At 57.5% G+C, this 68,735-nt stretch overlaps 2 protein-coding genes across 10 annotated transcripts; one reads left to right on the plus strand and one right to left on the minus strand.

Annotated features, from left to right (window-relative positions):
- Positions 1–284: 284 nt before the first annotated feature.
- On the minus strand, positions 285–29,170 carry LOC125620746 (fibulin-7). Of its 8 annotated transcripts, none has more exons than XM_075118271.1 (10): positions 29,080–29,169; positions 25,924–25,995; positions 19,776–19,930; positions 11,630–11,786; positions 9,829–9,999; positions 6,223–6,348; positions 4,569–4,691; positions 4,050–4,187; positions 3,327–3,465; positions 285–1,224 (listed from the first exon to the last, which is right to left on the minus strand). In XM_075118271.1, exons 3-10 carry the CDS (start codon positions 19,842–19,844, stop codon positions 864–866), a joined length of 1,284 nt encoding a protein of 427 aa, XP_074974372.1. In that variant the 5' UTR covers positions 19,845–19,930; positions 25,924–25,995; positions 29,080–29,169; the 3' UTR covers positions 285–863. The 8 variants fall into 8 exon arrangements, with proteins under 8 accessions (XP_074974372.1, XP_074974371.1, XP_074974370.1 ...); XM_075118270.1 differs by having other exon boundaries at positions 4,050–4,214; XM_075118269.1 differs by having other exon boundaries at positions 11,630–11,825.
- Positions 29,171–29,267: 97 nt separating this feature from the next.
- Positions 29,268–59,716, plus strand: CLEC18C (C-type lectin domain family 18 member C). Of its 2 annotated transcripts, XM_048816852.2 has the most exons (12): positions 29,268–29,403; positions 30,740–30,831; positions 38,130–38,363; positions 39,625–39,722; positions 44,190–44,311; positions 44,464–44,571; positions 47,899–47,991; positions 49,813–49,919; positions 51,762–51,891; positions 53,310–53,406; positions 56,008–56,099; positions 58,247–59,716. In XM_048816852.2, exons 1-12 carry the CDS (start codon positions 29,274–29,276, stop codon positions 58,282–58,284), a joined length of 1,341 nt encoding a protein of 446 aa, XP_048672809.2. In that variant the 5' UTR covers positions 29,268–29,273; the 3' UTR covers positions 58,285–59,716. The 2 variants fall into 2 exon arrangements, with proteins under 2 accessions (XP_048672809.2, XP_048672810.2); XM_048816853.2 differs by lacking the exon at positions 56,008–56,099.
- Positions 59,717–68,735: the final 9,019 nt, after the last annotated feature.

Here is a 68,735-nt window from a genome sequence, read left to right on the forward strand (position 1 = left end):
AGCCCCAGTTTGCAGGTGGGCAGTCAAGGCCCGGTCGGCCTGGGCTGGAAGCACACGGCCAGCTCACGCTGAGGGGCGGGGGAGCGTGATCAGAGCAGGTGGGTGCCGAGGTGGGTCTTGGGCACTACCCTGTCGATGGGCAGCAGTGCGGGGGCCTTGGGGCTGGAGTCAGCCAGCCCACAGGGGAGGAGGGCAGAGCGTGGCACACCAATCTGCTGCTGGCTCACTAGGAGTTCTGGGTCCTGTGCCGGCGATGGGGAGCAATGAGCGGAGAGGGCTCCTGCTGGAGACGTTACCGGTTTATTTGCTGTTACTACGTATGAGAAGTCAAATCCCCAGTTGGCAGGTCCTGCTCTTCTGCCCTGGGTGGGCTCACTGTGCTGCTGCTGCCCTAGGCAGATGCGGCGTCTAAGCCTGGGGCGCGTACGAGAGCAGGGGAATGCAAGCTGGAGGGGCGGCCGGGACGTGCAGCTGGCGGCTGACACGGGACACCCTGGGGGCTCGTGCCCACACTGGCTGTGTCCATGTCAGCTGGCCAGTGCCACCACAGGCTGGGGAGCAGCTAAGCTACTCAGGGAGCCACCCTCGACCCTGCGGTCCTAGGCACTGGCCATTGCGATTTCTCTGCCATCCACAGCCAGCCCCAGTGAGGCCGTGACATGCTATACAGGCAGGACACAAGGGGTGAGGTCTTTGCCAGGCGAAGAATGGGGGTCTCCAAAGAGGCAGCTCCCCCAGACGTTTGCTAGAAGCCAGCAGGGGTGCCCCAGACGGCTAGCTTGGCTGGATGCCCTGGAAGCCCCATCTCAGCTCTGAGGCGGGCATCTCTGCTGGAATGCGTGATGCCGGCAGCTCGGGGGGGCTCAGAACTCGTACTGAGAGATGAAGGCCGTGACCCTGAAGATGTGCTTCCCAAGAAGAACCTTCCGGGCGAGTTTGCTCATTTCCAGCTCCACCTCCAAGGTGGCCGGCCCCACCACCGGGCTGGTGAGGATCAGCTCGCCACTGTGCCGGTCGGAGCGCTGCACGGCAAAGACGCCCTGGCCCCTGCCATCCACAATGGCGAAGCGCAGGCTGTCACCCACCAGGTGGGTGGTGGACATCTTGAAGAGCACCCTGGGCACGGTGCGGTTGGATTGGAGTGGCAGGTAGTGGAAGGAGATGGAGTTGGCGGCCAACCGGCAGGCTCTGCTGTTCATGGGGCATGGGTTGCGCTCACACTGACTGGGGGGAGACAGAATCATAGAAGTGTAGGACTGGAAGGGACCTCGAGAGGTCATCTAGTCCAGTCCCCTGCCCTCCTAGCAGGATTGAGTATTATCTAGACAATCTCTGACAGGTGTTTGTCTAACCTGGTCTTAAAAATCTCCGCAACCTCCCTAGGCAATTTATTCCAGTGCTTAACCACCCTGACAGTTTTTCCTAATGTCCAACCTAAACCTCTCTTGCTACAATTTAAGCCAATTGCTTCTTGTCCTGTCCTCAGAGGTTAAGAACAATTTTTCTCCCTCCTTGTAACAACCTTTTATGTACTTGACAACTAAACAACCCCAGTTTTTTCAATCTTCCCTCGTAGTCATGTTTCCTAGACCTTTAATCATTTTTATTGCTCTTCTCTGGACTTTCTCCAATTTCTCCACATCTTTCCTGAAATGTGGCACCCAGAACCAGACACAATACTCCAGTTGAGGCCTAATCAGTGCATAGTAGAGCGGAAGAATTACTTCTCGTGTCTTGCTTACAACACTCCTGTAACACTTACAACAAACCCAGAATGATGTTTGCTTTTTTTGCAACAGAGTTGCACTGTTGATTCATATTTAGCTTATGGTCCACTATGACCCCCAGATTCCTTTCTGCAGTACTCCTTCCTAGGCAGTAATTTCCCACTTTGTATCTGTGCAACTGATTGTTCCTTCCTAAGTGAAGTACTTTGCATTTGTCCTTATTGAATTTCATCCTATTTACTTCAGACCATTTCTCCAGTTTGTCCAGATCATTTTGAATTTTAATCCTATCCTCCAAAGCACTTGCCACCCTTCCCAGCTTTGTATCGTCCACAAACTTCATAAGTGTGCTCTCTATGCCATTATCTAAATCATTGATGAAGATATTGAACAGAACCAGAACCAATCCTTGCGGGATCCCACCCGTTACGCCCTTCCAGCATGACTGAACTACTCTCTGGGAACGATTTTCCAAGCAGTTTTGCACCCACCTTATAGTAGCTCCATCTAGGCTGCATTTCCCTAGTTTGTTTATGAGAAGATCATGCGAGACAGTATCAGAAGCCTTACTAAAGTCAAGATATACCACGTCTACTGCTTCCCCCCATCCACAAGGCTTGTTACCCTGTCACAGAAAGCTGCCCGGTTGGTTTGACAGGATTTGTTCTTGACAAATCCATGCTGACTGTTACTTATCACCTTATTATCTTCTAAATGTTTGCAAATCAATTGCTTAATTCTTTGCTCCACTATCTTTTCGGGTACAGAAGTTTAGCTGACTGGTCTGTAATTCCCCGGCTTGTCCTTATTTCCCTTTTTATAGCTGGGCACTAGATTTGCCCTTTTCCAGTCTTCTGGAATCTCTCCCGTCTTCCATGAATTTTCAAAGATAATCGCTAATGGCTCAGACATCTCCTCAGTCAGCCCCTTGAGTATTCTAGGATGTATTTCATCAGGCCCTGGTGACTTGAAGACATCTAACTTGTCTAAGTAATTTTTAACTTGTTCTTTCCCTATTTTAGCTTCTGATTCTACCTCATGTTCACTGGCGTTCACTGTGTTAGACATTCCATCACCACCAACCTTCTTGGTGAAAACCGAAACAAAGAAGTCATTAAGCACCTCTGCCATTGCCACCTTTTCTGTTATTGTCTCCCCCCCCCCACCATTGAGTAACGGGCCTACCCTGTCCTTGGTCTTCCTTTTGCTTCTAATGTTTTCTTGTTCCCTTTTATGTCCCTAAATAGTTTGATCTCGTTTTGTGCCTTCGCCTTTCTAATTTTGTCCCTACAGACTTGTGTTATTTGTTTATATTCGTCATTTGACCAAGTTTCCTCTTTTTGTAGGACTCTTTTTTGAGTTTCAGACCGTTGACGGTCTCCTGGTTAGGCCAGCGTGGTCTCTGGCCAGACTTCCTGTGTTCCTACGCAGGGGGATAGTTTGCTCTTGTGCTCTTAATCATGTCTCTGAAAAACTGCCAACTGTCAGCTTTTGTTGATAGCACCTATCCAAGGGGCTTGCAGGGACTCGGCACTCCTCCCAGCCTTGGTGCCGCAGGGGAGCCGTGGGCTGCCGGCCTGCACGCATGGAAACACTTACTAGACGGAGGTCTTGACGTAGCTGGTGTTGAGCCTGGGCTGGGGGCACTTGGGGCGCACACACCGGTAGCCCCCAAAGACATTGACGCAGAGCTCGCCATGGCTGCAGTTGTGCTGATTGTCGGTGCATTCGTCCACATCTGGCAGAGCAAACAAAATCCCCCAGATCCTGGTGTGAATGCAACTGGTTCCCTTCCACGGTGGGGCCAGGGCCTCACCCTTCCCCGGCCTACCCAGCTGTGGTCACACACCCTGCCAGTGTCATTTAACCCCCGGGTATTGAGCCGGTGTCTGCCACAGGGACAAAGATGGGGGCCAGCGGACATTTGCCTCTTCAGGATTAGGTTGGTGCCAAGGCAAGGGGTGCCCAGATACCCATGGAGCCCTGGGTCCCAGGGGGGCACAGGTAACACTAGGCCTGGGTATCCTAGGGGGCTTTGGCAGCAGCCTGGCACTTAGGCAGAGGGACAGAGCTGATCCCGGGCCCATGGGTACTGAGGGGGCTTTAGAGTGGGATGATGCCACAGAAGGGTCCAGACCCATGCCCATGGGCACCCAAAGGGGCTTCAGCTCGCCACGTGGCTGAGCTGAGTGCACAGGCGGGCTCTGGGCAGGGGCAGGGCTGCACAGGAGCTCAGAGCTGGGTTCCATTTGCAAGCTGTGATGCGGTGACCCCGCAGGGCATGAGGCCTCTCTCCCCTCCCCTGATGCAGGTGCTGCTCACCGGTGCACATGTTCTGGTCGGCATGGAGCAGATAGCCCTGGGGGCAGACACAGTGGTAGGAGCCGGGCACGTTGACGCAATCGTGCACGCAGAGGCGGGTCTGCCAGCTGGCTTGGAAGAGCTGGCACTCGTCAACATCTGGCCATGGAATAGACAGTGGAGATTCTGGGGAGTGGGGGTTCAGGAAGAGTGTGACACCCAGACCACCCCCCAACCTTGGGCCCTCACAGCCTGGCCGGTGCTGGAAACCCCCCAGCCTCCACCCCACAATGGGTGGTCCAGGGTACCCCAGTGCCATGCAAGAGCCTCCCCTTGGGTTCCCTGGCTGGTGCTGGCCACTCCTTCATGGCTCACCCCCTGGGCCCCGGGGTGCTGACGCTGGGCGGGTCCCTTGTTGGGAGGGGCAGGGGCAAAGCCAGTGCAGGGCGCTGCTGGGGCGGCCTCGGTGGGGCTGGGCCTGCAGGGGGTTAGACGCCGCCCCAGCCCGGTTTGCAGAGAGTGGCGAGGGAGCCATGGTACCTTGGCACACGCTGCCGGCCCGCAGCTGGAAGCCGGGGTCACAGGTGCAGTGGTGTGAGCGCGGGCGGGCATCTGTGCAGCGGGGCTGGCGACTGAAGGACGAGGTGCTCAGCGTCACCCAGGCTGCAGCAGCAGGGGGAGGCAGCTGTTAGCTCCCCTGGTCGGTGGCAGGCGGAGCCCGGCCTGGGGCATGGCATGAGCTCGCTCATGTGCTCGGGGCGTCCCACAGCCCTGGGCACTGTGTGGGAGCCGCTCCTGAGGCAGGTGGCCTCCCACCTCCTGCACCACCCTGCCGTGGGTTGGGCAGGGAGCGGCGGGGTTGGCTGGGGGCATGGGAGTTTGGGGTGGTGGTCAGAGGATAGGGGTGTAGATGGGGTCGGGGTAGAAACAGGGGGTTGAATGGGGGCAGGGGTCCTGGGGGGGCAGTCAGGAATGGAGGGGAGGGGGGTTGGTTGGGGCGGCGGGGGTGTGTGGATGGGGCGGGGTCCCGGGGGGGGCCCATCAGGGAACAGGGGGGGTTGGATGGGGCAGGAGTCTGGGAGGGGTGCGGATAGGAGGTGGGAGCTGGGCCACGACCCCCTCCCCTAACCAGCCCTCCATACAATTTCCGAAACCCAATGCAGCCCTCAGGCCAAAAAGTTTTCCCGCCCCTGGTCTAGGCGGTGGGAATAAGGGGGTGTGACTTTTGTGGGGGTTGCTCCAGCTGCCTGCACGGATGCTCTGGCTGCCCCTTCGTAACCTGAGACCCAGGAGGGGGATACGGCCAGGTGACGCAGGCTGCAGGAGAAGCAATGGGCAGGGCAGGGACCAGGCTGCTGGCAGCGAGTCAGTCTCCGCTGGCTTGGGGCGCCGGGGGAGGGCCAGAGCCCTGGCTCAGGGCTCCACTCCCCCCAAAATGGACTTGGCTGAAAGTCACTGATTTCAGTGCTAACAAGTTCTGTCCTACACTGTGTTCCTGTCGACTAATAAACCTTCTGTTTTACCGGCTGGCTGAGAGTCCCGTCTGCGGAGCTGGGGGGCAGGGCCCTCTGGCTTCCCCACGAGCCCCACCCGGGCGGACTCGCTGCGGGAAGCACATGGTGTGGAAGGGGATGCTGAATGCTCCCAGGTCAGACCTAGGAAGGTGGAAGCTGTGGAAGCTTCTTGCCCTGGCGACAGTCTGCTCAGAGAGAGGAGGCTCCCCCAGAGTCCTGCCTGGCTTCGTATGGAGCAGTTCCAGAGCAGCGCCCCGGGACCCCGTGACACATGCACGTACACGCAGCTCTGCCCTGCACCATGCACCCCCACGCCCACACACACACACACCCCTTTTCCCTGCACACACACGCACGCACACACACACACCTTCCCTGCATCAAACACACACATACCCCCCCTCTTCCCTGCACTGTGCACCCACACAGACACCCCCTCCCTGCACCGTGCACACCCCCCCCTTCCCTGCACCATGCACGCACCCCCCCTTCCCTGCACCGTGCACCCACACAGACACCCCCTCCCTGCACCGTGCACGCCCCCCCCTTCCCTGCACCATGCACGCACCCCCCCCCCTTCTCCGCATCGCAGACGTGTGCACACACACGACTGATCCTCTCTGCAGATGCCCCTTCCGGAGTTGAGGGGAGCGAGGGGCCGGGGCCTGGTCTGTACCTACAGGAGGAGATGGGGGTCTGGCAGTTACTGCCTGACCAGCTGCCGGGGCACAAGCAGGAGAACCGCCGCACGTCCTCCACACAGGTCCCGCCGTTGGCACACGGGCTGCTGGCGCAGTTGCTGATAGCTGTGGGGAGAGGAGAGATGCTGGTTATCGATAACCTGGAATGTGAGGACAACGCTCAAATAAATCAACTCAGGCACAAACACTGGGATCGCTCACTGTCATCTTTGACTCCTACTCACCATGCTGCTCAGCTGTCCCACCGGCCGTCCTGCCTCCCCATCCCCTGCCTCCACCCCTCCTACCTCCCCCCTCCCTCTACCCGTCCTGCCTCCCCATCGCCCGCCTCCACCCGTCCTGCCTCCCCATCCCTCTACCCGTCCTGCCTCCCCATCCCCCTCCCTCTACCCGTCCTGCCTCCCCATCCCTCTACCTGTCCTGCCTCCCCATCGCCCGCCTCCACCCGTCCTGCCTCCCCCTCCCTCTACCCGTCCTGCCTCCCCATCGCCCGCCTCCACCCGTCCTGCCTCCCCCTCCCTCTACCCATCCTGCCTCCCCATCCCCCTCCCTCTACCCGTCCTGCCTCCCCATCCCTCTACCCGTCCTGCCTCCCCATCCCCCGCCTCCACCCGTCCTACCTCCCCATCCCCCGCCTCCACCCCTCCTGCCTCCCCCATCCCCCGCCTCCACCCGTCCTGCCTCCCCCTCCCTCTACCCGTCCTGCCTCCCCATCCCCCTCCCTCTACCCATCCTGCCTCCCCATCCCTCTACCCGTCCTGCCTCCCCATCGCCCGCCTCCACCCGTCCTGCCTCCCCCATCCCCCGCCTCCACCCGTCCTGCCTCCCCCCTCCCTCTACCCGTCCTGCCTCCCCATCCCCCGCCTCCACCCCTCCTGCCTCCCCCCTCCCTCTACCCGTCCTGCCTCCCCATCCCTCTACCCGTCCTGCCTCCCCATCGCCCGCCTCCACCCGTCCTGCCTCCCCCATCCCCCGCCTCCACCCGTCCTGCCTCCCCCCTCCCTCTACCCGTCCTGCCTCCCCATCCCCCGCCTCCACCCCTCCTGCCTCCCCCCTCCCTCTACCCGTCCTGCCTCCCCATCCCCCTCCCTCTACCCGTCCTGCCTCCCCATCCCCCGCCTCCACCCGTCCTGCCTCCCCCTCCCTCCACCCGTCCTGCCTCCCCATCCCCCTCCCTCTACCCGTCCTGCCTCCCCATCGCCCGCCTCCACCCGTCCTGCCTCCCCCATCCCCCGCCTCCACCCGTCCTGCCTCCCCCCTCCCTCTACCCGTCCTGCCTCCCCATCCCCCGCCTCCACCCCTCCTGCCTCCCCCCTCCCTCTACCCATCCTGCCTCCCCATCCCCCGCCTCCACCCCTCCTGCCTCCCCCTCCCTCCACCCGTCCTGCCTCCCCATCCCCCTCCCTCTACCCGTCCTGCCTCCCCATCCCTCTACCTGTCCTGCCTCCCCATCGCCCGCCTCCACCCGTCCTGCCTCTCCCATCCCCCGCCTCCACCCGTCCTGCCTCCCCCCTCCCTCTACCCGTCCTGCCTCCCCATCCCCCGCCTCCACCCCTCCTGCCTCCCCCTCCCTCTACCCATCCTGCCTCCCCATCCCCCTCCCTCTACCCGTCCTGCCTCCCCATCCCTCTACCCGTCCTGCCTCCCCATCCCCCGCCTCCACCCATCCTGCCTCCCCATCCCCCGCCTCCACCCGTCCTGCCTCCCCATCCCCCGCCTCCACCCATCCTGCCTCCCCCATCCCCCGCTTCCACCGTCCTGCCTCCCCCTCCCTCTACCCATCCTGCCTCCCCATCCCCCGCCTCTACCCGTCCTGCCTCCCCATCCCCCGCCTCCACCCGTCCTGCCTCCTCCATCCCCCGCCTCCACCCGTCCTGCCTCCCCCTCCCTCTACCCGTCCTGCCTCCCCATCCCCCGCCTCCACCCGTCCTGCCTCCCCATCCCCCGCCTCCACCCGTCCTGCCTCCCCCCTCCCTCTACCCATCCTGCCTCCCCATCCCCCGCCTCCACCCGTCCTGCCTCCCCCTCCCTCTACCCGTACTGCTTCCCCATCCCCCGCCTCCACCCGTCCTGCCTCCCCCTCCCTCTACCCATCCTGCCTCCCCATCCCCCGCCTCTACCCATCCTGCCTCCCCATCCCCCGCCTCCACCCATCCTGCCTCCCCCCTCCCTCTACCCGTACTGCCTCCCCATCCCCCGCCTCCACCTGTCCTGCCTCCCCATCCCTCCACCCGTCCTGCCTCCCCATCCCCCGCCTCCACCCGTCCTGCCTCCCCATCCCTCTACCCGTCCTGCCTCCCCATCCCCCGCCTCCACCCGTCCTGCCTCCCCCTCCCTCTACCCGTCCTGCCTCCCCATCCCCCGCCTCCACCCGTCCTGCCTCCCCCTCCCTCCACCCGTCCTGCCTCCCCATCCCCCCCCTCCACCCGTCCTGCCTCCCCCCTCCCTCTACCCGTCCTGCCTCCCCATCCCCCGCCTCCACCCGTCCTGCCTCCCCCTCCCTCCACCCGTCCTGCCTCCCCATCCCCCCCTCCACCCGTCCTGCCTCCCCCCTCCCTCCACCCGTCCTGCCTCCCCATCCCCCGCCTCCACCCGTCCTGCCTCCCCCTCCCTCCACCCGTCCTGCCTCCCCATCCCCCCCCTCCACTCGTCCTGCCTCCCCCCTCCCTCTACCCGTGCTGCCTCCCCCCCCACCCGTCCTGCCTCCCCCATCCCCCGCCTCCACCAGTCCTGCCTCCCACCAGGGCAGGTGTGGGGCAGGGATTGGGGCGGAGGCGGGGCAGAGATTGAAGTGGGCGTGTGGGTGGGGATTTGGGGCAGGCGTGGAATGGAGATTGGGGCAGGCAAGGGGGCAGGGATTGGGGCAGGCATGTGGGTGGGGACTCGGGGCAGGCGTGGAGCAGGGCAGGTGGGGGGCAGGTATCCAGGCAGGCATGTGGGTGGGGACTCGGGGTGGATATGGGCATGGGGCGGTGATCAGGGCGCATAGGGGCATGGGGCGGTGATCAGAGCATGGAGCAGGGATCAGGACAGGCGTGGAGCGGAGATCGGGGCAAGAGTGTCCGTGAGGATCGGGGTGGATGGGGTGTGGGGCAGTGATCAGAGCGGGGGGGCAGAGGGAATGGGGCAGGCATGCGGGCGTGGACTTGGGGCGGGGCGGGCGTGTGGGTAGGGACTTGGGGTGGATGGGGCATGGGGCAGTGATCAGGGTGGGGATCAGGGCAGAGGTGGGACAGGGATCAGGGTGCGCGTGTGGGTGGGGACTCGGGGCGGGTGTGGAGCGGAAATCGGGGCGGAGGTGGAGCAGAGATTGGGGCGGGCAGACATCGGGGCGGGCGTGGGGCGGAGATCGGAGCAGGTGGGGATCGGGGCAGGCGAGGGGCAGGAATCGGGGCGGAGGTGGGGCAGGGATCGGGCCGGGCATGGGTTCTGGAACAAAAGGTGCTGGCAGGGGCAGCTCTGCCCAGGATGGCTGCCGCAGTCCCTAGCCGTGGCTCCGTCCCTTTGCCAGTCCCTGGAGGCCCCTCGGCCCCTCTCCCAGCCTGGTGCTCTGCCCGCCCGTGGCGGCCCCGCAGCCATACTCACTCTGGCAGAAGGGCTGCTGGCCGCTCCACGTCCGGTCCTGCAGGCAGGTGCGGGACTCGGAGCCCACCAGCCGGAAGCCGGCCTCACACAGGAAGTGCACCTCATGCCCCACCGTCGCCTTCTCGCCCAGCTTCCTGCCGTTGAGGGGTGCCGTCAGGTGGGGACAGCTGTCTGGGGAAGGGGAACGGGAACGGGGTTAGGGTTAATCCCCCGTCAGCGCCCTTCCGCACGCTGCAGCAGGGATCAGACACCGCAGGCCGACTCTTGCCCCTTTCCCAGTACATCCCACCCACCCTGGGTGAGCAGAGTCAGCAGAGCCCCATGGCACGCCACCAGCTCCACCCAGTTAGATCTGGGTGCTCAGCTAACCCCAGCTGGCCAGCTAGCCCACGGAGAGGTAGGCAGGATCCAACCCAATGATGGCTGCAGCTCACCACGGCCCCTTTGGCCTCAGCCGCCCCGGTCTGGAGAATTCTTTGCCGACCTACCTACATCCCACGGGGCACGACATGTTCACAGCCTCCAGCGATCTACCCATTCCAGGTTGGCCTAATTGTTAGGCGTGGCCCAGGCCTCAAAGCAGTAGGTAGGGATGGAGCTGGCAGCGCAGTAGAGATCCAGAGAGCGAGGGACACCCATGCCCCAGGTGCAATGCAGGGGTGTGCTGGAGGCAACCTGCTCAGGGCAGCCCCACAAAGCCAATGTCTGCAGTACAGCACCAGGGCACCCAACAGGGTTGCCAACTTTCTAATTGCAGAAAACCGAACACCCTAGCCCCGCCCCTTCCCCAAGGCCCCACCCCACTCAATACATTCCCCCTCCCTTGGTGGCTCACTCTCCCCAACCCTCACTCACTTTCACTGGGCTGGGGCAGAGGATTGGGGTGTGGGAGGGGATAAAGGCTCTGCTGGGGGTGCAGACTCTGGGGTGGGGCTTGGGATGAGGGGTTTGGAGTGCAGGAGGGGGCTCCAGGCTGGGGCCAAGGGATTCCGAATGCAGGAGGGGGCTGCGGGTTGAGGTAGGTTGGGGTTGGGGTGTGGGAGGGGGTGAAGGCTCTGCGCTGGGGATGAGGGGTTTGGGGTGCAGGAGGGGGCTCCAGGTTGTGGGGTGGGGCCAAGGGATTTGGAGTGCGGGAGGGGGCCGCGGGTTGAGGCAGGGCTTTGGGGTGCAGGAGGGGGTATGGGTTCTGGGCTGGGGGTGTGGGCTGTGGGGTGGGGCCGGGGATGAGGGGCTTGGGGAGGCTCAGGGCAGGGGCAGGGGGTTGGGGCTCAGGCTTACTGTGGGCGGCTCGCAGTCAGCGGTGCAGCGGGTCTAAGGCAGGCTTCCTGCCTGTCCTGGCAGTGCGCTGCACCCCGGAAGCAGACAGCAGGTCCGGCTCCTAGGCGGGGTAAGGGGAGGACAGGAGGCTCTGCACGCTGCTCTCGCCCGCAGGCACCGCCCACCCCAGCACCCACTGGCCGCCGTTCCTGGCCAATGGGAGTGCGGAGTCTGTTTTTGGGGTGGGGACAGTGCACAGAGCCCCATGGCTCTTTCCCCGCCCCTCCGCCTAGGAGCTGGACCCGCTGGCTGCTTCCAGGGCACACGCGGCGTCAGGACAGGTGGGGACTAGCCTGCCTTAGCCCTGCAGCACCGCCGAGCGGACTCTTAACAGCAGTGCTGACCGGAGATGCCAGGGTCCCTTTTCGACTAGGCATTCCGCTCGAAAACCGGCCACCTGGCAACCCTAGCACCCCGTGCCACCCACCAGAGGCGTTTGCACCAGCTCTGCCAGGGGAGACCGGTGCACCATAGCTTGCATTACCGTTGCGCTTCGTGGCCTGCTTGTGGACGTTGCTTTGCAGGACCGTGAGCTGCTTCTTGAGGTTGCGCATCCCCTGCAGCTGGATGGCCTCCTGCGTGGACAGCAGCTTCTGCATCTGCTGAATGGTGCTCAGCACCTGGTGCTTGCTCAGGCAGTCCTGGGGGCAAACACACGTGTCCCCCGGGGTCTGGCTGCGCTGCAGTGCAAGGCCAGAGTAACAGAACTCGAGTCAGCAGGCCCTGGGCATGCTAACCTAGGGTGTGAACAGCTATACCCATTTGTAACCCCACATAACTCTGGGTCCCAACCTGGGGCACTGCCTGACATGGGCCCACATCCAGCCACGCATCTCCCCGACTTCCTAGCGCCCACTCAAAACATGGCCCCTGGGCCCTTTGCTCGCGGTGCGGTGTCGGGAAACATGACAGTCCAGAGGTCACCGAAAGTCGGCCCATGGGATTGTGGGATACGTTTGCGGGACACGAGTCCAGTGCGGCTGCATCTACACTGTAAAGCAAGAGGGTGTGAACCCTGGGTCCTGACTTGACTCAGGTTTGGACACTTCATCCTCGTGGGGTCCTGGGAGCCTGGGTCTGAGCCTTGGTTTAGCATGATTTGTGTGTGGACGGAAGAAGGATAAAGCCTGAGTTCAAGCTCCAGGCTTACAGTGCAGTGTAAACGTACCCTTAAGGGCCAGTCCTGAGCGGAGTGCACAGAAATCTCCCCAAAGGCTGTAGCCAAATGCTGCTGAGTCCTGGGAGACGCCCCTGGCAGCCAGGGCCCGTCCGCATCACCTCACACCCTGGAAAACCCCATTTATTGGAGCGGCAAACAGCGGAGAGGCGAACAGAGGGCGTTTGCCTGGGATCTGTCTGAGAGGAGGTACGATAAGGGCTGCATTAGGGAGGCTGTGTTGGTGAGTATCTGAGTGTCTGTTGTGGGGACAGTTTGACCGTGTGCTTGATTGGTGGTTTGAAAAGTGTGAATTGGGAGTGCTTTGTTCCAGGTGAGCCCTGAGTGGGCCTGACTGCTCTAAAAAGCCAGTCAGCTGCGGACCAGCTGAGCGGCGAACAGCAGAGAGGTGAACAGAGGGAGTTAGCCCAGGGAGAGCCCACTGAGGCTTACATCTTGCTGGCTTCTCTAAGTAGTTACTACAGCTTCTGAGGAAGCTCGTAGAAGGAAGGTAATATGGATGGGGGGTGTTCAGCTGTTGTGACCTGCACTGGACGTGCCACATTTGTCTTTCTTCCACAGGACAGAAGAAACTTTGTCTGTACAAAGTGCAAGCTGGTCTCCATATTGGAAGAGAAGGTTCAAGGTCTGGAGCAACAGGTATCGACCCTGCGTTGCATAAGAGAAACTGAAGATTTCCTGGACAGACGTCAGGATATGCTTCTACGGGCACAATGTTCTGAAGATTCAGAGCAGGCTGCACTGCGGGGACAGGAGGATGGCAAAGAAATTTGGCAGCGTGTGACCTCCAGAAGAAGAAAGGGGAGCGTCCATGTACCAGCAACGCAGATACAGGTGAGGAACCGTTTTCATGTTCTCTCCACAGGTACTAATGCGGAGAGTGGACCAGATGATACGTCTGAGGGAAGGGAGCAGAAGGAGACTCCGCCGATTGGAAGGCATGAAATGCACTGTCCTAGGGTTGGGGGTTCCACAACCACCGCTCCCAAGAGAAGGAGGCGGGTGGTGGTGGTCGGGGACTCTCTCCTCAGGGGGACTGAGTCATCTATCTGCTGCTCCGACCGGGAAAACCGAGAAGTCTGCTGCTTGCCAGGAGCTAGGATTCACGATGTGATGGAGAGACTGCCGAGACTCATCAAGCCCTCAGATCGCTACCCCTTCCTGCTTCTCCACGTGGGCACCAATGATACTGCCAAGAATGACCTTGAGTGAATCACTGCGGACTACGTGGCTCTGGGAAGAAGGATAAAGGAGTTTGAGGTGCAAGTGGTGTTCTCGTCCATCCTCCCCGTGGAAGGAAAAGGCCTGGGTAGAGACCGTCGAATCATGGAAGTCAACGAATGGCTACGCAGGTGGTGTCGGAGAGAAGGCTTTGGATTCTTTGACCATGGGATGGTGTTCCAAGAAGGAGGAGTGCTAGGCAGAGATGGGCTCCACCTAACGAAGAGAGGGAAGAGCATCTTCGCAAGCAGGCTGGTAACCTAGTGAGGAGGCTTTAAACTAGGTTCAACGGGGGAAGGGGACCAAAGCCCTGAGGTAAGTGGGGAAGTGGGATACCAGGAGGAAGCACGAGCAGAAGAGCGCGAGAGGGCAGGGCTCCTGCCTCATACTGAGAAAGAGGGACGATCAGCGAGTCATCTCAAGGGCCTATACACAAATGCAAGAAGCCTGGGAAACAAGCAGGGAGAACTGGAAGTCCTGGCACAGTCAAGGAATTATGATGTGATTGGAATAACGGAGACTTGGTGGGATAACTCACAAGACCACCGGACCAGTGGGATGAAGTGGATGAGGCTTTCTTCCGGCAACTCACGGAAGTTACTAGATCGCAGGCCCTGGTTCTCATGGGAGACTTCAATCACCCTGATATCTGCTGGGAGAGCAATACAGCGGTGCACAGGCAATCCAGGAAGTTTTTGGAAAGTGAAGGGGACAATTTCCTGGTGCAAGTGCTGGAGGAACCAACTAGGGGCAGAGCTCTTCTTGACCTGCTGCTCACAAACCGGGAAGAATTAGTAGGGGAAGCAAAAGTGGATGGGAACCTGGGAGGCAGTGACCATGAGATGGTCGAGTTCAGGATCCTGACACAGGGAAGAAAGGAGAGCAGCAGAATATGGACCCTGGACTTCAGAAAAGCAGATTTTGACAACCTCAGGGAACTGATGGGCAGGATCCCCTGGGAGAATAACATGAGGGGGAAAGGAGTCCAGGAGAGCTGGCTGTATTTTAAAGAATCCTTATTGAGGTTACAGGGACAAACCATCCCGATGTGTAGAAAGAATAGTAAATATGGCAGGTGACCAGCTTGGCTTAACAGTGAAATCCTTGCTGATTTTAAACACAAAAAAGAAGCTTACAAGAACTGGAAGATTGGACAAATGACTAGGGAGGGGTACAAAAATATTGCTCAGGCAGGCAGGAGTGAAATCAGGAAGGCCAAATCACACTTGGAGTTGCAGCTAGCAAGGGATGTTAAGAGTAACAAGAAGGGTTTCTTCAGGTATGTTAGCGACAAGAAGGTGGTCAAGGAAAGTGTGGGCCCCTTACTGAATTAGGGAGGCAACCTAGTGACAGAGGATGTGGAAAAAGCTAATGTACTCAATGCTTCTTGGCCTCTGTCTTCACAAACAAGGTCAGCTCCCAGACTACTGCACTGGGCAGCACAGCATGGGGAGGAGGTGACCAGCCATCTGTGGAGAAAGAAGTGGTTCGGGACTATTTAGAAAAGCTGGACGAGCACAAGTCCATGGGGCCGGATGCGCTGCATCCGAGAGTGCTAAAGGAGTTGGCGGATTTGATTGCAGAGCCATTGGCCATTATCTTTGAAAACTCATGGTCATCGGGGGAAGTCCCAGATGACTGGAAAAAGGCTAATGTAGTGCCCATCTTTATAAAAGGGAAGAAGGAGGATCCGGGGAACTACAGGCCAGTCAGCCTCACCTCAGTCCCTGGAAAAATCATGGAGCAGGTCCTCAAGGAATCAATTCTGAAGCACTTGGAGGAGAGGAAAGTGATCAGGAGCAGTCACCATGGATTCATCAAGGGCAAGTTATGCCTGACTAATCTAATTGCCTTCTATGACGAGATAACTGGCTCTGTGGATGAGGGGAAAGCAATGGACGTCTTATTCCTTGACTTTAGCAAAGCTTTTGACATGATCTCCCACAGTATTCTTGCCAGCAAGTTAAAGAAGTATGGGCTGGATGAATGAACTATAAGGTGGATAGAAAGCTGGCTAGATTGTTGGGCTCAACGGGTAATGATCAATGGCTCCATGTCTAGTTGGCAGCAGGTATCAAGTGGAGTGCCCCAAGGGTCAGTCCTGGGGCCGGTTTTGTTCAAGTTTGCACATGACACTAAACTGGGAAGAGAGGTAGATATGCTGGAGGGTAGGGATAGGATACAGAGGGCCCTAGACAAATTAGAGGATTGGGCCAAAAGAAATCTGATGAGGTTCAACAAGGACAAGTGCAGAGTCCTGCACTTAGGACGGAAGAATCCCATGCACCGCTACAGACTAGGGACCGAATGGCTCGGCAGCAGTTCTGCAGAAAAGGACCTAGGGGTTACAGTGGACGAGAAGCTGGATATGAGTCAACAGTGTGCCCTTGTTGCCAAGAAGGCCAATGGCATTTTGGGCTGTATAAGTAGGGGCATTGCCAGCAGATCGAGGGACGTGATCGTTTCCCTCTATTCGACATTGGTGAGGCCTCATCTGGAGTACTGTGTCCAGTTTTGGGCCCCACACTACAAGAAGGATGTGGAAAAATTGGAAAGAGTCCAGCAAAGGGCAACAGAAATGATTAGGGGGCTGGAGCACATGATTTACGAGGAGAGGCTGAGGGAACTGGGATTATTTAGTCCGCAGAAGAGAAGAGTGAGGGGGGATTTGATAGCTGTGTGACGAAGCGGGACTGTTCTTAATGTTTCCTCTGAATATTGTCGGGGTACCTCAGTTTCCCCTGGGCAGTTCTTAAGTATCTAGGTGGTGGGATAAGGGTGTATGATCGTTGCAGAGCCCTAGAGGGCAGGTGTGTGCAGGGGTCTGGACACAGAGAATGGCCAACACCCTGTTTCCTAGCAACTGATGGCCTGGGCCCTCCCCCCCTGCAAGGTGAGAGCTAAAGGGTGGAGAACAAAGGAATCAGATGACCTCCTGGCCCGGGAAAGGGACAAAGCCCAGAGGAGGAGGGGCTGGAGGTAATTTCAGTTTGGTGCTGGCTGGGACATGGAGTGAAGTGCAGATGTGGTTGTCTGGCTCACTGCCCCCCAAAATGGACCCAGCTAAGGGGTCCTGTTCTCTGCACCTGCAAGCTCTGTTTTAGACCATGTTCCTGTCGTGTAATAAACCTTCTGTTTTACTGGCTGGCTGAGAGTCACGTCTGACTGCGGAGTTGGGGTGCAGGACCCTCTGGCTTCCCCAAGACCCCACCTGGGCGGACTCACTGGGGGAAGCGCACGGAGGGGCAGAGGATGCTGAATGCTCCGAGGTCAGACCCAGGAAGGTGGAAGCTGTGTGAGCTGTGTGCCCTGGAGACAGGCTGCTCACAGAAAGGAGACTTCCCCAGAGTCCTGACTGGCTTCATGGGGAGCAGTTCCAGGGACTCCGTGACAAGCTGCTTTCAACTACCTGAGAGGTGGTTCCAGAGAGGATGGATCAAGACTGTTCTCAGTGGTAGCTGATGACAGAACAAGGAGTAATGATCTCAAGTTTCAGTGGGGGAGGTTTAGGTTGGATATTAGGAAAAACTTTTTCACTAGGAAGATGGTGAAACACTGGAATGCGTTACCTAGGGATGTGGTGGAATCTCCTTCCTTAGATATTTTTAAGGTCAGGCTTGACAAAGCCCTGGCTGAGATTATTTAGTTGGGGATTGGTCCTGCTTTGAGCAGGGGGTTGGACTAGATGATCTCCTGAGGTCCCTTCCAACCCTGATATTCTATGATTCTATGAACAAGGGAAAGGCAGGATGTTGGGGCAGGATCCAGGCCCGTGACTGTGATTTTCAGGAGGGCTGTCAGAATGCTCCGGCCCAGGCAGGCAGCCAGGAGATTCAGCCTCTGCCCTAGCATCACAGGGAGCAAAGACAGGGACATGGGGCAGGATCGGGGGCACTGCAGAGGCGTCAGGGAATTTCCTGCCCTGATTTCAGCAGGCTGCAGTTCAGCATTTCTTAACACCTCTTTAAGCACCAGCATTGAGTGCCGGGGGCACCCTGATGGGCTGAGAGGCAGGACAACAAGAGCGGGCCCTCGGGCCAGGTTATACCTTAGAGTCCGTGGGGCAGAGACACAGGTGTAGCTGACGCAGAGCTGGAATCCGCGGGCTGCGTTTTCTGAAGGGCGACTCCAGAGATCACTCAGATACTTCAGCCAGGTAACTATTGCCCAGAGCCCCCAGCGCCCTGCATTCGAAGCCTGAGCTCGGCTGTCGTTTCAAGGGCTGCCGAGGCTTGCTGCGGGGCGGCTGGGAGCCCCTTTGGGGACGCTGCTGGTTGGTGCTCCTCATCACCAGCACAAAGCCTACACGGCTGCCTCCGTCTGATTGTCCTCTCTTCCGCATCGGATTTAAGACACTTAGAATCATAGAATCATAGAATATCAGGGTTGGAAGGGACCCCAGAAGGTCATCTAGTCCAACCCCCTGCTCGAAGCAGGACCAATTCCCAGTTAAATCATCCCAGCCAGGGCTTTGTCAAGCCTGACCTTAAAAACCTCTAAGGAAGGAGATTCTACCACCTCCCTAGGTAATGCATTCCAGTGTTTCACCACCCTCTTAGTGAAAAAGTTTTTCCTAATATCCAATCTAAACCTCCCCCACTGCAACTTGAGACCATTACTCCTCGTTCTGTCATCTGCTACCATTGAGAACAGTCTAGAGCCATCCTCTTTGGAACCCCCTTTCAGGTAGTTGAAAGCAGCTATCAAATCCCCCCTCATTCTTCTCTTCTGCAGGCTAAACAATCCCAGCTCCCTCAGCCTCTCCTCATAACTCATGTGTTCCAGTCCCCTAATCATTTTTGTTGCCTTTCACTGGACTCTCTCCAATTTATCCACATCCTTCTTGAAGTGTGGGGCCCAAAACTGGACACAGTACTCCAGATGAGGCCTCACCAATGTCGAATAGAGGGGAACGATCACGTCCCTCGATCTGCTCGCTATGCCCCTACTTATACATCCCAAAATGCCATTGGCCTTCTTGGCAACAAGGGCACACTGCTGACTCATATCCAGCTTCTCGTCCACTGTCACCCCTAGGTCCTTTTCCGCAGAACTGCTGCCTAGCCATTCGGTCCCTAGTCTGTAGCTGTGCATTGGGTTCTTCCGTCCTAAGTGCAGGACCCTGCACTTATCCTTATTGAACCTCATCAGATTTCTTCACAACTGTGCTTCAGGCCCACCTGCTCCAGGGGTCCCCAGCTCTCCAGACCCACTGCCTGCGGCACACTCTTGGGACTGCTGCAGACAGAGCCCTGCTCCACAGCGAGGTCCTTCCTTCCTCGGGTGGGCTTTCTGCAGCCCGCTCCCCTCCTGCATACTGCGGCCACAGCTGCTGTACTGCTGCTCCGCAGCCCATTCCCCAGGTGGGGGGAGGTGTATGCGGACGGTAGTGCAGGGGACAGGGTGTGTCCTAGGGTTGCATTAGCCTTTTTCATGGCCGCATCATGTTGGCGGCTCATACTCATCCTGTGATCAACCAATACAGCCAGGTCTTTCTCCTCCTTTGTCACTTACAACTGATCAGTCCCCAGCTTAAAGCAAAACTGCTTGTTTGTTGTGAGTCTCTGAGTGCATGACTTTGATTTTGCACTCTTAAATTTCATCCCATTTCTATTACTCCAGTTTTCAAAGTTCTCCAGATCTTCTTGTATGACACACTGGTCCTCCTCCGTATTGGCAATACCTCCCAGCTTTGTGTCAGCCGCAACTTTTATTAGCACACTCCCACTTTTTGTGCCAAGATCGTTAATAAAAATGGTAAATAAGACTGGTCCCAAGACGGATCCCTGAGGAACTCCACTGGTAACCTCCCTCCAGCCTTACAGTTCCCCCTTCAGTGTGACCCGTTGTAGTCTGCCCCTTAACCAGTTCCCTTCCCATCTTTCAATTCTCAGATTAATCCCAGTTTAACTAATAATTTCCAAAGAGGAACTGTATCCAGTGCTGTACTGAAATCCAGACAGACTAGATCTAGTGCAGTTCCTTCATCTAAAAACATCCGTTCTCTTCTCAAAGCAGAGCAGGTTGGTCTGGCACCATTGTAGACCTGTGTTATATTTTATTCCAATTACCTTTCACATCTACGTCCTTAACTACTTGCACTTTCAAAATTTGTTCCAAGACCTTGCATACAATTGAGGTTAAACTAACGGGCCTGGAGTTTCCTGGATCACTTTTTCCCCTTTCTTTAAAATCGGGGCTTTGTTAGCAATTCTCTGGTCATTCTCCTTACCTGGGTGCTGCTGAGTGGCAGGTGCAGGACACACAGGGCCACCAGGGCCTGCACCACAAGGAGCCACATCACGCAGGAGCTGGGCTGGGGGTGAAGATCCTGTGACACCCGGGGACAGCTGAGGGCTGGCTCCTTCCTGGCAATGGCTCAACCAACTACACAGATGGGAATGAGAGAACACACACAGTAAGGGGGATAGCAGCTCGTGGACCAGGGTCAGTTCCACTGGCCCCATCTGCCCTGGCACCAACCCCCAAGCTGGGGAAGGGGTGCAAAGAGAGGGAGGTGGGCCCTGGTCTTTCCCCCAGGTTTCCCTGTGGTTTGCATTGTCACCTGCTGCCCAATGCCCAACCCATCATCCCCATCCCACTGCAAGCACCACACCCTTCATGAGGCTTCCCCACCAGAGGGGCCTTCAGAAATAACCTGCTGGCGGCAGAAAAATCACAAGAACCCCCCCAAATACTGCTCAGAATTGACCAACCAGCCAGTCCCTAATGGCATCCCCCCGGCAACCACCCCAGCGATGGCATCGCCCTGACAATGTCCCTGACAACCCCCCCCCAGTGATGACATACCCCTGGCAATCCCTTGTGGTGGTATCCCCCCAGCAATGCCCCCAGGGATGGCATCCCCCTGGCAACACCTCTTGCAATGGCATCCCCACAGCAACCCCCAAGACAATCCTCCACCCCGTGCAATGGCATCCCCCTGGCAACACCCCCTGTGATGGCATCCCCCCGGCAACCTCCCCCCGGTGATGGCCACCCCCCTGTGATGGCATCCCCCCCAGCATTCCCCCTGTGCTGGCATTGCCCTGGCAACTGCCCCCTGCGATGGCATCCCCCCCGGCTACCACCCCTGCAGTGGAATCCACCCAGCAACTGTCCCCTGTGATAGCATCCACCCAGCATTGCCCCCTCCCGATGGCATCCCCCAGCAAACCCTCCCTCTCATGGCATCCCCCAGCTATGCACCCTGCAACATCATCCCCCCCGGCAACCCCGCCTGCAATGGCATCCCCCCGCAACCCCCCGCCCCATGATGGCATCTTCTCGGCAACTGCCCCCTGTGATGGCATTGGCCCATCAGCCACCCCCTGCGATGGCATGCCCCCAGCAACCCAGCCTGTGATGGCATCCGCAAGGCATACCCTCATGACAGCAACCCCTGGAAACCCTGCCCCACGATGGCATCCCCGGGCAACCCTCCCCGGCAACCTCCCCACCACGATGGCATCCCTCTGGCATTCCCACTGTGATAGTATCCCCCTGCCCTCCGCCCTGTGATGGCATCCCCCCAGAAACCACCCCCTGGTGATGGCATCCCCCTGGCATCCCACCCTTGCCATGGCATTCCCCCTCAGCATCTCCCCCTGCGATGGCATCCCCCCGTGCGGGCATCGTCCTGGTGAACCAGGAGCGTGGCCAAGAGCAGCCTTTGAGGAGCTGTGGCCCTTTCGCTCCATGCCCTCCACCCACCCCACTGCTGTCCCAGCCGCCAGGGCCTGTGGGAGTCTTCAGGGCAGTTCTCGAGGACCGGGCCAGGCTGGCATACGGCAGAGGTGCCAGCAGCCCAGTGCGTGGGAAGAGCTCTGTTCCTTAGAAGGAGCCGGCATGGGGAAGATCCCAGCCTCCCTCCCCTGTCAGCGGCCATGCCCGCTGCATTGCTCCCCAAACTCCAGCCAGGCTAGGAGTTGCCCCCTCCTGGGCCTGCAGGCCCCTACACAAGGAGGCCTGTCTTCTCTCTCTCAGAGCCCTGCAGGAAGATGCTGCGCTCTGCTCCCCTCCCTTGTGTCTGGGGCCCCTGCAGACCCCTGCTTTAGCCAGTGGCAGGCAGACAGACCGAGCAAGCTGTGGCGGAGTCTCCGGGAAGGTCTGGCTCAGAGCCTCCTGCAGCCCCTGGGCTCTCTGAGAAGGGAGAGCTCCTGCTGCAGCAGCGGGGGCCTCTCCCTGGCACAGGGGAAGGCCAGCCCGCGGGCGGAAAAGCAGAGGTTGTTTGTAAGATGCAGGTTCCTGGCTTGCAACCCCTTACTCTCGCTCCTGCCCGCCACGGGCTGCAATTTATCCTCCCCAACCATGTGTTTGTTGGTTTTTCCCCTGGCTCCGGCGGAGGGAGGGCAGCGAGTGGTAGGAAACTTTTCCCTTGGCACCAGCCCCTTTCTCCCCCCCCAAGATCAGGGCATTTTGGGCCTTTCATCTGCAGAGTCTGTTGCTAATGCTGGTCACGCAATCAGCAGATGCCGGCTTTGCCCGAGAAACTCAGTGCTCTAGGGTCCCTGGGCAAGGTGCTGTTCACGCCAGCGCTTGCAGCTAGAAAGCAGGGCCTGGGCTGGGGCATTCTTTGGGGCCATTCCCCATGCTTCCCCTTCCCACCCCCTGATTTATGGGGCAATTCCCACATCTTCCTAGCCCAATAGCTCACCCCAGCTCCCACCGTATAGCTGCCTACTGGGATCACACTCGGCGCTCGCAAGGCCTTCAAGGCAAGGACACCAGCTGTTATTTGTCTGTATCGTGCCATGCACACACAGTGCTGTATAAATATTGAAGAACTGACTGAAACAACAGTACCCCCCACTAGGCTGTGAGCCCCCAGGGAACCAGCTAGAGAACCTCAGGGAAATTATACAGGCTGCAGAAACGCAGAGCAAGTGAATGCAAAAAAAGGGCTTTTACAAATATCCCAAGGGGAGGCAGGGAGACGCAGCCAGAGGAGATGGGTACTGAGTAAATGAGGAGGGGGTGAAGTCAGTGACTCAGAGGTGATGGAGGCACCCAGCTCCCATCCAAACTCTGTCCAGCAAGGCAGAAAAGGGGACGGGGGTGGGGAGTGTTGAGCAGGAATGGACCCCCGGGAGCACCCCTCGCTCCCAGGGGAGAGGCATAACTCATTATCGAGCTAGGGGCCAGCCCCAGCTGGAGTGTCACAACTTTCATGAATTCCCTGACTGGCCCAGTAGCAGAGTGAAGGAGGGACTGGCCATGTGGGAAACCATATGGGCTGCATGGAAGCCCCAGTTTAGCCGCTGATTAGGCCTTTTCAAGAAGCGGGCATAGAGGCCCCCAAACAGCCATTTGGTACGACTGACACCCCTCCTCCAGCAGACACACTCCTGCCTCTTCAACAGCCATAGCTGGGCAGCACCCCTGCGGGCAGCTGGCTCTCTGGCATGCCAGCATCCCCTCTGCAGCTGATTGACCAGGGCACAGTGGGTTTTCCAGAGTGTCTCCCATCCATGTAGTGACCAGCTTGGAGCCTGCTTAGCAAGCATTCAGCAGCATATCCCTAGGGTGGGGTGGGTTTGTCAAGTGACCAGGATGGTGTCATAGGGCTTGGCTGCCCCATAGCACCCCCGCTGGCCGAGTATGGCTCTGCCTCAGTTTCCTCTCACCCAGTTCACAGCAGTTTTCCATCTTGTAACTCCCGTCACTAGGGGTTTATTGGCAAAACAATCTTCCAGGCACAATCCCCAGAGAACCCACTCCAAGCCCTTTCTAGCTGGAGTCCTTTCACAGGCCTCTGCCTGCCTTGTCTACCTCTAGCTCCAAGAGGCCAGCAGGCAAATGCCCTCTGCTGCTCTCCTGGCTTCCCCCGGTTTCTCAGGGTCTGACTTGCAGGCTGACTCCCTAGCGACCTTCCCCATATCAGCCGCTCTGGGCTGCCTTTGCAGCTTCCAGTCTCTGGGACAGGGCAGCTTCTTCCAGGCCTCCTGCAGAGCCTTCCACAGGAACTCCCTGGGCTTCCCCTCCAAACTGGGGTCTCTGCCCAGGGGTTTATCAGGCCATTACCTGAGCCCAGTTAGTCCTGCCCCACTCCTAGCTAAGATTCTGTTAATTAGCAGAGGTGGGGCTGATTGACAGGGCTAGTGGGAAATCAGGAAAGAGATCTTGGAGTCATCGTGGATAGTTCTCTGAAGACGTCCACGCAGTGTGCAGCGGCAGTCAAAAAAACGAACAGGATGTTAGGAATAAGAACATAAGAATGGCCATATGGGGTCAGACCAAAGGTCCATCCAGCCCAGTATCCTGTCTGCCGACAGTGGCCAGAGCCAGATGCCCCAGAGGGAGTGAACCTAACAGGTAATGATCAAGTGATCTTTCTCCTGCCATCCGTCTCCACCCTCTGACAAACAAAGGCTAGGGACACCATTCCTTACCCATTCTGGCTAATAGCCATTAATGGACTTAGCCTCCATGAATTTATCCAGTTCTCTTTTAAACCCTGTTATAGTCCTAGCCTTCACAACCTCCTCAGGCAAGGAGTTCCACAGGTTGACTGTGCGCTGTGTTTGTTTTAAACCTGCTGCCCATTAATTTCATTTGATGGCCCCTAGTTCTTATATTACGGGAACAAATAAATAACTTTTCCTTATTCACTTTCTCCACACCGCTCATGATTTTATAGACCTCTATCACATCCCCCCTTAGTCTCCTCTTTTCCAAGCTGAAAAGTCCTAGCCTCTTTAATCTCTCCTCATATGGGACCCGTTCCAAACCCCTAATCATTTTAGCTGCACTTCTCTGAATCTTTTCTAATGCCAGTATATCTTTTTTGAGATGAGGAGACCACATCTGTACACAGTATTCAAGATGTGGGCGTACCATGGATTTATATAGGGACAATAAGATATTCTCTGTCTTATTCTTTATCCCTTTTTTAATGATTCAGAGAAGGTAGCAGGTTTAAAACAAATAAAAGGAAGTTCTTCTTCACACAGCGCACAGTCAACCTGTGGAACTCCTTGCCTGAGGAGGTTGTGAAGGCTAGGACTATAACAGGGTTTAAAAGAGAACTGGATAAATTCATGGAGGTTAAATCCATTAATGGCTATTAGCCAGGATGGGTAAGGAATGGTGTCCCTAGCCTCTGTTTGTCAGAGGGTGGAGATGGATGGCAGGAGAGAGATCATTTGATCATTATCTGTTAGGTTCACTCCCTCTGGGGCATCTGGATCTGGCCACTGTCGGCAGACAGGATACTGGGCTGGCTGGACCTTTGGTCTGACCCCGTATGGCCATTCTTATGTTCTTATGTAGTGTATCCAAGTGCAGTTCTTATAAAGCACTACTCCAGGCCCCAAATACAGGGACATGAATAGGGAAGTATCTGCCTCTTGTGGGCATGAATTGGGGGGTTTCTGGGATCTGACACCTCTCAAGCCAGGCTGGGGGATCCCTGCATGATCAGAGTCCAGGCAATCATTACACTGGTGGCTTCTGACCCCCTGCAGCCCAGACTGAAAACATTCCAGCTTCATCTCAGTGCCAATGAGCACTGGACAAGCACACGGGATGGGGGGGATTCAGCCAGGGTGTCTCGCCCAATGCCCTCTGGGTGCTGCTCACTATCTAGTCAATGGGAAATAACTAACACGTCCACAGGCCGCTCAGGTTGCGTCTGGGCAGCTGCATGTGGTATAGGAGAGAGAATAGTGCCCCCTGCAGGTGCCAGAGTGCCTAACACAAACTGGACACAAGCCGGTGTTGGTGTTCACATTTTCAGTCTCCATGGCTTAGCCGTGGTACCTAAGAGCAAGGCCCCCCGCATGCTGTGCAGCAAGGGTGATGCTCATTCTGCACCAGCCGGTGAGGGAAATGTCAATTCGATTCCATCTGAAAGTTAATGCTACAGTCAGCAGGGTCCCCCTCCTGTTGTTTATTCTGCCACCCGAGTCGACTGGTTTCACGCTGCCCCATGAGTTTGAATTTGCCAGGGGCTGCAGAATTGTGCATTAAAACATACCACGGCCTTCCGGAAGCCAACAGGGGTAAGCTGGAGGCTTAGGAAAACAGCTTGTTCTGGCCTCTGGCCTTTGGGACTGTGAGATAAGCACATTGGCTGGATCTTTTGCTAAAATGATCAACAGGGAAACAGCTAACAGTGTTGGCATCAACCACAAGAGCTAGAAAGGTAGGCCCGACACGCCGCTGGGCTACGGCAGCCTGGCATCGGCACCAATGAAGCCATGCCAATCACACCAGCTGAGGAGCTGCCTAGCATTTCTTGTAGAGGAGACATTAGCTTCCGGAGCAAATTCTGCAGCAAGGGATGGATTCTTTGGCAAATGCTACAGCTTCGGGGACCTGCAGTGCCTGGGGCCCTGGGTAAAACAGGTCACTGTATGGACACGGACGTGTGGCAGCACCTGCTTCATGTCTTCCTTCTCTTCACACAGCACTGTGGCTGGGAGCCGCTGCTGCAGTGGAATTGGTTTTCCCTGGGAGAATTAAGAGAAAGGAATTGGTGATTCAAGGTGGGGCAGGGCATATCTGGAAGGAGTTCCATCTAACCCAGGGGTAGGAGTCAGGACTCCTGGGTTCTTTTCCCAGCAGTGCCACTGACTGACTGCATGGCCTTGGGCAAGTCACTGAGCTCTCTCTGCCTCAGTTTCCCTATCATTGAGATCTTCAACTCAAAGGCACAATGGTCCTCGCAGTGGGCACAGGTGCCAGGGTGTAATGGAATACCCGGGATAGCTACATTCTTCCCTTGTCGACGGGCACTAGGCAGGGTGCCATGCAGCTGTCTGCCCGGGGGCAACAAAGCAGCAGGCAAGGTCTGAGTCTGATAGGGAAACTCCATTGCTGTCCCTATGGTAGAGAAGAGGCAGGGCTCAGCTGCACTGAATGTTACAGGGACCCAGACAGACAGCCTGGTTCTCTTCGGCTAGACATGGAGTGCTGCCATGTGGGGCTCCCGGCAGGGCTGCTCACTTCATGACCCTGTCACTAGGCATTTGTAGCCATTCTTGGTGGCCGGGAACACGGAAGCCACCCCAAGGTTAGTAAATCCCCGAGGTGACCGGCCACGATGGCTCTGAGTCTGAGAGATGTGCAGAGTGTATTTTAGAACAGGCTGTCACGTGGGCACCTGTGGGGCAGCTGAGGCTAGACCCCAGGCTCCTGCCCACCACCCTGAGCCAAGCCATTGGCAGCCCTCCTGTGTGCTGGTGGCCCCCTTGTCCCGTGCCGCGGGGAACCCCCTGCAGCATGAGGGCAGCTCCATAAGGAGGAGCAGAAATGCACAGGCCCCAGGCCCCATTCTGTGACAGGATGCCCACGCGTCTCTGCCAACCCTGCATTCCCAAGCCTGCCATGGGATTGCCCGTGCTTGGCAGAGACACAGGGCCATTTGCTGCCTCTGTCCCTGGCCCCCGGCGGGCCATCAGCCTTTCTCTGTCATGCTGCTGGGGGCCAGTCTTGCTGTGGGATGGCCTGTCAGTAGGAGCTGGCTCCGACCCAGCAGGCACTGATGGGCAGTGGATGAGGATGCGGGGGGGGGGGGGGGGTGTGCAGCTCCCACGCCAACGCAGAAGACCTTATCGCGCAGACTACCACTGGGCCTTCAACACCCCGGCACCTGGGAACGTCAAAGGAGCTGCATCTGAACCCTAGGCTCCCTAGGGCCAGCTTGTCGGCTCCTTGCCCCCGTGAGCGAGGTGGGGCGGGAGCTGCGGGGGGTGGAGCAGGGGGCAGAGGAGCCGGCCTGAGAGGGAAGACGAGAGGTTCTGTGCTGGGTCTAAGGCAGTGGGACATGCAGGGCTTGCAGTGGGAAGGGAGGAAGCTGGTTTGGGGGAGGCTGCATGGAGGTGGGATCTGGGGGGCAGGAAGGGACGGGATCAGTGCCAGCGGCCAAGGACAGAACCTCTCGTCTTCCCTCTCAGGCCGGCTCCTCTGCCCCCTGCTCCACCCCCTGCAGCTCCCGCCCTGCCTCGCTCACGGGGAGGCGGTAAGGACGGAGGGGAGCATGGCGGCTGTGTGACCGAGGGACAATTGCAAAGAGCCGACAAGCTGGCCCAAGGGAGCCCAGGGTTCAGATGCAGCTGCTTTGACGTTCCCAGGTGCCGGGGTGTTGAAGGCCCAGTGGCAGTGGGTGAGGGGGTGCCCCAGGGGCTCGGCGTCTCTCCTAGCCCTCTGCCCTCTGATAATCACAGAACCTTGTGATCGAGGCCCCAGGCTGGGAGTCAGGAGACCTGGCTCCGCATGGCCTGCCCACGGGATGCTGGAGAGATCACGGAGGCCAGCATCTTCAGTGGTGGCTTCTGACTCTGGGGGTGCCAGTTCACTGATGGCAGCGTGGACCTGATTTTGGAGGTGCTGAGTAGCTCTCTCTGCTGACGAGCACCGCTGGCAAGTCAGGCCCTCAGCGTCTCCTCCCCCGGCCAGTGGAAATCTCAGGGGTATTGTAGCCCCATTGGGCCCCTTCTCTCCTTGTGCCTCCATTTCCCCATCAGATTCCCCCTCCCACGGCGGCTGGGCAGCTTCGTTCTCCAACGCTTGGGTGGGCTGCCGAGCCCGCTGGAGGCAAAGGATGAGGTGATAGTTATTGCTTCCAAAGAGCCAGTGCTGTGGGCCAGTGACCTGGGCTAGGACTCAGGAGATCTGCATGCTATGCCAGCTCAGCCAACCTGCTAGGCGATCTTGGGCATGCCCCTTCCCCTCTCCATGCCTCAGTTTCCCCTCCCACGCTTTGTCTTATTTATTTTACTTGTAAGTGTAACTCCAGTGGGCAGTGTGTGTTACAGCACCCCGTCCGTGCTGAGCCACACAGGATGTGACTCCCAAGGATGGGCTGAATTCCCCACTGTGTGTGGAGTGCTAACCAATTGCTGGTTGGCAGCCCCCTGCCACCCTGGGACGTGTCCCTGGGGCATCCGCACAAAGGGCATGTTATTTTAACAGATTCTCCCCTCCCCGCCTGTGTCTCGTCCCAGCAGAGCACGTCCCCCTGGCCTGCAACCGGCCTTTTCCCTAGTAACCTCTCTGCATCGCCATGGCTCCCTGCCATGGGCCACTTTCCCAACGGTGTATATTACAGCTCCAGCAGGTTAATTTATGGGGCAAAACAAGGGCAGGGGTGAAGCTCCCAGGCAACAAACCAGGTCCTACATGGGTGGGAGTTGAGGACCCTCAGCCCCAAGCAGGATCATGATAAGCCCCATCCCCTGGAGTCACCCAACTAGTCACTGACTAGAGCACGGGAGGGGTAAGGGAAGGGGGAAGCACATACACCCTGGGGGGGCGGTTTGGTGGAAAACAAAGCTGCATGGGCTGAGAACAGCGCAGCATAAAGGGAGAGGAGATTCCCATTCATTAATCCGCCCCTTTGGAATGTTCCCCGGCCCAATCAGCCTGCCCCCGCGCGGATCGACGTGAAGAATAATGCTCCAGTGATCAGCAGGGCCTGCACAGAGCCAGGGCTCAGGCCGGGGGGGCCTGTGAGGGAGGATTGCACAGGAGCTGTCTCTCCTTTCATGCCCGCGAGCAGTTGGCGGAAGAGTCTGGACAGAGCCATTACTCACCAGTCCCCCTTTTGTTTAACCGCCCAGCAGTGCTTGTCTGAAGTTTTGAATAGGAGCAAAACTTGGAAGCAGCCAGAGAGAGACACATCCCGGAGCCCGGGCTGCAGGAGCCCAGGATAACTGCGTGGCACAACACTCCTGCTTCATGGGGATCCGCCCCTTAACCTGGCAGAAGAGAGCACAGAGCCATCTGCATGAAGGATAAACGGATGCTGGCGTGCCAGCTCTTGGCACTGGCTTGCAGCTTGCTGGGCTCTGCTTTGGGGGAGTTCCGGGTACACCAACACCCTGAGAAGCTGCCCCCCCTGGTGCTGCTGCAGCAAGGTAACTGACAAATTCCACTGAAATAACTGACTAAGGGGCTGGTCAAGATTTTCCAGCACCAGCTAAGTTGGTTGTGGGGGGCACATATCTGATCTCGGACCTGGGGAGCCCATCAATATATATCTTTGCAGCCAGTGCTGACCCAGTGCTCATTACGCCTCCTGGCGCACCTCCGCCTCTACGGAAGCCGATGGGAGCTGAGAGCACTCAGCATTCTCCAGCATCAGACCCTCACTCTGCTGGGCCAGGCGATGTAAATCGGCGCCGCTCTGGTGGCCTCTATTTACACCAGGGAAGGGTCTGTTGCACAGTGCGGTTAATGGATGGTTTGTTGGTGGGAGGGAAGGTCTTGGAGCTGCTGAATGAGGGAAGCAGCACACTGTAACATCTGTCATTGACGAGAGTCCAAACCTCAGGCCAGCAGAGAGGCAGGGGAAATCCATTCCCTCGTGGGGGGAGTCAGGGCACGGCCAGGGTTTATCTGGGCTGGAGGAGAGTCCCCAGCCTGTCTCTCCCCAAACAGATCATGGGTTTTAATCATTAGCATAAAATATTATTTTCATTTTGCAATCTCTGCTCCCAGGGTCTGATTGCCACATTGCAGGGCAGTTAGCCACATGGCCAGGCCCAGTCAAGGGGGCCACAATCGGGGCCAGATTTTTTACCCAGCAGGTGCCAAGAAAAAGGGAATGATTTTCTAAAGGGTGCTGCTAACCAGGTGGAGCCGTCCTGCCGGGACTCTTCTTTGTGCCTGAGATACAGCAGGGATACAGAGCTCCCTCTGCCCTTCCCGTCAGCCCCCCATGGACCGTGTGGGTGATCCCAGAAACGCCCCAGCAAACTTGCTGCGAGAGCACCCAAGGACGCCACTAGTTCTCCCTTTTCTCTAGCTATTCTCTCCCACCCCCGCCCCTTTCATTGTGGGCTCTCAGCACTGCCCTTTGTCAGTTAAAGCCAGGGGGCCAGAGCCTGGTGTGGATCGCCCTATTTGTACCCAAGCAGCGAGACACCCGGGCTGGCTCTGGAGCTGGTGTCAGTGGCTTGCAGGCCTTGCCTGCTTTGTATTCCACTAAAAGCCAGGCTTTCTTCTCTCCCCGTGTCACCATGGAGACCCGTATCCCTTCCTTGGCTGTTTGCAGGATTACCCTCCAGCCAGGGGCTGGGGCCGGGCTTGGCTTGGATTCCTGAGCTGCTGCTGATGGAGGTGTCCTGGGCCAGGAGGCTGCAACTCCCAGAGTTGACTGCAGGATCCCAGCCCAGCCATGCTCTGCTGGGGACCGGGGGGGTTATCTCGAACTCGTGTTCCCTGACTCCCTGCTTTGCTCCCCCTGCCCAGCTCCAGGCGTGAAGGAACGTTTCCTGCTGCTTTCACTGCACAACAAACTGCGGAGCAAAGTCCAGCCGCCCGCTGCCAACATGCAGAGGATGGTGAGTCCCACTCTGCCTGCTTGCCCCCGGCCCCATGGGTCAGGCTCAGCAGGGGCCCAGCAGGGTCCTGGGTCAGGCTGCTGGTGATGGAGACGCACTGAGGTAGAACAGAGGACCCTGTTGATCTCCTCAGGGGAGGGTGCAACTGCACTTTGGGGGATCCTCTGGAGAATGCAGGGGCCAAATCAGCTCCTGGCACTGGGCAACAACTGAACCCTTCTGGCTAGTGCTCACACCCAGAGTCCCAGGGCGGGGCTGTCCATGCCCGCCTGCGCTCTCCCCAGTCCCTATCGGGCTCTGCTATGCCCAGGAGCATGAGACAGAACTGCAGAGTGGACCTGGGACTCCTGTGGGGCCCAGGAACCTGCCAGTCTGGGGCATGGGTGGGGTCGGGCAGGGCATGGCTGAACCCTGGTGTGGGGCACAGACAGGAATCATAAACATCCCCCCCTCGGCCACCGTGTGCCAGCCTGCACGGGACTCCACGGAGATGTGGCTGAACTGCACAAGGTCCAGGGCTTGCCCAGCCGGCTCACCTCCCATTGAACCCACAGCTCCGGGGCAGGCAGGGCAGCAGAGAGTCAGGGCCAACAGCGGAAAGAGGGAGGGTCTCTGTGCTGCATGGTGTCCTGTCCGCTCCTCCCCCCGCTCCCTTCAGCCACCATAGACCCCCTCCAGAGGTCTAGCCCCTTGGCCGGGAGGGGTGACCTTCCCTAGGGGGCCCCACACAGCCTTGCCCTCTGCAGCCCCTTGCCAGCACCAGCTCACTGAACTGATTCCCTGCCCACGGTCACCTCCAGATAGTGCCACCGGCCCACACAGCTCCTGGCAGCACAGTTGGAAATAAGGCTGCTCTCCCTGCTCCTGCATGGGGCTCACTGCACAGCGAGGGGGATGCTCATTGCCCTAGTCCAGGCAGCAGCACTATGTGAGGGCACCAAACTGTATGCAGCATTTTCTGTCTTCCCCTCCCACCTTCCCGGACAGCACCAGAGATTACTGATGCTGTCACTGCTCGGGCAGCTCCAATAAAGCAGGGCACCAGGGCAGGGCTGCAGCTAGCCATGCTCTCCCAGGGAGCCATGGGGGGCACCATCCACTTTGGGGGTGGCTTTTCTATGGGCAGCACCCTCCCTTCAGCCAGCAGGGACAAAGCCCTGCTAGGAAGCAGAGAGCCCTTCCCCACCCCCGTGGCTTTGAGTGTGGCTGGGGACAGTCTGGTCCAGAGGTCTGCCCGAGGTGGGGCCAGAACGTTGGGCCCGGTGCAATGGAGTGTCTAACATCCACCTCCATGGGACGCTGCAGACAGGAACTGTCCTGGTGCATCTCGCTCTTGCCTTCTCCTTCCTCTGCAGCACCAGGCCCATCCCCCCTCTGGTGGCACATGGGACTAGGGGCCTCTCAGGCTGGTCCGATGGGGCAGGAGGTGGGCCCAGGTGGACCCCTGGGCTGACTCAGTGGGAGGTAAGGCCCTGCCAGCAGGAGGGAAACGACCCATGGTACATCAGCTGCTACTAGCCCAGGCTGAGTATGTCACTTGCAAGCCCTGGGGCAGGGAACTGGGTGCCTGGGGCACTGGCTGGCGAGGGTGAGGTGGCCAAGCACCTAGGATGCTTGCAGGCCTGGCTGATGGGCCCTGGGGAGGCCCGTATTTGACACCTACTGGGAGGTGTTCTGCCCCCCACTGCGGCCCCATTTGTTGCTCGGCTGAGGCATAGGGGATGCAGATGTCCCACAAGGGGAGGGGGAGAATCACCCCAGCATAGGGCCCTCAGACGGAAGGGGTCATTTGGCTGTCACCCAGGCAGGGCACCACCTTTGGCAACCTAATTCAGCAACAGCAGGAAGCAAATCCAAACAGTAGCCCTGCCCCTGCCCATCTCCCCTGGGGCAGGTTCAGGCAGCCAGCTCTCTCTACCAGCGCCCCAGGCCCACCTGCCTGCTCTCGCAGGGAGAACGTGGGCACGGGAGCTGGGAGGGCCGTGTCATGCCATGTTGAGCTATCCGCAGCAGCGTGTCTGCCAGCCTGAGCCGTGCCCATGCCCCTGCGGACACCCAGCTGTACCTCACAGCTTGTACCCCAGCATGCTTTGGGGCTATCAGGTAGATTTCCAGAAGACCCCAGGGCCAGACTTCCAAGTGCTCAGCTCCCACAGGGTACCCTCCTGCACCTGCCTCAGTTTCTCCTTCTGTTTGCCCATGAAAGGAGCGGTCTCTCAGTGCCAGATACAAAGCCCACCTCGGGGTATAATCTGTTCACATGCACCAGTGCAGGAATCCCCCCAAATCCAGCCAGTAAAACCATTCTCGATAAACCCACAGGAACCATATAAAGGTACAACTGTTCTTCCCATTTCCCTCTCAGGGTCAGTGCCTCCCGCTCCCTAGTGTGCACAGCCGCGCTGCGTTCCCAGTTCCTTGAGCCCCATCCAGGCCCCCCTCTCCAGGCCTCCCTGCGGACAGTGACCAGTCTCTTGACTCCACCACAGCCCCCAGGGCTGGTATCCCACAAGAGAACTCCCCAAATTTTACTCTCGAGCCCCCCTGCCTGGGAGTCCTATGCCTGGCCAGGACACGCCCGTCCCCTTGCACCCAGCCTTGGCTTCCCCTGACCAACCTGGATCCTCCCTTTTGCTCAGGGGCAACTGCCCAGGCCGTCCACTCAGCAGGGTCCCAGCTTGGGTCAGTTCTCCCCAGCGGTTCTGTGCTGAACCCAGCTCTCTTCACCAGGACCTCCCAAGCAGCTCTCTGCAGCTGTCTCCGTCTCCGTCTCCGCTCAGGCTCTGGCTCTCCTGGTCTCAGGCCCAGGTGCTCTCTCTTTAGCCCAGCTGGCAGGCAGGTGACAAGTCACAGGTGCATGGGGCCTCTCCCCAGCTCTCCTGTGACAGCACCTAACGAAGGGTTGGATTTCCCAGCCTGCAGCCCGGGCTCACAGCGAGTGTGATAACCTGGCCTCCAGTGGGGATGCCAAGCCCCTGACAAGCCCAGCCACAGCCCGTAACGTTTAATAGTAGTCCCATGGCAACATATCAAACTAGAGCTGGTCCCGTTTCCAAAGCCCAGGGGTGCTTCAGCCTGGTCCCGGGACTTGGTCCTGTCTGCACCGGGGGCCAGAAGTGCCGGGGGCTGACGGAGCTTGGCTGGCTCTGAATGGTGGTAAAAGGCCGTTCTGCATGCACGGCCTAAGGTTCCCCGTAGGTCGAGCCACAGGCCCACACCAAGGCTCTTACCCACTGCACCACAAGCCTTCCTGGCCCGGGCGATAGCGCCCCGCCCCGCCCCGCCCCGCCAGCGGGAGGGAACCAGCAGAGAAAGGGCGAGCCCACAAGGCCCTGGCTGAGGCGGGGAAGGACTCTGGATCCAGTCACTGTGGCTGCAGCACGCCAGGCAGCTCTATCCTGGTCACGAGCCCAAGCCAGGTGGGCTGCTGTGAGTGGCAGAGGGTCTGAACCAAGGAAGGGGCAGGTGCGTCCCTGCTCTGGTCTGTATCCTACTGGGCTGGGGGAGCAGTGGGACTCAGTCACACAGGATGACTCCAGATCCTGGTTGCTCCAGCATTGCAGGATGGGCAGATCTGGATTCCAGACTCCACCGGCTGCACCGCCTGGCGCTGGGGTTAGCTCTGGCCCGTCTCTGTCTGGCATGGGGCGATCTTTAAATGCAGACCCCTCCACGAGGGAGGAGAGCTCTTACCGGGTGGAAGTTCCTGGGCCCCCTAGCGGCAAGACTGGCCCCCCATTCTCCTCCCCCCAGGCATGCTGCAGGGGGTGGCAGGTAGAGGGGGCGGTGATGCGTGGGCAGGGCTGCGCCTGGACTGAGCCTGCCAGTGCGAGGGAGTAGCACTGTCTGGCCAGCAGTGCAGGGTCTAGCGGGGGAGACAGACCCAAGCAGGGGACTCCCAGCCTCCTCTTTACCTTGATTCTCAGAATTGTCTCACCCCCCAAAAATGGGGCAAGGCAGTGGCAGCCACCCCCAGCCACCAGCACAGCCTGGCAGGTGATTTGTCCTTACGGAGAAGCAAATATTCCATCCCCCTGCAGGCCTCACCAGCGCCAAATATTCCATCCCCCTGCGCCCGCAGGGTGGTTTGGCCCCTCGCCGGCGTCCCAGCACTGCCCTTTGCCCGGAGGCACTGAGCGACTTCCGAGAGCAGAGGAGCCCGAACCTAGTGCCTGTGGTTTTATCTGGAGGGGGCTCAGAGACCTGGCGGGGCTGGGTCTGAATGGTGCCATGGGTCACTAAGGGACAGATTTTCACGAGCCCAGGATGCTAAGTGCTGAGTGCTTGTAAATCCGTCCCTAGGTCTACGATGGGTCCAAGCAAGCCCTATCTCTGAACACCCAACCTCTGGGGAGGCTGAAATCTGGCTCCAGCCCCCTATTCCTGACCTCTCCCTGCTCCTCCGCCAGGGTGCTGCTTGGGGCAGCCAGGGGGGAGTGGGCAATGGGCAGGGAGTGCGTGGGGGCTGCAGGCACTGGGACGGGCACAGCTGGGCAGGCCAGGTCAGCGCTCTGGAACAAAAGGTCATTAATCTCCTTGTCCTCCCAGCCTGACACCTTGTTAGCAATAATTAATGGAGTTGGTTTAACTCAGGCAGCGGGGAGGGGAAGTTTGAGTGGTGAGTGGGTGGGGGTGCTTTACAGCTGGTTTCTTCAAGGATAATAAACTCCCCCAGTTCTCCACATGGGTCTAGGGAGGAAACAGGCCATCACTCCAGCCCGGGTGGTCCCCTCTCCGCCTGGCGCGCCAGCAGATTTTCCCCACAGCTCGCTTCGCCGCCAGACCCACTGGCTGCTGCTCCTGGGCTTCCAGAGCAGGCCTTGTCATCCTGAATGGCTCTGCATAAATTCGCAGGGCACCCGGAGGCAACCATGGCCTGTTTCAAATGTCGCACAGGCCACTCCGCTCAGTCTGTGCACATGGGGCATGGGTGGGTCCATCTTTCATGTAGAACAGGACAGCAAGGGGCCCCAGGCAGGAGTGGTGAGGTCCCTTTAAGGATGCACGGTGGCGTCTCATGGCTCAGTGACAAGCTAGCAGGAGCCAGGCAGGTTTAATAGGTGGCTTTGTTCAGCCTGATCCTATTTGCATGGCAATAGCTGGGAGTTTTGCCATTACTCTCAACACTGGCAGGAGCAAACCAGTGGATAGCTTGGCTGTTTGCTAATGGTCATTTAACCGAGCTGTTGCTAAGAAATGAAAATTGCCACCATTTTTGTGGGACCTACCAAAACAAGCATCTGGGCTGCTTCCCCTTCTGGCTGTGCCCGGGGGGATGCTGAACCCAAATCCGCTGTCATCTAGGATGCACAAACCAGGAAGCTAACGCACATCTGGGTGATTCTTAGCATTGCCAGCCCCTAGCTTTCCAGACTCAGGAGTCTAACCTCAAAAAATCATGAAATTGGCTTAAAAGGCAAGTGATTTTTTAAAAAGCAATAACTGGTAGGTTCTGTTTCTTTGCTGTCTGGTGTTGGAGACGCTTGTGGTCACCCACCTCCTGTTTTCCAGCTTTTCCCCACAGCCAGCTGGGCTGGAAACATAGTTTTTTTAACGCAAAGCAAGAGTCTCAGTATAGTCCCTGACTCCAGGGGCTGGAGCTTTCAGCTAACCCCCAGACATCGGCAGAGTTGCTAGGAAGTTGTTGGGGGCAGCAGCATTGGGCTCTCCTTCCGCATTAGGAGCACACGGGCCAGGGCAGCGGGCAAGGATGAGCTTTCGGTAAATGGAAAAGGGAAAAGCAAGAGTGTCAGGGAGCCATGCCTTCCCAGCGCTGAGGAGAGGGGCGAAGAATATGGCGGTTCCCCAGGATTTAGTCCACGGCTAGCCCTTTAAAACTCCTGTAGCTCTGCATGGCAACCTCCACTGACTAGCACTGTGCCCGCAGGGGGTTCAAAGGGCCAGGACTGAACTGAGCAGGCGCAGTTAACTCCAGCGTGCTACTACTGCCCTGCCATCCATCCCTGAAGAACTCTCCTGCTTGCCACCCTTGACCTCGAGGGTGTTCTATCAAGCCCCCCGCCCACGCCCAGCTCTGGGGCTGAGGAGCGGGAGCGTTTCCCAGCAGAGCCTTTTAACCCACCCCCTACCCCCCAGGGTCAGGTGGAAGGGTCCCACAGGCTCCCCATGTGCCATTCCCCGTCCCGGGGCTGGGAGCCTGGCATCTCTGCTGGCAGTGGTGCGGGAGGGTGACTCACCGCAGCTCCCATGTACGGCGCTTGGCTCCTGGCCTGTGAGAGGCTCTGTCATTTCCTCCTCCCTTCGGCTGCCCTGAGAGCCATGGAAATTGCAATTTTAACCGTCTGGAACAAGATGTTTTTCTGCCTGGGAACAAACAACTGCCTGGTCTTCCTCCCACCCCTGTGTGCCATCCTCCTCCTCCCACGCAGGCAGGGGCCGCCGGATCCAGCCCACTTTGAGGGGTTGGACATTGAACTCACTGATGCCAGGGCTAGACGCTGTCCCTGCCCCACTGCCCACAACAGCCCCTGGAAAGCCACCATGTGCACATCCTGGCCCTGCTGTGTCCCCTGCCCATTGCCTGGGCACAGAGGGTCAGATCCTCAGCAGGCCCCAGTTGGATCTCAGCTGCCTGGCACCTGCTGAGCTCTGGCCCTGAGCTCCTGCTCAGAGCCATCGGCAGTTGCAGGGGCACAGCGGTGCTGGCGAGCCCGAAGCCAGCGGGAGAACCTGCTGCTCAGTGGCTACCGCGGGCAGTCTCAGGTGGGCAAGGGCCCGACCTCGGTGTTGAAGAGCCACACTGCTCTGTGCTGCCTGCTGCAGCAGAGGGAGATGGGGCACGCGGCGCCCCTTGTGGCATGGACTGAGGCAAGCGGTTTGGAAAGGAGCATGGCCTGCGCCACTGAGGGTGTGGTCTGCAGAGGGGATATGAACCTGCAGCTCCCTTTCGCAGCCAGCCAGCAGTGCTCCCCCTTTGCAGCCAGCTGGGGGGGGCGCTCCCACTCACAGCCAGCCGGGGGCACCCCCCTGTGCAGCCAGCGGGAGATGCAGGTCTTTCAAGCTGGGCCCCACATACCAGTGCCCACTTCTGTAAACGTGGCCGCACTCATCTGGTTTTGCCTCCCCCCGGATCTGATCAGCAAGAGCCTGGGCTCTCCTGCCAGTGCAGCAGATCCGAGGTCCAAGTGGTGGTGGGAGCGGGGCAGAGATCTGGGCCATCTCCTTTCACCAGTTATTAAAATGGACCCAGCACCCGAGGCCCCCACGGCGACCGTGCTGGCCAGGCCCTGGCGCCCCCGGAGGCTCTGCATGCTAACCCTCACTTTCCACGCTGACAGGAGTGGAGCGAGAAGCTGGCCCAGCTGGCCCAGGAGCGAGCAGCCAGCTGCCTGGCAGGGGCCCCGCCCCACCCTCCGCACCACGCCCAGCATGTGGGCTGGAATGCCCAGCTGCTCCCTGCCGGCGTGGCCAGCTTTGCCGCCGTGGTGGAGCTGTGGTTCAGCGAGGGACAGAGCTACAACTATCAAGCAGCACAGTGCATGGAGAACGCCACCTGCAGCCACTACACCCAGGTAAGCCCGCGAGGGGCCCAGCTCTGTCTCCTCCCCGGGCGCCGGGCACCAGCAAACGCCCCACAGGACCGCAGAGTTTGGTACAGTGAGAACAGTTCCCTGTGTGTATATCAGAACCTCCACCACGTGACTGGGTGCCACTGGGCCGCTCCAGGTAGCCCGGGGCTGGAGGAGCAGGCGGCCTGCAGGTCAGGATGGAGGCACGCTGGCAGAGCTGTGTGTGGCGAGCCACTGCTGGCCGCAGGGATTCATCGCTGCCCAGGATCCGGCCCCATGGCTGCCAGGGCCATGAAAATGCACCTATCTGTGTTTGTCATTGTCTAGTAACCATCACCGCCTGCTGTCCTCTGTCACAGGGAAAGCCAGCAGGGCCTGAAGGGCCTGGCTGCTCAGAGACAGGTGGCGCTGGTAATGCTGGGCCTGACAAAGAGGCCTCCAGCCCTGCCCATGTGGGCGAGGCCCTGTGGGAGGCCTGGACCCCGTGTATGCCCACATCGTCCCTGAGGCAGGCAGGGGGAGGGAATCGACCCTCCGGCAAGCAGCTGGGGATGGGACTGCTGGTGTGGGATGGCTGGGCCCAGAGCTGCAGGGCCTGGGGGGAGGCTGGGCCATACCTGGGGATGCCCTACCCCTCCTCAGCCAGGGCGTGGGTAGGGCTTTCCCAGGCCAGGGGAGGGAAGGGAGGTAGGGTTGCCAACTTTGGTTGGACGAATTCCTGGAGATTTCATCACATGACATCGTCTTTAATTAAAGATTACTCTTTAATTCCCGGAGACTCCAAGACAATCCCTGGCAACCCTAAGGGAGGGGAGCTCTGTGGAACAAGCCGTGGCTGGGGTGGATCCAGCCAGGCCATGGGATGCCGCTAGTGTGACCAGAGGGCCCCATATTCAGGGCTTCGTCTTACACAGGCACCAATTATCCCCCATCCCGTCCCGAGAGGATTGTTCACACTGGCGGTCTGGGCTCCCTGCAGAGCGCTGGGCTGAGACTCCTTGGCCTGCCAGTTTAATAGTGGCGGGGGTGTGTGTGTGGGGGGGAAATCTCCCCATAGGCCTTTCCCAGCCCTTCGCAATGTGACCTGGTGGGCAGCGATCACCAGCCCTACAGCCACCCTGCAACAGCTGGCAACTTAACAAAGCCAATTGCCAACCCCCACACAGCTGGCACTGTGCCTGCAGCCCTGGGGAGGGGTGACCCTCGTCACGGCGGGCACAGGCTGGGCAGGCAACCTCAGGCCTGCACCGTGTCTCTCTTGCAGCTGGTCTGGGCCACCTCCAGCAGGCTGGGCTGTGGGAAGCATGCCTGCATCGAGGGCCAGGAGAGGAGAGAGGCTTTCGTCTGCGCCTACTCCCCGGGGTAAGGCCTCTCGGCGTGCACACGGGCAGCCTGGGCGGGGCCTGCCACCCTTCCCGCCAGGCAGGCACCTAGGCCACGTGCTCACCCCCCTCATCTCCCTCAGCACCCCCAGTGAGCCCACACCACAGCCCCCACCCCCGCCCCACGTCGTCCACCCCACCCCGGGCCGCAGGCCATATGAACGCCATAGAAACTTGGTGGGTGGGGCTTATAATGGCAGTAGGCAGGGCTTTGCAGCATGGCAGTGGACCGTAGACGGGGTTTATAATGGAACATCAGAACAGCCAGACTCCTGTCTGCTGACGGTGGGCAATGCCAGGTGCCCCAGAGGGAATGAACAGAACAGGTAATCATCAAGTGATCCATCTCGCATCGCCCATTCCCAGCTTCTGGCAAACAGAGGCTAGGGACACCATCCCTGCCTATCCTGGCTAATAGCCATTGATGGATCCATCCTCCATGAACTTATCTAGGTTTTTTTTTAACCTTGTTATAGTCTTGGCCTTCATAACATCCTCTGTCAAAGAGTTCCACAGACTGACTGTGCGTTGTGTGAAAAAAATACCTCCTTTTGTTTGTTTTCAACCCACTGCCTATTAATTTCATTGGGTGACCCCTAGTTCTTGTGTTATGAGAAGAAGTAAATAACACTTCCCTATTCACTTTCTCCACACCAGTCATGATTTTATAGACCTCTATCATATCCCCCCTTAGTCGTCTCTTTTCCAAGCTGAATAGTCCCAGTCTTATTAATCGCTCCTCATACGGCAGCCGTTCCATACCCCTCATCATTTTTGTTGCCCTTCTCTGCACCTTTTCCAATTCCAATATATCTTTTTTGAGATGGAGCGACCACATCTGCACACAGTATTCACACTGCACAGTGTGGGCGTACCATGGGTTTATATAAAGGCAATATGATATTTTCTGCCTTATTATCTATCCCTTTCTTAATGATTCCCAACATTCTGTTCGCTTTTCTGGCTGCCGCTGCACATTGAGTGGATGTTTTCAGAGAACTACCCACAGTGACTCCAAGATCTCTCTCTTGAGTGGGAACAGCTAATGTAGACCCCATCATTTTGTACGTATAGTTGGGATTATGTTTTCCAATGTGCATCACTTTGCATTTATCAACATTTAATTTCATCTGACATTTTGTTGCCCAGTCACCCAGTTTTGTGAGATCCTTTTGTAGCTCTTCGCAGTCTGCCTGGGACTTAACTATCTTGAGTAGTTTTGTATCATCTGCAAATTTTGCCACCTCCCTGTTTTCCAGATAATTTATGAATAAGTTGAATAGGACTGTTCCCAGTACAGACCCCTGGGGGACACCACTATTTACCTCCCTGGTCTGGGTCCACCACCTCTGGCCGGGCCAGTGTCACCTCTGGGCCCGTGTCCCAGAACCCCTGGACACTCCTTCCCCCCACCTCAATGGGGATGATGTGGCAATTGTCCCCCGGGGCCTGTCCCACACTCACCTGATGGATTGAGAACAGGCGCCCTGAAACTGGAGCCCCAACTTCTCCTGCTGGCCTGGCCTAGTGGTCCCCTCCCACTGGCCCTGCCATGTCGACTGCGGCCCCCTGAACTATGGTGCCCCCTCTGGGTGGGCTACCACGCAGTTGACACTTCCAGGCTTGGCCAACATTTCCTTCATCTTCAGGCATTGCGGCACCTTGTGTCCTTTTTGGTCACAGTGATTACATTTCAGGTCCTGCAAATCCCACAAGGGGGGTCGGCCTGCTCCAGCCTTCATGGGCACCCCTGAGTTGGGCTTCCTGGAGTCCCACCTTTGAGAAGTCTCTGGGTGACTCCCCTTCTTAGTCCCCGATGGGGGTCTCCCTCCTCCCCCCAATCTGCTGTCCACAAACTCATCCGCCAGTGCACCTGCACTGCACAGATCTTTAGGCTTCTGGTTCACTAACCACATCTTAAGGTCTGGAGGGCAGATGTCCTACAGCTGCTCCAACCCCACCAGGTGGTACATCTCCTCTGCATGTCCCTGTGCCCTTCCCCCACTTACGGAGATATTCCCCCAGCAGGTTGGTGACCTCCTTGTAAGTGACACCTGGGGTCTTGCGTTTCCTGATTTAGTTTAACTTCCACTTTTTAAAGGATGCCTTTTTGCCTCTGACTGCTTCTTTTACTTTGTTGTTTAGCCACAGTGGCACTTTTTTGGTTCTCTTACTGTGTGTTTAAATTTGGAGTATACATTTAAGTTGAGCCTCTATTATGGTGTCTTTAAAAGGTTTCCATGCAGCTTGCAGGGATTTCACTTTTGGCGCTGTACCTTTTATTTTCTGGTTTCAGAGTAGCAGCCCTGTTAGTCTGTATTCACAAAAAGAAAAGGAGGACTTGTGGCACCTTAGAGACTAACCAATTTATCTGAGCATAAGCTTTCGTGAGCTACAGCTCACTTCAGTGGATGCATCCGATGAAGTGAGCTGTAGCTCACGAAAGCTTATGCTCAAACAAATTGGTTAGTCTCTAAGGTGCCACAAGTACTCCTTTCCTTTTAATTTCTGTTTCACTAACCTCCTCACTTTTGTGTAGTTCCCCTTTCTGAAATTAAATGCTACAGTGTTGGGCCACTGTGGTGTTTTCCCCACCACAGGGATGTCACATTTAATTATATTATGGTCACTATTACCAAGGAATCCAGCTTTATTCACCTCTTAGACCCGATCCTGTGCTCCACTTAGGACTAAATCAAGAATTGCCTCTCTCCTTGTGGGTTCCAGAACTAGCTGCTCCAAGAAGCTGTCATTTAAGGTATCAAGAAACTTTTATCTCTGCATCCCACCTTCAGGTGACATGTACCCAGTCAGTATGGGGATAGTTGAAATCCCCCATTATTAATTATTATTATTATTGAGTTTTTTATGTTAATAGCCTCTCTAATCTCCCTGAGCATTTCCCAGTCGCTATCACCATCCTGGTCAGGGTCAGTAATATCTATCCCTCCCTCTATATTCTTATTATTAGAGCATGGAATTACTATCCATAGAGATTCTGTGGTACAGTTTGGTTCATTTAAGATTTTTACTTCATTTGATTCTAAGCTTTCTTTCACATCTAGTGCCACTCCCCCACCAGCATGACCTGTTCTGTCCTTCCGATATATTTTGTACCCTGATATTACTGTGTGCCATTGATTATCCTCATTCCACCAAGTTTCTGTGATGCCTATTATATCAATATCCTCATTTAATACGAGGCACTCTAGTGCACCCATCTTATTATTTAGACTTCTAGCATTGGTATATAAGCACTTTTAAAAGTGTCTCTTTTTAGCTGTCTGCCATTACATGATGTAATTGAATGGGATTTTTTTTCATTTGACTTTCTCATCACATCCTACCTGTATTTTATCATCTTCCATCCTCTCCTCCTTACTAGGACATAGAGAATCTCCATTAGTAGATCCTCCCCTAAGGGATGTTTCTAACCGAACCACATGCTCCTCCACACCTGTCGACTTTCCCCCAGCGCTTAGTTTTAAAACTGTTCTATGACCTTTTTAATGTTAAGTGCCAGCAATCTGGTTCCATTTTGGTTTAGATGGAGCCCATCCTTCCTGTATAGGCTGCCCCTTTCCCAAAAGTTTCCCCAGTTCCTAATAAATCTAAACCCTTCCTCCCTACACCATCGTCTCATCCACGCATTGAGACTCTGCAGTTCTGCCTCTCTAACTGTCTCAGCGTGTGGAACTGGGAACATCTCAGAGAATGCTACCATGAAGGTCCTGGACTTTAATCTCTTACCTAGAAGTCAAAAATTGGCCTCCAGGACCTCTCTCCTATCTTTCCCATGTCATTGGTACCTACATGTACCACGACCGCCGGCTCTTCTCCAGCACTACTCATAAGTCTATCTGGATGTCTAGAGAGATCTGCAACTTTTGCACCAGGAAGCGGGAGGACCTTGGCCCCAGGGAAGTAAAAGATGGGTGGGGTTTACAATGAAAGAGGTGGGTGGGTCTGTCAATGGAAGTAGAAAGTGGGTGGGGCTTATAATAGTAGGCGGAGCTTGGTCCTACAGAAGTAGAAGGTGGGTGGGGCTTACAATGAAAGAAGATAAAACTTGGCCCCTGGGAAGAGGATGGTGGGTGTGGCTTATAATTAAGGTAGGTGGGGCTTGGGAGCAGAAAGTGGTGGGGCTAATCAGCTGGCCGGCCTTGCCTGGGCAGAAGATGCTATACTCCCTTCTGTTAAGCATTAGGGGCCGGTTGCAGCTCACAGGCTGGTCGCCCAGCTCCAGTGGTGAAGCAGAGGAGGTGGGAAGTTGTGGCCGAACCTCCAGCTGCAATGTGGGCTCTTGCATATCATAGGGCCAGCTGCCTGGGGATAACCCACATGGTCCCTGGGTGGGGCTGGAAAGGCAGAGCGCCCCGGGGCCTACCTGTGACAGTCGCTGGGGCCCCTGGCCCTGCGGCTCCATGCCTGTCTGTTCCGCCCCCAGGGGGAACTGGGAGATGAATGGGAAGATGATCATCCCTTACAAGAAAGGAGCCTGGTGTTCGCTCTGCACCTCAGGATGCTCCGGATGCTTCAAGTCGTGGGATCACAGCGGAGGACTGTGTGGTGAGTGCCAGTTCTCCCCCTGCCCTGCTCCTTCACTTAACTTAGGTTATGCTAGTCACCCTGCCCTGCTGGCACAGTGGGGCCCTGGGCACTGGCTGGCACAGCTGGGCACCTGCCATCTTACAGCCGCCTTGTGCCTTTTGTTTGATCAGAGGTCCCCAGGAACCCCTGTCGAATGAGCTGCAGGAACGATGGGCGGTTGAACATGAGCAGCTGCCACTGTGACTGCCTGCCAGGGTACACAGGCCGGTACTGCCAAGGTGAGACAGCCGGCTGGCATGGGTGTGTGCAGGGTGCACAGGGATGCCTCTTGCCATCCGCACCCACGGTGAGACGCCTGCATTGCATGGTCATTGTGTTGCATCACAGGCTTGTATGCGGAGTGCTGTGGGGCTGGCGCCCGGGGGCTGCGTGGGGCTGCACAGCAGAAGCATTTTCAGGATGCAGTGGCAGGGATGGGATGAGCAGCACGGGAACTCAGAGGCTGGTGTCTCTCCAGGGGCAGTTACAGGCTTTTGCCTGCCCTATCTGTGCAGTTTGCTCCTTCCCACTGGTTTTCTTTCTAAGTTTACCATCCCCTGAGAAGTATCAGGGGGTAGCTAACATTGGCTTTGCCTTGAGAACTGCAGCAACATCCTTGTAGGGCTTATTTCCGTGTTGCAGGGAGAGTGGGGCAGGGAACCCCTGCGTGGGGCCAGCGGAGCAGCCTGATGTGGTGAAAGGAGACACTCCTGCCCCACTCCCCTGTACCCAAAAGCCTAATTAGCCTCCTCACCCTTTGCTAGCCCAAGAACCCGCTACAGTCTCACCTCTTCCCCTTGTGTCAGGTGGCCCCTTGAGCACCCTCCAGCAGCAAGCTGCAGCATGACGGAGGGGCCTGCCTCAGTTTCCCCTTCATCCAGCCGTGCAAAGAAATATTGTGTCTCTCAGCAGCAAACTGAGCCCCTTTAATTCATATACAGAGCCAGTCCACAGATCCCTCGTGGTACAGACAGGCCCTCCCCAACCCCAGCGCCGACCAGGGTTACCACGCAGCAGCCTTCACTCCCGTTCAAGGGTTGCTGTCCAAGGTCACCACCCAACAGTCACGAGCCCCCTGCCCCAGTTCCTTAGCTCCTATTCCAGGGCCCCACCCAAGAGCTCCAAGCCCCACGTCTCTCCTCCAGCCCCATGTCAGTGTTCCTGGGAGAGGCTCCCTGGAGCGTCCTACTGCCCAGTCTCCCTGCCGGTGAGCCCTAACCCTGCTCCTGGGCACCTCTCTGCAGAGGCAGCCCCTGGCTTCTGGGTCCGGCTTACCCACATCAAGCTGGAGCCTCCACTTGTTCATAGGGGCCACTGCACAAGCTTTCCTGCACCTGGGCCAGGCTCCCAGCTCGAGCCAGACCTCACCGGCCTTCCCAGCACTCATCGTACAGTTACTGCTCTCCTGCTGCTTCCTCCCTCCGGCATCTCTCTGCTGCTTCTGCCCCCGTCCTTCCCGGCCAACCAGCTGCCTCAGTTTCTCCTTGCTATGGCCTCTTCTCTCTAGCCCAACTGGGAGGCAGCTGGCCAGTTAGTCACAGGTTTACCAGCTCCCTCTTAAAGGGGCCAGTCACCCTGGGACATCGCCCAGGTTTTCTCATCCTGAGGGTTTCTGCAGGGAGCCTTGAGAACAGTAGCAATCAGGCCCGAGGCGTCCCAGGGATCGTGGAACTGGCTTATCTAGCCCAGTCCCTTCCTGCTCCCTGGATAAGTCTCTGCAGCAGTACAAAACCCACGGCAGCAAGTCTCAAAGCCTGGGACAGCTGATTGGGCTGCGGGGGATAAAACAGCAGTGTAGCTGTTCCACGCAGGCTGGAGCCCGGGCTCCAAGACCCTCCCCAAATGAGTCCAGGCTCCAGCCCAGGCAGGCACGTCCTGTCATGGACTCCCAGGACTCGTGCTCTCTCTCGGCTCTGTACGGTCCCTAGGAGGAATCCCCTTCACTGCGACTGCCCTTCTCAGGGGTTAAGCCGTAGGCCCCTCCATCTCCTGGAACCACACCTCTCTGAGCCCTCAGCACGTCTGTCTCTCGCTGTGGGCTCCCTCAGGGAGTCCACTCACTCTGGACCCCCGGAGCCTCCGCACACAGAGGGAATAATGCAACCCCAATATCTAGACTGGAGTGACTCTCAGCCAGCGTAAAACAGGAGGGTTTACTGAGCCTCTGAACCCAGCATAGGAAACTCTCAGGGCCTCTGGCCTGGCCTCATTCCGCACAGTACATCTAAGTCTCCCCTGCATCCAAGTGGGCTCAGCTGCTCTCTCTCCCCAGTCCAGCAGCCTTCTCCTTCCAGCGGATTGTCCAATATCATCTCCCCCAACAGCTCCTCCCCTCTCCTTTGTCTCCCATCCCAGGTAAACAGGTCACAAGGGTCCTCTCTCCTCAGCCCTTTGTCCTCCTATGGCCCAAGCTGGGATGAACCTCTTGGTCACCAGGTCACCAGTTGCTAGGGTACCCCATCTCCAGGCCGTTGCCCAGGGGTCCCGGTTGCTAGACGAGGTCACACCCGGTCCCCTGTAACAACAACCCCTCTCCCACCACCTCATTAAACATGCAGCACACAGGGAAACTGAGGTGCGCGCACACTATTAACGTAAAACAGTACAAAAATCCCCAACTTCGTCACATGTCTATACTGCTATTAGCCCTGCAGCCTGAGCCCTGCAAACCTGAGTCAGCTGACCCAGGCTTGGGACTCGCGGCTCTGGGTCTTGTCTTGCAGAGTAGATCTACCCTCTGCGGCTCCCGGCACGTGGGTGACAAGTCCTAAATAACCCTCCCCTGGAATGGCTTGGGACGTGACACCGCCCCATGCCAGTGGCTGCATCTGAGCATGAGGGCTGGGTCCCAGGGACCCACCACTGCTGGCCACATGAGGGCCAATATAGCATCTGCACTGGGGAACATAGGAATGCACAGCAAATATACGCCTAGATCCCAGCAGCTCCCAAATTCCCACAGAAAATCCCACCCAGGCCCTGTTTGAAGCTTCCCAATGTGCAAACCCATCAGCTCAGCTCCCATCCACGGTGGGCACAAAGGATGGAAATATGGCTTGGGATGGAAGTCCAGGCTCAGCCTTGACTATGGAGTGGCTACCACTGCCTCCATAGTGCTGTGTGTGTGTGCATGGCCCATGCAGTGTGTGTGTGCGTGTCCCCCTTGCAGTGTGTGTGTGTGCATGGCCCATGCAGGGTGCATGTGTGTCTGTATGTATGAGTGTGCACATGGCTCATGCAGTGTGTGTGTCCCCCATGAAATGTGTGTGCGCATGTAACCCATGCAGGAGGTGTGTGTGTCCGTCCCCCCCACCATGCAGTGTCTGCTTGTGTGTCCCATACAATGTGTGTGTGTGTGTGTGCAGACGTGCGTGACCCATTCAGGGCGTGTGTCCCATGCGGTGTCAGTATAATGCACCTGTGTGCGTTGCAGAGCCCTGCAGTTATGTGTCTGTGGGGCTTGCCGAGGTGTTTAAGAGCTTGTGTTCGCTCCACTGGGAGGCTGGCAGGGACTGGCGAGCCGGCGCCAGGCCAGGATGCAGACTAACTGCCTGGATTTCTTGCAGTGAAGTGCAGCATCCAGTGTCTCCACGGGAGGTTCAGGGCGGAGGAATGTTCCTGCCTCTGTGACATCGGCTACGGCGGAGCAGAGTGCGGCAGTGAGTTCAGCTTCTGCAGGGGGTGGATGGTTCCCCCTACGGCCTCCGGAAAGGGACAGCTGCAGTCCCAGCCCAGTGCAGCCCCACACTCCCTGCCAACAGGCACAGGAAGCCAGCTTGGCTCCTCTCCTCCCAGGCTGCGCCCAGAGGCCATTCCCGGCTGGGCACAGTCCGCTCATGGGGCCTCAGAGGTGGTTGCTGACCCTGTTTCACAAGCTGGTCATTAAAGGAAGCTGCAGTTCAGCCCAGCCTCTGCTTTCAGCATTCCGCTCCTTTGCTGGGGGTCCCAAGCTCCCTGGGGGCCCGAGACTCCAGGAAGCTTTGTCGTGGCATCAGTTGTGCCCCTGCATGGTTCTTTGTATTTCTTTAATCCCAGGCTGAGCAAGGGGCACCCCAGTCCATTGCACCCTGTGTCTGGCTGCCGGGCAGAGTCCGGGGCTGGCAGGGTGTGGGGGGCCTGCCGAGATCCAGCATCGGGTACATACAGCTTTAGCCATTGTTTTGCCCCCAAATTCCAGCTCATTTTCAGCTGCTGTTTATAATCAGCCCCTGCCCCAAGAGCTGCCAGGGCCAGACACGGATCCTGGCAGAAGTCCCCCTGGCCCAGGCGAGAGGGGTTCCAATGGGTTCCCTACGTGGCTAGGGTTACGAGGATAACAGACGCTAGAATGGGGAAGGCCTGGTTGGAGCCTGCTGGTGCTGGTGGGGGAGCGCAGCCCAGGATTGCCATGTGCTCTCCAGTGCGTGGCCAGGTGAGCACAGAATTACTCCAGGGATGGGGCCCTTGCTGCTCTTCTCTTGTTGGCATCAATGCACTGCCAGGCTTGGACCCCTCCCGGGGCCCGATCGCCCTGGTCAGCACCTTGTGTCCCAGTTTGCATGGCTGCGTGGGTGAGTGTTAAATGCCCTTGGGGGCAGGGTGTTGCCCGGTTCGCCCCTCACTTTGCAAAGGTGTAAATGACAAGGTGGGCTGGTTGGTTGTAATCTGTTGCTCTTCTGCCCATCCCTCCCAGTTCTGGAGACGGCTGCTCAGTGTCGCCTCCTGCCTCCTTCCCGGTCCCAGCTGCTGGCTAGAAATGAGACCAAGTTGCAGATGTGATGCTCCCCAGCTGTGGCTGGATCTGCTCAGGCTAGTTGGCCCATCGCTGGCTGGGTCAGAGGCGGAAGATCTTGATGCCATTCAGTGCATGTTTGGAACCAGCGAGACTGGGGCAGTGCCCTGTGGGAACCCCCGGCCTCTGTGCAGGTGGCACTGGGGTGAGGGCAGAACTGAACAAAATAGTCCAGGGGATACGTGCTGCTGTTAAATGAACCCCCCTGGCTGCCCAAGGGTGGGGGCTGAATGGTGCCACACTTATGGGGAGTCTGAAAAAACTTCCCCCAAACGTCTGAATACCAGTGCGGGCTCCTTTAAGAGTTGCTGACCTGCCTGATGCAAAGACTGCTGGGCCGGAGTAATGCCTGGTGTAACAGTGACACCCTGGGGGAGAGCAGAGCAGTGCATGAACTTAATCCTTCAGGTTCCATTCCCTGCACCCCTGGGTTGCTGGGCTGAGGAGAGTTACAGGGAGGGTGGCCAATTTTGGTTGGACATGTTCCTGTAGGTTTCATCACATGACATAATCTTTCATTAAAGATTAATCTGTAATTCCTGGGGACTGCAGGCCAATCCTGGAGGGTTGGCAACCCTAGTTACAGGTGAGAGGCTGCCTGGTGAGTGACTAGACTGGTGCGTGTAGAGGGCTCTGCTTCCTCTCCTGCAGGCAGAGAGTCCCTGGGGTTAAAGCAGGGACTGATCCTTCCTTCTCTCTCCTCTCACAGCGAAGGTTCAGTTCCCTTTCCATACCTGCGACCTGAGGATAGATGGGGACTGCTTCATGATTTCCTCTGAGGCAGACACGTATTATGAAGCCAAAATAAAATGCCAGGTAACCCCCATCAGCCCTTGTGCTGCAGTCAACAGACCCAGTTCACAGAGAGAGCCAGAAACCAGGGCTAGACCCTACTCCTTCCAGTCCCAAAACACAGGCTTCAACTGCTTGAACTAAAGGAGAGCTCCGGAGCTGCTAGGGGTAGTAGGTCTCTTACCTTTTCTGTGGGGCGTCCAGTAGAGGGCAGCCTCACTCACTCATGCACACAGAGCCAGTGTATTGCTTAGGAAGCCACATTTGATAATATTTCAGTCTAGGGACAGGGGAACGAAATCCAGGCTGAGATTCACCTGCACAGCTCTGGAGCGTGTGCTAAAACCCTCTCGGGAGGGGGTTTCCCTCTTTCCCACCAGCCTTGTTGTCTCTTCAGTCCCCAAGGGCCCACGTTTTATAAGGAATGCAGGGATCTGGATTCACTTGGGACCCCGGGCGGTCTCCAGCGGCTCCTCAGAACCACTGCATGGCACGGGCCGAGCGCGTGGTGGGCACAATACAAACTGTGGTTTCTGAAGTGCCGAATTGTGAGCAAATGTTACACGACGCCCCGGGGCGGATGAAAGAGACTGGGGTGCAGGCAGTGTGGCCTGCTGGTCACGGCTGGGCTGTGTCCGCACGCTAAGGACAGTCACGAGACGCTAGTCAGCAAGCAGGGATCGGAGTAATCGCCAAGGTCAGTAAGAGCAAGGGTCGGAGCGAAGCTGGGTCAGAGACTGGAGAGCAGGCAACGAGATGGGGTCTGGAGTCACAGCAGGCCAGACGGCCTGCTGGGGCACCCTCCCGGGTTACACAGTGCGCGTGGGCCGATCAGAGGCTGCAGGGTGCTGTCACTTGGGCGGTACTTCCTGCAGTGCCTACTCTCGGCGGTGCTCTGGGACTGGGCTCTGGCTGGCCTGGCAGTGGTGTGGGCATGGCAGCCGGCCCAGGTTCTGTAGACCCTGCTGCTAGTCCCATGGGTTCTGGCACAAGGGCTTGAACCAGGGGCCTCTGGCTGGAACAGCCTCTGCACTGTAGCTAAAAGAGCCCAGCTTGAGCTGGCTTGTTAATGGCTTTCTGTGAGGGGACAGCACACCCCGGAGGCAGGTCTGGGTGTCACGAGCCCCCTGGCATTTCAGAGCTGATCATCGACCCTGGCGAACCAAGGGGACAGGCCGCAGCACACATGCCAGCCCTTCCCCCGCCCCTCGGGCCATTCCACTGATTTCACTCCCGAGTCGCCCCAGGGGGAGCGTCCAGTCCTGTTTGGATGCCACATGTCGCAGCCTGAGCCCTCTTCCATGGCAGGGGTTTGGGAGCAAACAGCCCAGGCCAGCTCCTGCCGCAGTATTGGAAGCCGAAAGCCACCTCTTACGTGGCTGGAAATTTCCTCTCCATTTGCAGGCTGGGTCTTGGCTTTGACCCCCGAGGCCAATGTCCAGAGCGATTTGTGCACACCTGGTGCAGGCGACAGACTGACTGCACTGGCTCGGAGCCCCGGGGAGTTAATCTGCCCACAGGGGTGCTGATCAGCTGGGAGAGCAAGTGTCGCTCAATCGAGTGTCCGTTCCACAAGAACAAAGCCTCTGGGCTCCCATGGGCCCCATTGTTTTCACACCCACGCAGCTGGTGGGAGCATTCAGTCCCTTCGTTTCCTGTGGAAGAGAAGACGCTAGGGAACTGGACTCCTCTGCCTGCCTGGAATGGATTTAGGCTACTTCTTGGTGGGGATGGGGGAAGTGCACAGACGGGGGACTGGCCCGTCTGGGTTGCAGGGACTAAACTGTGGATGATGGGAAGGGTTAGCCTGTTGTGCTGGCTGGATGGATTTCTTGATTTGGGCTGTCTGGGTCTGATCCCCTGCAGGAGAAAGGAGCCATGCTGGCCCAGATCAGAAATCAGAAAGTGCAGGATATTCTGGCCTATTACCTGGGACATTTGGAACCCACCAATGAGGTGACAGAGCCGGATTTCGAGACCCGGAACTTCTGGATCGGTGAGTGACTGCAGTTTTTGCTGCCAAAGGACAGCTGGAGCCCCAGGGCTCAGTACAGGACTTTCCAGAGGCAAGGAGGAGGCAATCGTGGCTCTAGAGACCTTGCAGGCTGGGTCCCAGCCCGGAGGACGATGCAATCTCTTCTAGTGCTGCCGGCAGAGAGTGTAAGGTCCTCCTGGCGCTCCCCCGCCAGCCCCAGGGTTGCGAGGCGGACACAGAGCTCTGTGCTGGAGTCCCATCATTCCAGCTTTAAAAGGTCCTCACTCTGATTGTAGAGCAGCACCTAGGTTACAGTAAAATTCAGCCCTGCTTTCAGGATCACAGTCCTGGCATTTCCACAGAGCTTGTCATCTTCAAAGTACTCTGCAGACAGGAACCAATTAATGAACTCGGTTGTTGTTGTTTCCTAGGTGCAGGGCCGCTCATGGGGTACTGCAGGGTAACGTTCTCCCTCAGGCTGCTAATGGAAGTGCTGCTGTTCTGATAATACTTAGTTCTTCCGCAGAGCTTTAACCCTCCCCATCCTCCCAGGAGGGAGGTATCTGTGATTCACAACTGGGGAAACCAAGGCACAGCGGGGCCATGACTTGCCAGGGGTCACACCGGGAGTCGGGATTAGAACTCAGGACATCTTGACACCTCAGCCTGTAGTCACTGGCCAGACTATGCTGCCTCGCTGTTTGGGCCTGTGTCAAAGTTACTCGCTGACTGCCTGGGGAGATGGTGGCTCAGTGGGAAGCGGGGTGGTGGATTGGAAAGGGTGTGTGAGCAGCAGGGACAGCTGCAGGAGTTTGGCTCAGGTAGGAGGCTGGGAACCCCCACCCAGTTACAGCTGTCACAATGTGCCCTCTGTGGGGGCTGGCCTGTGGGGCATTCGCAGTGCAGAGCCCTCTGAGCATGAGGGAACTGGACTGTGTCGGGGCTCGAGATTGGGGGGGGGTGGGCCCCGTCTCTCTAGGGGCTGGACACAGGGCATTGGTACCTAGCTCAGAGGCTGCCCCGTACAGCGAGGTGTTTCGCTCGCTAAGAGGCATTGAGCGTGCGGCCCCAGCTGTTTGAGTCAGGGGAGCCCGTGTGCAGCTGCACAATGCAGGCAAGTTCAGAACTTGCTGATGGCAACAGGGAAAGAACTGATCCCACTGCTCCAAAGTCACCTGAGCTAATGGAGAATCGCTGCTAGCAGCATGAGGCTCATGACACACAGCTCAGCAGCAGGGGCCCAGATCCCTTGCGGTTCATGGCCCGGCAGTTGCTGGGGCCACTGACTCACACGGAAGGCCAGCCCTGCTCCTCGGCTGAGATGCAGCCAATGAGGACCTGTGTGATGAGACTCAGGCCCCGCGCTGTGGTGGTGTACGGCATCCGCTTTGCCCATGTGGACTGGAGCCCCAGGACATCACCCATGCTCTCTCATTTAGGTCTGACCTATAAAACGTCCAAGGATTTGTTCCGCTGGGACACAGGCGCCCAGTGCTCCTTCACCAGCTTCGCGTTCGGCCAGCCAGACAGCCAGCGGTAAGTGACGAGGGCAGGGGCACGGAGACCCATGGTTATGCCGCTCCTGCTTGGTCCCGAGGCCTGAAGACCACAGAGCCCACCGGCGGCACCCGTCAGTATTGATTAGCTGTAGTGCCGGAGCACCTAGAAGCGCCAGTCATGGCCCAAGACCCCAGTGTGCCAAGCACTGTACGAACACAGAACAAATAGCCGGTCCCTGCCCCCAGATTTACCATCCTTGTATAGGGAGCTCGTCCCAAGGGGGCAGGGCAGCCTGGGGAAAGCACAAAGGGGCTTGTTTGACAATGTCACAGGTGGGCGACGGAGGATGGTGTCGCAGTCTGATCAGAGGCAAGCGTGGACAGCTCCACAGCAAATGAGAGAGGCCAGGCCGGGAGGGGCCAGGCTGGGAGGGCCAGGCCGGGAGGGGCCCTGAGAGTGAAGGCAAGCAGTTGACGGATGTGCTAGAGAAGGGGGAGCTAGGGGAGGGATGCGATGAGAGGGGCCGAGCGCCAGGCTAAGAGAAGGATCTTTGTAGCACATTGGGAATGGATCTGAGCAGGGAAGATTGCATTGGTCAGAGCCAGAGAAAGGAGGTCGCAGTGATCCAGACCAGAGATGGTGTGAGCGTGGATGGCAGGTTGCACTGGCAATGGCAAGGAAGGGCTGGGGAGAAGTGATGCAGAAAGAATCTGCAAGACGTAGACATAACCTGGCTGTGAGGCGCTCCAACCTAGGGCTGTCCCCCTTCTTTAAAACTCACATCTCCTGCACCCCATGCACCCCCATAACGGACTCACATGACTCGTGCTCTCTCTCGGCTTCCTATGTTCCCTGGGAGGAACCCGCTTCAGTGCGACAGCCCTTCTTGGGGGTCCACGCTCTCTCAGGGGTTAACCATCTCCTGGAACCTCACCTCTCTGAGCCTCCAGCACGCCTGTCTTTCGCCATGGGCCTCCTCAGAGAGTCCACTCACTGTGGACCCCTGGGGCCTTCACACCCAGAGGGAATAATGCAACCCCGATCTCTAGACTGGGGTGACTCTCAGCCAGCATAAAACAGGAGGGTTTATTGAGCATCTGAACCCAGCACAGGAAACTCTCCAGGCCTCAGGCCTGGCCTCTTTCTGCACAGTACATCTAAGTCTATCCTGCATCCAGGTGGGCTCAGCTGCTCTCTCTCTCCCCAGTCCAGCAGCCCTCTCCTTCCAGCAGATCATCCTATATCTTCTCCCCCAACAGCTCCTCCCCTCTCCTTTGTCTCCCGTCCCAGGTAAACAGGTCACTGGGGCCCTCTCTTCTCCGTCCTTTGTTCCCCCTCTGGCTGGAACTGGCTGGTCAGGTCACAGGGGCCCTCTCTCCTCAGCCTTTTGTCCATCCACTGGCCAGACCCGGCTGCCTGCCAAGCTGGGGTGGGCCTCCTCATCTCCAGGTCACCAGTTGCTAGGGTCCCCCATCTCCAGGCCGTTGTCCAGGGTTCTGGCTGCTAGGCGAGGTCACACCTGCTCCTCTGTAACAACCACCCCTCTCCCACCACCGTGTTAAACAAGCAGCACATGGAGAAACTGAGACCCACACAATATTCATGCAAAACTCTAGGAAAATACCCGACTTTATCAGTTGCTCCCAGGCCAGAGACCGCTCTCCTCTCTGCTCTGGGACTCCTCCACCCCGTACTCCCCTCCCGGGCCTGGAGCCACTCTGGGACTCCTGCACTGCGTGCACCCCTACTGAGCCTTGGGCCTCTGTCCTCTGCTCTGGGACTCCTGCAACCCCTGCTCGTTGTCACAGAGTCACTGGGCGCTGCTCTGGAACTGCTCCATACGAAGCCAGGCAGGACTCTGGGGGAAGCCTCCTCTCTCTGAGCAGACTGTCACCAGGGCAGAAGCTTCCACAGCTTCCGCCTTCCTGGGTCTGACCTCGGAGTATTCAGCATCCCCTGCCCCACCGTGTGCTTCCCGTAGCGAGTCCGCCCGGGTGGGCTCCTGAGGAAGCCAGAGGGCCCTGCACCCCAACTCCGCAGTCAGACGGGATTCTCAGCCAGCCGGTAAAACAGAAGGTTTATTAGTCGACAGGAACACAGCGTAGGACAGAACTTGTTAGCACTGAAATCAGTGACTTTCAGCCAAGTCCATCTTGGAGGAGGGGAGCCCAGAGCCAGGGCTCTGGCCCTCCCCCGGCGCCCCAAGCCAGCCGAGGTGGCCAGCCACCTGGCCCCTGCCCTGCCCATTGCTCCTCCTCCAGCCTTTGTCTCACTTCCAGGGCCAAGAGTTACCTGGTCGCATCCTCCTCCTGGGTCTCAGGTTACGAAGGGGCAGCCAGAGCATCCATGGAGGCAGCTGGAGCAACCCCTGCAAAAGTCACACCCCCTTATTCCCACCGCCTAGACATTGGTGCAATACACAGCAAAACTGAGGCACACGCAGCATTCATGCAAAACAGGAAGATTCACATACAACATAACAGGCAATCCCCACTACGTCACACTCCCCTACTGGCCCTGGGACTCTTGGACCCCCTGCTCCCCTCCCGGGCCTGGTACCACTGTACTCACTGCTCTGGGACTCCTGCACCCCCTGCTCCCCTCCCAGCCCTGGGACCGCTCTCCTCTGCGTCTCAGGTTTGGGAACTGCGTTGAGCTCCAAGCGTCGGCCGCCTTCAACTGGAATGACCAGCGCTGCAAGACCCGAAACCGCTACATCTGCCAGTTTGGTGAGTGGCACAGCTTCACTCCTCTCTGCTGGCCCCGTGACCTGGGAAGTCCTCATGCCTGCTCTGTGTCGAGAGGGGCATGCAGGCATTGGGCCAGCTGCTGGCTAGTGCTAGGGCAGCAGGCCTAGCGAGGGCAGGTGCTGTGTGAGCGCACCTTAGCCCTGACCTGCAGCTCCACCAATGCCCCTCGGTCCCAACATACAGTATTAAAACAGCCCTGGGAGTTCCTGTGCTGGGCTCCCCACACTGACCGGTCTGCCGATGCCCTTCTGCCCGAAAGCACAGACTGTGCAATGCCAGCCGTGGGCTCCCCACACACAGCTCCACCGATGCCCCCCATCCCAACACGCAGGCCCTGTCCTGGGCTTCCAGCCCACACAGATCTGCTGATGCCCCTCATCCCTGACCTGCAGCCCCCACCTATTCCAGGCCTGGGTAACCAAGGGCTGCACTCTGGTTAGTGGTCTCAGCAGAGAATGAGCCGTCTCTTACCCTTAGAGTTGGTCCTTGCAAGATAAGGGTGAGGCATGGTGGCCAGGCAGCATGGAAGTAGTTTGCATGGCTGCTGCCCTTCCTGTGCCCAGTCTGGTTAACAGGCCTGCTGGGGCTGGCACCGGGCCTCTGCCCAGCACCTTATTCACCAACAATTCATTTCAAAGTTTTAAAACAACCCTTTTCTGGATCTGAATTGTGCCATGGGAACTGATGCACGTTGCCCAGGTCTAAGGCTGGTTCCCAGGAGGGCGAGTGTGCCTGGGTGCCGGCTGGCACACACCTGCCCGGTCAGTCCCCATTACATACCCTGTGTGCGCTAGCTACATAGTCCCCAATTACCATTTTATCTAGGGCAGAGGTTCTCAAACTGTGGGTCAGGACCCCATTGTAATGGGATCACCAGGGCTGGCTTAGACTTGCTGGGGCCCGGGGCCAAAGCCTGAGCCCCACTGCTCGGGACCAAAGTTTGAGGGCTTCAGTCCTGGGCAGCGGGGCACAGGTTACAGACCCCCTACCTGGGGCTGCAGCCCTTGAGCTTTGGCTTTTCCCCTGTAGCGGTGTAAGACTCACCCCTCTGGCACCTCCTGCTGGTCATCCAGGGAATTAGTGTTCCAGCCTCCAGAGCACCCTCCGCAGGCCACTGTCCTGCTTGCCGCTGGTCCCCGAGTCCCTCCTCAACCCCGGTGCCCCCTTTCACGCCAGGGTGCTGCCACCTGCAGTACCCTGCACAGATCTGGGGCTCCCCTCCCCAGGGAACCCCCAACCTCACCTCAGTCTCTGGCCACTGCCAGTCATCACCTAGCCCCCATTCCCTGAGGCCAACTGCAGCGTAAGCGCCATTCATCACAGGCAAGAGGGGTTTGGACTTGCTGCCTCTGCCTACCCCTTGGGCTGCCCCCAGTACCTATTTGGTCTTCCACTAGGCCTGCAGCCTGGGGGGTTTCCAGGCCGAAGCTCCCCAGCTCCTCTGGCCTTCCCCCAGCCCTGCTCCACCTCAGGTCCTCTCTCAGCTTCCAGGCAGCCAGGCCCTTTTCCCTCAGCAAGCCAGAGGGAAAGTCCTCTCAGCTCCTGGCTTCTCTGGCTTTTATAGGGCCCACTGGGTCTGTCTGGGGCGTGGCCCCAGCTGAGGCTGCTCCTCCAACCAGCTTTTCCCCTGCCCCAGCCTTCTCCCAGGGCTGTTTTAAGCCCTTTTAGGCAGGAGTAGGTGACAACCCCACTACAACCCCCCTCCCCCTGGGGTGGTGGGGCTCGGGCTTTGCCCCCACACACACACACACACATGACACGGCAGGGCTCGGGCAGGCTCAGGCTTCGGTCCCCCCTCCTGGGGTCATGAGTAATTTTTGTTGTCAGACGGGAGTCATGGTGCAATGAAGTTTGAGAATCCCCGATCTAGAGGTAATGTGTGCATTGTGTCTCCTCTAGTGGCTAGTGCACACAAAGGATAACAGCTTACTATTGCTGTTAGCTCATGGAGTTAGCCCTCTGGCTCACCTAGTAAGGATCTGTGTTTTGGTGCTTATGACCTGCCGGGGTGGATCACCCTGTATTGCTCTGGGGATTTTTTCCCTATGGGGCCTGCCTGGCTGGCAGTGGGCTGCGGTGCTCGAGCCTGGCTGGGTAGCACTAATGCTGGCTGTGATCCTTTGCAGCTCAGAAGCACATCTCCCTGTGGCAGCCAGAGCCCTGAGCCTGCACAACTTCCTGCTGCTGAGTTGTGGGCGCAGCATCACCTCCAGCCCGCGTGCGGCATGAGAGAAAGAATCCGCTGCTACTGTTCTGCCAGGTCCTAGAGCCCAGCGCTTCTCAAGCTATCTGATGGGGGGGACCGGCAATTATTTTCCCAGCGTGCGCACAGACCAGCAGCCGATGGCTCGCGGACCAGCACCAGTCCGCGGACCACCCCTTTGAGGACCACTGCTCTACAGGACCCCCTGGGCGCTCCGCCCATCCCAGCCACGCTGACACCCCTCCCTGAGGGCCGGGGCCCAGAGGTGGCACCAGGACCTGCCGAGCACTCAGGGAGAGAGCGCATCCCAGGCTGCCCTTCCAGGCCGGAGCAGGGGGGTGGCGGGGCCAGATCAACCCGCACAGCTGCCCCGGGGGCCTGACTCCACCAGAGCCATCGCAGTCGAGCCAGGTGGGGGTCTCTGGGGTGCATCCTAGCCCCTTGTCCATGGAACAGCCCCGAGCTCCTGTAAAATAGCCCCTCCCTCACATGTGACCGCTGGGGCGGGGCAGCTGCTTCGTGTCCCCACTCCCTTCCTCCGGGGTGTGATGGCACATCAGTGTGGGGAGCCCCTCGCTTCTCCCGGCTGTGCCAGAGGGAGCAGGGCCCCCCCAGTGGTTACCCCCAGTCCGTAGCTCTGCGGCCCTGATACGGAATAGGGCCGGCTTAGTGGACTCTGCGTCCGCGCTGGCAGGCGTGGGCTGGGGAGCTGAGTGGTGCACAGCAAGAGGGTGACTGTCCCACCTAGAGCCAGCGGTGCTTGGCCAGGGCTGCGAGGTACAAGGGGGGTGCAGGGGCCCCAGGAATCACAGCTGAGACGTGCCCTGCGAAGAAGGCAGACGTGGCTACTTGGTCTAGGACTCGGTGTCCAGTTGCTAGCCAGGGCCATCCCACTGCAGCTTGGCTGTAGGAGGCAGCCTTCCCCGGGCAGGCAGGTGCAGCACGCGGCATTCTCGGCCCCATGCCCCTTTGCTGTGCCAGTCAGTGCCACCACGGCTCAGCACTAAAGAAGCCGTCTAGCTCCGGTACCAACCCGCGAACCTAGCAGAGCAGGGCTCTGAGCACCCGTAGGCCTAGTGTTCAGGCCTGTTCTTTCATACAATCACAGAATATCAGGGTTGGAAGGGACCTCAGGAGGTATCTAGTCCAATCCCCTGCTCAAAGCAGGACCAATCCCCAATTTTTGCCCCAGATCCCTAAATGGCCCCCTCAAGGATTGAACTCACAACCCTGGGTTTAGCAGGCCAATGCGCAAACCACTGAGCTATGCCTCTCCCCTTTCGCCCTGTGTAGCATGCGCTCCGGCCCGGGCTCTGTCTAGGACAGTGACACAAACTCTTCCCGCAGTTTGAGAGCTGGGGCTGTTCTAATAAAGCTGTCTGTCCCTCCTGCTGCTCATGTCCCTTTCTCCAGCTGCGGGGCTGTCCCGGGTGAGTGGCTGGGAGCCACCCTCCTGGGCGTGGGGCAAAAGGAGGAGAAAAATGGGGAGTGGTGAAAGCAAAAGCCAGGGGCCCTCCTCAGCCTGTCCCCTGCTCCCAGCTGCAGTCATCTCTCCTACTACTTCCCACTGGCATCCTACGCTGGGACAGGGCTCCCCCTCCTGCCTGCCATCCCAGTCCACTCTCCTTCCCCCTAAGCTGCTGTCCTGTACCATGTCTGTCCTAGATGGGCAAGGAACCGCTCTGCAAAGAGCTGTGTGTGGCCAGGGCCCCAGGGAATATTTGGGTAAGAACTGGGCCTCCCTGATGAATGGGAGGGCTCCAAAGCGCAGCAGACCTCAGTTCGACAGTCCAGCTGGGAGATTGTTAGTGCCCTGCAAAGTAAAAGAAAGCAAGGGGGCTTGGGCCATTTTCTGCTGCTGTGGGTTGGAGGGGCTCTGCTTGGGTTTTATACTGGAAATTCAGAGTCTGTCTGGCCAGGAAGACTCGCGGGCAACTGCGGAGCTAGTGTAAACGAGGGAGAGAGGGAAAAACGAGTTTTAGTTATTAGCACTGGGTGGGGGTGTCTAGGATCAGGCCATGGTGCAAGGTGCTGTACATACACACAACTGAAACAGCCTCAGCCCCAGGAGCTCATGGTTGAAGGATTTAAAACCACTGGTGTTTGCCACCAGCCACTGCACTCACTGCCTCGGGAACGTTTTGGAGAGGCTGTTTTGGGAGAGATTCCCCGCACACACTGCATATCCCCAGGGACAGCCAGCAGCTCCTCCGGCCAAGCTAACCCTGTCACCCCACTATTTCTAAGCAGGAAAGGGCCGAAAGCTCAATTAAAAAAACCCAAACTAAACCCTCTAGCCCATTCTCTAGCCTAACAAAGCACTGATGAGCCCCCAGCCCTGGGTTAGAATGTCTGCTACAGGCCCCGTGAAGGGAGCTAACTGTGACATCAGCATGAGGCCAGTCCAGTGCCTGGCTCACTGCCCGGGGCTAGGATCCCGGGAGGTGAGCATGTATATGATGATGTTGTGGGTAAAGTCAGGGGAAATTTTTTTCATCTGAAACTTTTTTCCCCTCTGAAAAATGCAGCTTCAGGCCAACCGAACTGTTTGGCAAATACCCAGTGAACCTGCTGAATCAGCCCGGGGAAAAGCCCCAAGCCCTTGGCAAAAATTGCCAAAAACGTCACAGCATCTCCCCCACGTCAACATGCTTTTTAGATGAAATTTCCTTCAATGTTATTACAAAAAATTAAAACCCTTTGAAAAGGTTCATGAAATAAATGAAACATTTTGTTTGGACTGAAACAACTGCTGCTTCCTCCCCCCCCCCCCCCACAAGTTCCATTTTGGGTCCCCCTCCCCCCAGTTTTTGGGACAGTCAGCAGAGAGGAAAATCAGTTATTTACACAGCTGGAGTTGTGGGGCTGGCTCTGGCAGCCTCTGGAGTCCCAACCTGCCCCCCACTCCGGTGCTTAGGAACCATTTCTGTATTGCTCTTCTCCTTCTTCATCGCCAGTGGCTGCCCCTCAGCTCTTCTCCCTTCCAGCAGGTGCCAGCCCCCCTGCAGCCAGGCTGCCCCCTGCATCTCTGCAAGGACTCGGCGAACACCAGCACTTCCCCATTTAGAACGCGCTGCACAAACGTTAATTCACAATTCACTCTCTGTCATTTCCATGATGCTGCATCATCTGGGCAGTGCTGGGCCCAGAGGCTGGATCTCTGGGGAACACTTGGGGGAGGAGAGGCTCCTCCCTGCCCTTGGGGATTGAGAACAAGGGCTGGCATGGCCCACCCCGCAACCCCCCATAGCCCTTGCTGTCAGTTCCCCTGGCCCCCATGGTGAGAACTGAGGTGATTCTCCAGGCAGGGACATGGCCCCGCCCAGCTGTGGTCATGGACTGAGCTGGAGGGGCAGGGAGTGGCTGACCGGTGTGAGCGCGACGCACTGACGGCCTGGGGGCAACACCCAGAGCGCCCCAAGGTGGGGGGATGCCCCAGGGAGGTTATGCCCAGCCGCTGCTCTGACAAGCTGTGGGTAGTTTGGGGTGGGAGCTGCTGCCCAAGGACAAGCTGGGCCACCAGATCACGGAAACAGCCCAGCTTGTTTGTCCTTCTTCCGCACTGAGCATCATAGGCTGCCCCCTCCCAACTCCCCACGGCACAGCCTGGGCTCTCCAAACACCACAGGATGCCGAGGGGGCGCGGCTGGGGCAGGGTCACCCATGAACCTGATCCACATCCCTCTCTGCCTTCTTCCTCTCTCCCCGCACCCCTGGCCGACACTCCTGGTGCTATGGAAGGACTCACGGGGCCCAGTGCAGCCACGCAGTGCCGGATACAAAGCCCACCTCGGGGTATAATCTATTCACATGCACCAGTGCAGGAATCCCCCCAAACCTGGGCAGTAAAACCATTCTCAACAAACCCACAGGAACCATATAAAGGTACCACCGTTCTTCCCATTCCCCTCTTCAGGGCCAGCACCTCCGGCTCCCCAGTGTTCACAGGCACAGTTCACAGCGTTCCCAGATCCTTGGGCCCTGTCACGGAGTCCCCGGGGCGATGCTCTGGAACTAATCCATACAAAGCCAGTCAGGACTCTGGGGGAGCCTCATCTCTCTGAGCAGACTGATGCCAGGGCAAGAAGCTTCCACAGCTTCCACCTTCCTAGGTCTAACCTCGGAGTATTCAGCATCCCCTTCCACACCATGTGCTTCCCGCAGCGAGTCCACGCAGGCGGGGTCCTGGGGAAGCCAGAGGGTCCTGCACCCCAATTCTGCAGTCAGACATGAGTCTTAGCCAGCCAGTAAAACAGAAGGTTTATTAGACGACAGGAACATGGTCTAAAACTGAGCTTGTGGGTACAGGAGAACAGAGAACAGGACCCCTCAGTCAGGTCCATCTTGGGGGGCAGGGAGGCCATGGTGCAGTGGCCCTGAGGATGGAGCACATTCCCTGATCTGATACTCACAGACATAGCCACTCAATGGCCCTGCAGGCCAGGGGCTGATGTCAGAGCCCAGATGTTCATGTCAGCCACCTGGGCCCTGGCCACATGGCCAGGACATTTCAGGAGTCCTCTGCCGTGTGATGGGAAGGATGGGATGCTTTCCACTCTCCAAATCCCCAGAAGTCGATGGGGTCACTGGGATTTCTGGGGCCCTGCCCACCCCGGCTCCCCTGGGTAATTAAGCCAGACTCTGATTGAACGATGTCACGGAGTCCCTGGGCGATGCTCTGGAATGGCTCCCTATGAAGCCAGTCAGGAGTCTGGTGAAGTCTCCTCTCTGTGAGCAGACTGTCTCCAGGGCAAGACGCTCACATGGCTTAGAATCACAGAATCTCAGGGTTGGAAGGGACCGCAGGAGGTCATCTCGTCCAATCGCTCAAAGCAGGACCAATTCCCAATTTTTGCCCCAGATCCCTAAATGGCCCCCTCAAGGATTGAACTCACAACCCTGGGTTTAGCAGGCCAATGCTCAAACCACTGAGCTATCCCACCCTCCACCTTCCTGAGCTTCCACCTTCCTGGGTCTGACCTTGGAGCATTCAGCATCCTCTGACCCTCCGTGCACTTCCCACAGCGAGTCCACCCAGGCGGGGTTGTGGGGAAGCCAGAGGGTCCTACCCCCCAACTTCACAGTCAGATGTGACTCTTAGCCAGCCAGTAAAACAGAGGTTTATTAGGTGACAGGAACACGGTCTAAAACAGAGCTTGTAGGTACAGAGAACAGGACCCCTCAGCTGGGTCCATTTTGGGGGGCAGTGAGCCAGACAACCACGTCTGCACTTCACTCCAGGTCCCCAGCCAGACCCAAACTGACTCCCCCTCCAGCCCCTCCTCCTCTGGGCTTTGTCCCTTTCCCGGGCCAGGAGGTCACCAGATTCCTTTGTTCTCCAACCCTTTAGCTCTCACCTTGCAGGGGGGGAAGGGCCCAGGCCATCAGTTGCCAGGAGAAGAGTGTCAGCCATTTACGTTCCCTGGCCCTGTGCTCTGCAACAATCACACCCCCTTATCCCACCACCTAGAGACTTACGAACTGCACAGGGGAAACTGAGGCACCCCTACAGTATTCAGAGGAAACATTAAGAACAGTCCCGCTTCGTCACAGAGGAGGCAACATTTCAACTATCTCACTTGGAGGCAAATGGGGGAGGAAGGTACGAGGGGGAGGGGCGCAGTTTACTGAGGCACAAAGCCAATGACATTAGGGTCGTCTCCAAGGAGACTGTAGCATGTTGCACAGCATGTGTGCAAGCCAGGGGGCTGCTCCCCAGGGGGCAGGCTGTGGGAATGAGGGTGACCGGAGGCCCATTGCCTGACATGGCCCTGCACAGACAGGAGCTGCCATGGCAAGAAGATTTACCAACCGCTTTGCAGCAGAAAATTCCTAAGCACTTTATTAGGGAGGGCGCATCTCATTATCTCCCGTTTGCAGACGGGGAAACTGAGTCACTGCGCTACGGGATGCCCCGGTACATCTCTCCCGTCATTGCTCCAGAGAGTCAGACATGCTTTATGCAGTGGAGAGTCTGTTTCATTGGGTCTGTGGGTTATTTTTATAGGCTGGAGGGGGTAGCTAATGAATCTCAGGTCATTTCTATTGGTGGGACATTGTCTCAGTCAATACATGGTAAGTATGGGCTGAATGGCTTTGTTCTGCCTTTTGCAGCAGCAGCTGAATTAAAGGTGTTTGCGGCTTGAGAAATTTCTACTTATTTTAGAGTCTTGTCAGTCTAAGAATACTGCCGCGCCGAGCCAGCATGGCCTACTTCTCTCGTGGCCCGTTGGGACATCAGCAGTAGCATGAGGATGAGCTGGGGCACCAGCCCTTGCTTTTAGGAACATGCATGTTTATTAGCCAGGCACAAGAATACAGCTCAGCGCTGGAGGGTCAGAAAGGCAGCAGGAGAAAGAAGCTGTGTGCTGGGGAAGCACCAGAGGGCGAGTCATTGGAGCTGGGTGGAGAAGAGAGAAGGGAAACAGAGTCACTGGATGTGACTGAGGTAGGGGTGGGAATGAAGAGCAGTGACAGGCCCCGGTGCCTTAGCAAGGCCCTGCCTGGGACAGTGGCTAAGCTGAGGCCCGTGAAAGCATTAATGGCAGGGCATGGAACTGTCCTGGTTTTGTTTTCACTGCGTTGATCTGCTATGGGAAGGGGGGGGGTCTGCCTCCCTGCCATGTAGTGAGGCAGAGTTAATGCAGCATGGTGGTGGAGATGTACACACTGTGCTCTCTCAGTGAGACTTTCCTATCAGTGACAACTGTCATTCAGACTGAAAGCACATGGCTGCTCTTTGGGTCTGGAGAAAACACCTCTGCTGGGGCCCTGCAGGAGCAGGCTTGATTCTCCACCTCCAGCTTTAGCGTGTACATTTGATCTTCTGGCTCCTCCTTCCATCATGCTCTGTGCAGGCATCTGTTTTCCAGTCCTTTGTTCTGCAGTGGTTGTGAAGCGTTCCCTCCTGTGCTGTCATCTCTTCCCTCCTGAGGCTGTTCATAGGCACAGCTTCAGGCTCTGGAACAAGGTGTCCAGATCCTGCTGTGGAAGTCAGAGGGATCTTCCAACCCTCATGGGCCTAGGCTCCTCCAGATCTGAGGACAGAAGATAAGAAAATAAGATTCTCTTTGTTTAAGAGATTGTGTGCGTCTCCAGAATGGTGAGGGGCAACATACAATCCCACTGCAGGGAGTGGCCTCAAAAACCTTTTGTAGTTCCCTAATTTCAATTTGGGAGAACATTCCATCTCATGTGTGCACCTCACTTATGGTAGCAAGGCACAAATGAGGCCCAGAAGCATTTCTTTACAGGCATTCATTGCCTGCACTCCTGCAAAGCACATCAGCTTTATCACTTCCATTTTACAAAGGCAAAACTGAGGCAGAGGAAGATTCAGTGACTTGCCAGGGTCACCAGGGAGCCTGTGACAGAAGTCATAGAATCATATGAGGGTTGGAAGGGACCTTGGGAGGACCAATCCCCAATTTTTGCCCCAAATGGCCCCCTCAAGGGCTGAACTCACAACCCTGGGTTTAGCAGGCTAATGCTCAAACCACTGAGGTATTCCTCCCAGTCAAGGCTCCCAAGTCTCTGCCTGACCCTCAGAACACACTTCCTCCTCCAGGAGAATTCTCTTGGAATCAGCTGGCTTTCAGGCCATGGGTTTTGGAGATTTATCCATTTGAGTTCAAATGTGGCTTGAGTAATAATCTATTCATTACAAGGGAACTGTGCACAAACACACACATACCCTGAAATAATTTAAAACAGTTGTGCAACAAACAACCCTCACCTTTGTTACTCTCTTGACATGTGAATTAGCCTCCCAAATAACTGCACAATAATCCCACTGTCCTTTAGCCCAGCCCTTCCCCCACCCCACACAGCCTTGCTGCACTATTATCGGCTCCAGCTGTTCTCATTTTCACTGAGACTATAAAATCTTCAGGGCACGGGATGTATCTGACTCTCTGTCATAAAGATCCCTGAGCAGCCTTGGTGCTCTATAATCAGAAATAAATAGCAAGCGGGCCATGGGGCAATCTGCCGTTGGTAGGATGCTTGGGGGCCCTGGTGATGGGCGATCCTGCTGCCACCCCAATGAGTTCAGCCTGGAGCTGGTTAGATGGGCGATCGCTGCTGCCACTGTCAGCCATGGGGCAGCTCAGTTATCCTGTGGTGGTAGCAGAAAGGACATGCAGTAGAAACAAGCAGCGGCAGTCTGACAGCTCAGACGCTGGCAGCCTCGGCTTGGAGACAGACCAAAGCAAAGATAAACCCTTATCTTCCTTCGGTGTCCTTGCAACTCCTGTGCATGAGCAGGGAAGGATTTGCTGCACTGGTTATGCCTGGCCTGGCCTCTGCTTTCACACGCTGGGACCTTGCAGAGGAGCTAGTGGGTTAGAGCTTGTCTAGTGATTTCCATGCACAGCCAGGGCCAGTGTGAGCAGGCTTCTGCCCTTACCAGAGGCCTCTTCCACCAGCACCACCGCAGCAGCTGCAGCATCCGAGCTGCAAGTCAAGCAAGAGGCAGTAGGGAAGGACTTGACTTTACTAACCAAGGGATCTAGACTGTCCTCAGTGGTGGCAGCTGACAGAACAAGAAGTAATGGTCTCAAGTTGCAGTGGGGGAGGTTTAGGTTGGATATTAGGAAACACTATTTCACGAGGAGGGTGGTGAAGCACTGGAATGGGTTACCTAGGGAAGTGGTGGAATCTCCTTCCTTTGAGGTTTTTAAGGTCAGGCTTGAGAAAGCCCTGGCTGGGATGACTGAGTTGGGGATTGGTCCTGCTGTGAGCAGGGGGTTGGACTAGATGACCTCCAGAGGTCCCTTCCAACCCTGATATTCTATGATTCTATGATCCTGCAGTACCTGAAGGCACAGTCAGCCTGCCACGTGCAGCGCCAGCCACACTCAATGACATCCTCACCAGCCACGCGGGCACAAGAGCCCACAGGCTGCTGGCTAGTGATTAGGGCACTGGACTGGGACTCAGGAAACCAGATTTGCCACTGGTCTGCTGGGTGACCTTGAGCAAGTCGCTGCCCCACTCGATACCTTAGTATCCCCTCCCACTGCTGCTCTATTTAAGTTTTAAGCCCTTCAGGGCAGGGTGTGTCTCTCTGTGCAGCACCTGGCACTACGGGCCCTGAGCTTGGTCAGGGCTCCAGGCACTACTGTAACTAGTAATAATAAATAATTCATGCCACTCACTGGGAAGAGCCATCAAGAAACCTGCCATGACCAATCACTTCCCCCACCCTTGTTCTCCAGGATGTTTGCTCCTTCTCACCCACTAGGCCCTGCATCATGACGAAGCCTGTATCCTGGTTGTTGTTACTGGCTCAGAGTCAGAGGAGGGGGGCCCAAAACCGGACGCAATACTCCAGATGTGGCCTCATGAGTGCTGAATAGAGGGGAATAATCACTTCCCTCGATCTGCTGGCAATGCTCCTACTAATGCAGCCCAATATGCCGTTAGCCTTCTTGGCAACAAGGGCACACTGTTGACTCATATCCAGCTTCTCGTCCACTGTAATCCCCAGTCCTTTTCTGCAGAATTGCCGCTTAGCCAGTCGGTCCCCAGCCTGTAACAGTGCATGGGATTCTTCCTTCCTAAGTGCAGAACTCTGCACTTGTCCTTGGTGAACCTCATCAGATTTCTTTTAACCCAATCCTGAAATTTGTCTAGGTCACTCTGGACCCTATCCCTACCCTCCAGCGTATCTTCCCCCAGTAGAGTGTTATCAGCAAACTTGCTGAGGGTGCAATCCATCCCATCATCCAGATCATTGCTTCATGCACACCTGGAAGGTGCTCACTTACCATGGTGCCCAGAATAAAAACTTTAACAGAATCATTTGGGGCCTAAGCAAGGGACAGACTGCTGCAGGAAGCTGATTAATGAAGATGTTGAACAAAGCTGGCCCCAGGACTGACCCTTGGGGCACTCGCTTCATACCGGCTGCCAACTAGACATGGAGCCATTGATCACTACCCGTTGAGCCCGACAATCTAGCCAGCTTTCTATCCACCTTATAGTCCATTCATCCAGCCCATACTTCTTTAACTTGCTGGCAAGAATACTGTGGGAGACCGTGTCAAAAGTAGTAGTATGAATGTAGTGAGTGGGGCGGGGCTGCAGAGAAGGGGCAGGGCAGGGCGTGGCCTCAGGGCAGGGACAGGGCAAGGGTGTTTGGGTATGTGTGATTATTGTTATTTCTACATTTTCTTTGAGGTAGATCCTGGGTTCCATTTAAATTCAAAAAGTGATCTTGTGCTTAAAAAGGTTGGAGACCACTGGTCTAGAGCATCTACATTAAGGGCTTACAGCTGTGTAACTCCACTGATGTGGGAAACTGCCCTCATCTAGACAAACCCCCCTTCTATAGGATTAGCTCTGTAACACACCTGCCCCTCTGTGAGAGAAGTTCGCTGCGTTGGGATCCAGTTAGTGCGAGCTCCTTC

The sequence above is a fragment of the Caretta caretta genome, chromosome 12, assembly GCF_965140235.1.
Source record: "Caretta caretta isolate rCarCar2 chromosome 12, rCarCar1.hap1, whole genome shotgun sequence".
Lineage (NCBI taxonomy): Eukaryota > Metazoa > Chordata > Testudines > Cheloniidae > Caretta > Caretta caretta.

Excerpts from the sequence above, each read along its gene's own strand:
- LOC125620746 (XM_048816845.2), bottom strand. The coding sequence starts at position 19,844 with ATGTGGCTCCTTGTGGTGCAGGCCCTGGTGGCCCTGTGTGTCCTGCAC. Across the intron at positions 4,215-4,568 it reads GGCCGGCAGCGTGTGCCAAG|AATCTCCACTGTCTATTCCA; the intron begins GTACCATGGCTC and ends CCCACTCCCCAG. Across the intron at positions 1,225-3,326 it reads TACGTCAAGACCTCCGTCTA|TCAGTGTGAGCGCAACCCAT; the intron begins GTAAGTGTTTCC and ends GTCTCCCCCCAG.
- CLEC18C (XM_048816852.2), top strand. The coding sequence starts at position 29,274 with ATGAAGGATAAACGGATGCTGGCGTGCCAGCTCTTGGCACTGGCTTGC. Across the intron at positions 44,572-47,898 it reads CACAGGCCGGTACTGCCAAG|TGAAGTGCAGCATCCAGTGT; the intron begins GTGAGACAGCCG and ends GATTTCTTGCAG. Across the intron at positions 47,992-49,812 it reads CGGCGGAGCAGAGTGCGGCA|CGAAGGTTCAGTTCCCTTTC; the intron begins GTGAGTTCAGCT and ends CTCCTCTCACAG.